Raw genomic sequence first — 72089 nt, 5'->3', positions numbered from 1 at the left:
CTGAAGGTCTGGACGCAGGCGCCTCCTGCAGGTCATGGATTCCAAACGGCTGGCGCCTCCAGCTGGTCGTAGGTAGTCCAAGAGTAGAAGTCGAAGGAGAATCCAAAGCCGGTCCAGGGGTCGAAGTCCAGAGAGCGGTCCAAAGCCAGTCCAGGAACAGACGGGAGAGAGGTCTGAAGCCAGTTCAAGAACAACACAAGAGAAGGGTCCAGAGCCAATCCGAAGTCAATGCCAAGAACTCACCACAGCCGGTCTGAAAGTCAGGAGCCAAACAGTCAATCCAGCAAGGAAGGAGGAGCAGAAACGGGGAGAAGAACCAAGCAAGTCCAGGAACCAGAAACCAGGCATGAGCCTCAATACCAAGGCAAGGAGCAGAGCTTGCCTTAAAATACCTGAACCTGAGGGAGGAGCTTCAGAAGGGAGCCACAATACTTCCTGTCATGGCCCCTTTAAATTCTATCTTCAGCCCCGCGCGCGGCTCTAAGGCAGCCAAGAAGGGGGCAGAGTCATTGCAGCTAGCAGGGCCCTGCGGCCGGCCAAGCAGCAGCCATGGCCATGAGGAGAACGCCGGCGGAGGCTCCCTACCCCTGCAGGAGCCTCCAAAGCAACCCAACGCCGCGGGTGAGTGGTCTCGACCGCGGACTGACGCGGCCAGCGGACATGACAGTCAGCCCCGGTCGCTGCTTGCCGCGGCCAGCGCCCATAACAGTACCCCCTCCTTTAGGCCTCCCTCTAGAAGGCTTGGGTTTACTCGGATGTTTATTGTGAAAGTTCTGGAGAAGTGTTTTATCCAGGATGTTCTTAGCAGGCTCCCAAGAATTCTCCTCTGGTCCAAATCCTTCCCACTCTAGGAGGTATTCCCATATGTTGCCACATTTTCGGACATCTAGTACTTCATGTACTTGATATATCGTGTCCTCTTCTGCTCTGGGTGGAGGAGCGTCGGGGACCTTCCGATGAGGCCAGGAGAGAACTAGAGGCTTTAAAGGGGACTTGTGGAAGGAGTTATGAATATGTAATGTGGTCAGCAACCGCAGTTGGTAGGTCACAGGACCAAGCTGTCGCAACACCGGAATTGGTCCAATATAACGTGGTGTCAGGTGCATTGAAGGAACTCTCAACCGGATATGTCTGGTACTAAGCCACACTCTCTCTGCTGGACAGAATCGTGGGGCAGGTCGACGATGCTTGTCGGCAAACGTCTTAGCAGCACTGGCCGCTTTTCAGAGCATGTGTCGGGTCTGAATCCAAAGCTGCCGCAACTGTACCGCCATGAGTTGGGCTACAGGTGAAAGTACTGCCAAAGGCAATGGCATGGAGGTCTGGGTTGCCGGCCAAACACAATCTGAAATGGGGATGCCCTCATGGAGGTACAAGCATGAGAATTATGGGAGAACTTAGCCCATGATAGGAGTGTCGCCCAATCGTCTTGACGGAAATTGACATACAGACGAAGAAATTGTTACAAGGTGCCATTCTGCCTGACCGTTTGCTTGTGGATGAAACACAGTCGTGTAGTCCAGAGAAATGCTAAACATTTTACAAAGATTAAGCCAGTAATGAGCTGTAAACTGAGGTCCTCGATCTGATGCAATGTGTTGGAGAAGACCATGTAGACGAAATATATGAAGCATGAATAGTTGGAGGAGCAGACGGGAGGGAGGGTAGCGGGACAAAGTGGGCCATTTTCGAAAAACGATCCACTACTACCCATATCACGGTGTTACCCTCTGAAGGCAGAAGATCCACAATAAAATCTGTGGAAATGTGTGTCCATGGTTTCTTGGGTATGGGTAATGGCTGTAAAAGTCCCCAGGTTTTTCCAACCAGAATCTTGTGTTGCGCACAAGTTGGGCAAAAGTCCACATAAGCTTGAATATCCTTGCGCATCTCAGGTCACCAATAGTATTGTTGAAGGAGTGTTTGTGTCCGAGCTCTTCCTGGGTGTCCAGCAAACTGTGAGTTGTGCCCCCAAGTCAGTAACTTATTATGCAGTCTTTTAGGAACCACGGTTTAACCAGATGGAATGGTAAATGTAGTAGAAAAGGTGATACTTGCTGGGTCTATAATGTGTTGAATAGGTTCTTCCATATCCTCTGTAGAAAAGGACTTGGATAAAGCATCTGCTTTAATGTTCTTTTTGGTTGGTCGATATCACAATTCAAAATTGAAGCACGTAAAAAACATTGCCCACCGAGCTTGCCATGGGTTCAAGCGTTGGGCTTGCTGGAGGTACATGAGATTTTTATGGTCCGTGTAGACTGTAATACGACATTGAGTGCCCTCCAGCCATTGACGCCATTCTTCAAATGCTAATTTTATAGCAAGTAGCTCTTTGTCGCCGATAGTGTAATTACGTTCTGCCGATGAAAACTTTCTGGAAAAATAAGAACAAGGATGGGCAGTTCCGGTGGTGTCATTCTGGCTTAAGACCACTCATACTCCTTCGGCTGATGCGTCTACCTCGACTACAAACGGACGTCTGGGATCCGGATGCCGAAGGCAAGGTTTTTTAAGGAACAAGTCTTTTAGCACTCGGAATGCCTCTTCAGCTTCTACAGGCCAAGACTTAACATTTGCCTCTTTTCAAGTGAGAGCCATAAGCGGTGCTGCTAACTTTGAGAAATTCTGGATAAAACTACGATAGTAGTTGGCGAAGCCCAGGAATCACTGAAGAGCCCGCAATCCATTAGGTTGAGGCCATTCTTGGATGCATTTTAATTTGGAGAGGTCCATTTGAAAACCCTGTTTGGAGATGATATATCCCAGAAATGGAAGAGACTCTTGTTCGAAGATACATTTTTCAATTTTTGCATAAAGATGATTCTCTCTTAGATGTTGTAAAACTAGGATAACATGTTGTCGATGTTCTTGTATGTTAGCAGAAAAAATCAGAATGCCATCCAGGTAGACTATCACGCAAACATAAAGCAAATCTAGGAATATCTCATTGATGAAGTGCTGAAACACTGCCGGAGCATTAGTCAAGCCAAAAGGCATAACAAGGTACTCGTAATGTCCATCTCTAGTGTTAAAAGCCGTTTTCCACTCATCCCCCTCTCGAATTCTGATGAGATTATAGGCTCCCCACAGATCCAACTTTGAGAACACCTTAGCCCCCTGTAGACGGTCAAACAGTTCAGCTATTAATGGTAATGAGTATCGGTCCTTGATGGTAAGGGCAATCAGTCCTCGGAAATCAATACATGAGCGCCGGGTCCTATCTTTTTTTCCGACAAAGAAGAAACCAGTCCCAGCTGGAGAAGTAGAGTGTCTAATGAACCCCTTCTGTAAATTGTCTTGGACATATTCAGACATTACACGAGTCTCCAAAGCTGATAGAGGATAGACCCTACCACCAGGTGGAATAGCTCCGGGGGTTAGGTTGAAGCTACAGTCAAATTCTCGGTGTGGAGGTAAAGTGTCAGCAGCTTTTTTTGAAAACACATCCGCAAACTGACTGTATTGTGATGGCAGTCCCTCAAGTTGAGAGGTGCAAAGGAAACTACTGGAAGCATTAGATCCTTTAATGCAGGTCTCAAAGCATGTTGGACCCCGGTGGAGAAGTTTTAAAGATGTCCAGTCAAACTGGGGATTATGCTGTTGCAACCATGGAATACCAAGAACAATGGGATGAATGGCTCTTTGGATAACATAGGAGATATTTTCGGTGTGGTCTGGTGCGATGTGGCATTCCATAGGGACTGTATGATGGGTTATTCTCCCCGGCAGGGGATCTCCATGGATGGAAGATATGATTAACGGCTTGGGACACATGTGAATGGGGATGTGCAGTTGTTCCACTACATCTTGCAGGATGAAGTTTCCTCCGGCTCCAGAATCAACTAAAGCCAGCGTAGAGAATGGTTGATCTCCAGAACACAGGGTGACATGCAGAGTTAGTGGGGGAGCTGGGGAAGCGATGCCTAGGGTTACTCCCCCGATGGAGCCTAGGCTTGGGAGTTTCCCAGATGAGTAGGGCATCGAGCGATGAGATGGCCCACTCCTCCACAATATAGGCAAAGGCCTGCCTTGCGCCATCTTTGCCTCTCTTCTGGAGAGAGGGGGCCCCGGCCCAACTGCATGGGTTCCTCCATAGTCTCTTCTGTGGAAGATGCAGTTCGAGGGACCGGAGTAGATGAACGAGAAGGAGTTGTTAGCGCCAAATGCCCTCTTGTGCTTGATCCTTCTCATGCTCTTTCCTGTAGCCGGCGATCAATATGAGTCACTAAGTCCACGATAGAGTCCAATGAGGATGGTAACTCCCGGGCAGCCATTTCATCCTTTATTCGAAATGACAGACCCTCCAAATATATAGACTGAAGACAATTCTCTTCCCAGTGGAGTTTGGATGCAAGAGTTCGAAATTCAATAGTGTAGTCAGCCAACGGCCAATTGCCTTGCCGAAGTTGCAGAAGCTTGGTCCCTTGGACCACTTGTTTCCCTGTATCGTCAAATACTGTTTGAAATAAGTCCAAAAACTTAGGAAGGTCTTGTAAGACTGGGTTGGACCGTCGCCAGAAAGGAGAAGCCCAGGCCAGGGCTTTGCCTTCTAAAAGAGACAGGATATAGGTGGTTTTTGTAAGGTCATCCTGAAACAACGAAGCTTGAAGTTGGAAATGCATACTGCATTGATCAAGGAATCCTTGGCATAACCTGGGCTCGCCTGCGTAACGTGGAGGAATAGGTAACGGAATCATAGCCTGAGTGTTGCTCTGAATCCCTGGTAGTACGGGTACAGGTGCAGAAACAGCCTGAGCCGCAGCTATAGAATCCAGCCAGGCGTTGAGTCGTTCCAGGGAAGACACAATAGATTCAAGGAAATGTTGCTGCTCCATGACCTTTTGGGCTAGTCCAGGAATGGCCTGACGAGCGGAAGCCTCTGCCAGGTCCATGGCCTTGGTATTCTGTTATGATTTCCGGACGGACAGAGAATCCATTAGGTCTCTACCGTCAGAGGGCAAGGCTCGGTGAGATGAGTGTTGAAAGAAGACTTCACCTTGGAAGCTCGTGATCCCCCCAGGAGGAGCCTGTAGGGATCCGGCTGCTGGGACTTACGGAACTCCCTGAAGACTACTGAAGGTCTGGACGCAGGCGCCTCCTGCAGGTCATGGATTCCAGACGGCTGGCACCTCCAGCTGGTCGTAGGTAGTCCGAGAGTAGAAGTTGAAGGAGAATCCAAAGCCGGTCCGGGGTCGAAGTCCAGAGAGTGGTCCAAAGCTAGTCCAGGAACAGACGGGAGAGAGGTCCGAAGCCAGTCCAGGAACAACACAGGAGAAGGGTCCAGAGCCAATCTGAAGTCAACGCCAAGAACTCACCACAGCCGGTCCGAAGGTCAGGAACCAAATAGTCTATCCAGCGAGGAAGGAGGAGCAGAAGCAGGGCGAAGAATCAAGCGAGTCCAGGAACCGGAAACCAGGCACGAGCCTCAATACCAAGGCAAGGTCTGAGGAGCAGAGCTTGCCTTAAAATACCTGAACCTGAGGGAGGAGCTTCAGAAGGGAGCCACGACACTTCCTATCGTGGCCCCTTTAAATCCTATCTTCAGCCCCGTGCGCGGCACTAAGGCAGCCAAGAAGGGGGCAGAGTCATTGCAGCTAGCAGGGCCCCTGGCAGAGCAGCAAATGGCCGCTGTACCGGCTGCCTGATAGACAGAGGCCGCTGGAGCTTCACCTATACCAGCCCTCATTCCCCATGGGTTGAGCCTTTGGGTGCTGGGGCTGGCAGGACTTAGGTGGGCCTCTGTGTGTAGTTGAAGTAAGAACTGGTTCAGCCCAGACAGCAGGTGAAAGATGATACAGTCTTACTCTGGACAGGGTAGTGTCCTGGAAACTCGGGCGCCAATGGAACAGAAGCAGACAGGGGTGCTCGAGCAAGAACAGGCCGAAGCCTGAGTAAACCACATCCAGGGAATAAGTCGGAGAGGTGTCGAAGAACAGGCTTGAGTCAGGGCTGGCAGCAATCCGAAGGTAGTGGCAAGCAAGGCTGAGGTCTGATCACGGAGACAGTCAAGTGTAGTCAAGCAAAACAGAGGTCTGGGTCTGGACATAGGCAATAGTGTAGTCAGGCGAAGCAGAGGTTTGGGTCTGGAGATAGGCAATAGCGTAGTCAGGCGAAGCAGAGTTCTGGGTCTGCAGAAAGGCAATTGCGTAGTCAGGCGAAGCAGAGGTCTAGGTCTGGAGATAGGCAATAGGGTAGTCAGGCGAAGCAGAGGTCTGGGCTTGGGGAGAGTCAAAGGCGTGGTCAGGCAAAGCAGAGGTCCGGGCTTGGAGAGCATCAATGGCGTGGTCAGGCGAAGCAGAGGTCCAGGCTTGGAGAGAGTCAATGGTGTGGTAAGGCGAAGCAGAATCAAAGCCCATGTAGTCAAAGCACATGTAGCATAGATGGGGCGAATCTAAGGAGGCAACAAGTACTCGACCAGCGAGGAGACCTGTTGCAAAGGCAATGTTAGGGAGCAGAGCCTGTGCTTAAATACTGTAGCTATGTTGACATCATCATCCGGGGCCGCAGCTAGGTTCCTGCCGCAGTCCCTACTTAAATATCAATGCTGCGCGTGCCTAGAGAGGGGTGCGGCGCCGAGTAGCAGCATCTCTCTGCGGGCCACGCAGAGAGGCCTGACGAGAAGTGGTGGTTGGACCGGGAATGCCAGAGACTGTGGCTGGGTTGGAGGCACCATGGGAGGCCTGAGGATGTAGCTGATGGCCCACCGCCACCAGCAAGGAGGAACCAGGAGCTGGAGTCACTGTAGAAAGGTGAGGGGGCGGTGCCGCGGGTCTGCCGCAGACGGCACGAGTAACATCAGCCATCTCTTCTTCAAGCTGAACAGCCCTAACCTCTTTAGTCTTTCCTCATAGGGGAATTGGTCCATCTTCTTTATCATTTTGGTCACCCTTCTCTGTACCTTCTCCATCGCAACTATATCTTTTTTTAGATGCAGCGACCAGAATTGTACACAGTATTTAAGGTGCGGCCTCATCATGGAGCGATACAGAGTCATTATGACATTTTCTGTTTTATTCACCATTCCCTTCCTAATAATTCCTAACATTCTGTTAGTTTTTTGACTGCTGCAGCACACTGAACTGACAATTTCAATGTATTATTCACTTTGACGCCTAGATCTCTTTCCTGGGTCGTAGCTCCTAATATGGAACCTTACATCGTGTAACTATAGCATGAGTTATTTTTCCCTATATGCATCACCTTGCACTTATCCACATTAAATTTCATCTGCCATTTGGATGCCTAATTTTCTAGTCTCACAAGGTCCTCCTGCAATTTATCACAATCTGCTTGTGATTTAACTACTCTGAATAATTTTGTATCATCTGCAAATTAGATTACCTCACTCATTGTATTCCTTTCCAGATCATTTATAAATATATTGAAAACCACAGGCCCCAGTACAGATCCCTGAGGCACTCCAGTACTCACCCCCCTGTACTGAGAAAATAGAACATAGGAACATAGACTGACACAAAGATTACAGATTTACCAAACAACTTCCCAAAGACTATAGTAAATCTACCTTTAGGGGCTTGAATAGTTTTCTGTGATTTAACGGATACAGACCTATGTATTAAAATAGCAACTCTGCAGCTCTTGGAGGAGCCATGTGCTGATTAATCTCGTTAACACCCATTTTTTCCCAATTTATAGTGTCCCTTTTCTAACATGTGAATTTATTTAAAAAAAGCCAGGATGCATCTTCATCTGTTAAAATGGGCTAATACGTTTTCCCATTTTACTGGAATGCCTAGACTAGTTACATTCCAGGTCACATATTTAATAGGGTCACCGTCCCAAACTTGAGGCAAATAAAGTAACCCAGTTAAATAAACCAATAAACTCAGAACCTCACTGTGTTTCAGATCTAGCAGTGGATCCTAAGCACTTTTACCGGTACTAAAGCAAGAAATAAAACAGTAAAATCAACATGGCCCTTTTTGTATGCTGGTAGGTCTCCTAAAACCCTTCCCTCAACTTCTAAACACCAACCCCAAAACCCTACAACCAAAATCGAACAAAAGAAAATAGCGAATTCTCTCCAAAATGTGATTTAAGGATTAACTTCGATGTGCACAGATGCCACCCCCCCAAGAGTCTAACTCCATACCATAACTATTGAACTAATCAGTGCAGTCCAAATTGCTCACAATAAGAAAAGTCCCAATAAACATTTCATGTGAAATTTTCCATTCTTTTTGTCAAATGATGATTAAAAATCCACTGTAAATTCCTTACTGGCAAAAAAAGAAATAACTAATAGGAGCTTCCCGTCCCTCAAGTGGAGGTAAATTAATATCATTTCTAGCATCAAACACTATTCCTAAGGAACTGAGCAATCATCTGCACAAAATAAATGGATTCTATCTTGCAAAAAAAATCTCTGATTAGCAAGTTCAGAAACAAAGTAGGATAGAGATTCAGTACAAAATATTGTGTCTTTATGCTAGGATGAAACCCAAAGAAAAATAGCATTGTGTGAATTATGAGCTGGATTTTCAAAAGGTTAATTGCGCTGGGCCTATTTTCAAAAGGCCCGGGACGCATGTAAGTCCTGGGGCTTGCAAAAAGGGGTGGGGAGTGGGTGGGGTGGGGCGGTCTGGGGGGAGGGTGGCAGCACTGCTGAAGATACCTAGCTCTCTTAAAAGTTAGCTGGAAGGGTATATACGGTTATCTTTAAATCTGCCTGCAGTGTGGCCAGAGTTAACCAGTTAGGCTCTTGGCTTCTAGTGGCTTTACATATTTTTTAACCTTTTTTTTAGTGATTTTAGATTACATTTTTTCAATATTTTTGAAAGGAAACTTGTCTATATACTTCAGAAATCCAAATCTTCTTAAAAGGAAGATGCATTCAAGAAAAATGATAGAAACAACTGTGTTTTGGAGAACAGCACTCAGAGCTCAGCAGCCAAATGCCCTGATAGGCTCATGGCATCACGTGGTCCCTCAGTAGACTGATATATTTAATGCATTGCTAAAAAATGATTTAGAAAGGTGGTACAGCAACGATTCAAGCTCCCTCCTGCCTTTTATTCTAATAAATTATGTAACACTTAAAAGTAAATTATATTCACACAAAATAGAAAGGAGATTTAGAAATAAGACACAACCAGGAATCAAGCAACTTAACATTTTGGAAACCCTATAAAATAGGGATGTGAATCGTGTGCCCGATCGTGTTAACGATCGGGTTCAGCTGGGGGGGGGGGGGGGGGGGGGGAATCTGGTCGTTAGAGATGTGAATTGGGATCGGTTCCGATTCCAATTCACATCACTAATTCTTTTTAGTGAGGCCCGCGCCATCTTGGCACCGCCCATCCAGTGCTCCTACCATGTGACAGGGGCCAGCCAATGGCACGGATACCCTGTCACATGGTAAGGGCAAAGGCCCATCGGCGCCATCTTTATGAGTGGCAGCCGATGGCCCGAGAGCGGGAGATCGCTCCCCGCATCCCCCGGACCACCAGGTAATTTTAAAAGGTTTTTTTTTTGGGGGGGGGGGGGGTCGGGAGGGTGGGGGAGGCTAAGGGGGTCGGTTTAAAGGGTCGGGTGGGTTTTTTTTTTTATCGGGCCATCGGCGCCATTTATATTAGTGGCAGCCAAAATGGCACCGATGGCCCGAGAGCGGGAGATCGCGCTGGGACCCCCCCCCCCCCACTGGACCACCAGGTAATTTTACATTTTTGGGGGGTTCGGGAGGGTGGGGGAGGGTAAGGGATTGGTTTTAAAGGGTCGGGGTGGGTTTAGGGATTGTTTTGGTGTGCCGGTTTTCCCGCCCTCCCCCCAAATAATTCCTGTGCCCGATTTAACGATTTTTGACGATAAATCGGGGGAATTTGTATTGTATCGTGCACTCTAACGATTTTTGACGATTTAAAAAATATCGACGATTTTTTTAAATCGTCAAAAAACGATTCGCATCCCTACTATAAAATACTGTAGTTAACAATCCTGATCTACCCAGAAACTTGTATAAAATAAGTTATCTTACTTGCCCATGAGATCTGACTCATTTAGGGACAGGATAGTCAGTTTTGGTTTACAGACATGTATATCACCCTACTCAATCCAGTATTTTGGTTAGAGATGCACCATATAATAAAAGAAAGAGCTCTTTGAAATAATTTAGGGGCCAGTTCACAAAAACATGTTAAGCATAATGCAGCTGCATTAACCTTATCATTTTCAAATTAGCCATTAATGCTGGTAGCATTATTTAACACTGGGATTTTGGCCGGTTTGGCTATGTAAACTAAATGCAAATGATGGTAGAGATGTGGCTACTGGGAAACATGACATCAGGGGTAGAATGTCAGTAAACACGTGCAAGCCTTTAGCTCAGAAATTTTACCTATACCTCTCAAGTTGTAGTTAAGAGTTTTTTAGGGCTGGTTTGGAAAACATTCACGTGGGCCATGCTAAAATGAAGTACACAAAATAATTCCATTTCTTCATTCTATTTGTTTTGCATTTCCCCATTAAAATGAATGGGGTGTTGGGCCAGGCCACGGCATCAGGCCTAGGCTCAGGCCAATTTCTTTTTTTACAGAGATGTCATGTGGCCTATGGATTGCTTCCTTTATTGACTTCAATGTTAAACAAAAATAACAAACTTTTTTTTTTTCATTTGAGATAGTTGACAAATGACTATGACCTACAAAATGAATGAATGAATTAAAATACATTTTTTGACTCTGTACATCCCTAATACATACCAGTCTCACTGCAACACTTTTCAATAGGCAATAGATTTGAATGAGAAACATAAACAAATGAAACAAAAATTGTTGTTTAATTTGTGGGCACCCTCCCTTCAAGAATGAAATGAAAATGGTCTCCTTCTTTGCATTTTTATACATTTGTTTGAAAATAATTCATATCCTTAGTACATTAAACCTATTGCCCATTATCTCTCGAGTTGGGAACTGACAGGTAAAATGCGGCAGCTCAAGAGATAAAATAAACTACACATATCTTTATTTCTGTTAACTACCTTTGATGTGTTACCCGTGATTCCTTTGCCAATGATTTCTCAAGGATTTCAGAAGTGCTGTGTTTAGAATGTGGAATTTATTGCATCTAAAAGCAAAGGTCCCCCAGGCTGGAAAACTGCATTCTATTAACCTTTTTCATTAACTTTTACCCTAATCAACTTTTAAAAATTGAATTAACTGCCTGAGGAGCAAGTTAAACAGAACAGCTTGAGATGATTTTTGCTCTTTAAGTTAGGCTAGCTTTGTTTATGATTTATGACAATATTTTATCCTTACAGATTATTCTGTTTATTTATATAATAAAAGCATAAATAAGCAAGTGTTCTAAAAACAAAAAAATGCCCCCTATCTTGTTGTTGTCTTTTTTGATTTAACGTTTATTTCCTTTCACAAATGAAGGGAAAAACACATGAAAGAAAATGAAACACTGGATCTGAGGGCCTCCTCCCTCTACCAAAAAAAAAAATTAATGGTGCCACAAAAATCCTGAGTTCCCTGCCCCCCACTCTGGGTCTGCACCATTTCTCTTACCCTATCCGTGAGGTCCCAAAATCCAAATGGGACAAGAGCAAATCTCAGTCTATCATGTCCCTATTACAAAATGGTGCCGGCCAGCCCTGATTCTGGAGTCCTTCTATTGTATGGAGGTACAATGGCACAGCAAATGACAATGGCCTCTAGGCTGGCTGGCACTATATTCAAATAGGGGTAGATTGTAATACATGCATGCGCGTGCTTTCCAGTGCACACACATGGACGTGCTGATTTTGTAACATCAGGACCGTGCGCACATTTGCGTGCAGCGCACACAAAGGGGGTGGAATTAAGCAAATTTTGCGCGGCAACACATCTCGTGCTTTCCCAGTTCCCTCCCCCCTACCCTACCATCCCTTCCCCTCTCCTCTCCTCTCCTCCCCAAAGGAGCAGTAGCAACTTGCGCGCGCCAGCTTCCCTTCCCTGGGACAGTGGCATATGGCCGCTGTACCAACTGTCTCCAGTACCGCCCCTTCCTGGCCCCCTTTCTGCCCCTCTTCGCCCCATGGACCACCCCTTTATCTGGTCCCGGCACTTCAGCACGTAACAGGGGTTAAGTGCATGGCTGGGTCCCTTTGAAGATGCGCGTGGCATGCACAAGGCCCGGCCACACGCATAACCCCCATTTTCCCCGCACCCACCTTTCTTAAAATCTACCTGATAGGGAGCCAAATGGGCAGGAGCAATTGGGGATTGTTCCTTCCCCATTTGGATTTCCGAAACCGCACGGATAGGGGTAAGATGCTAACAGGGAGAGGTGGGGGATGTGTCAGGCCCAGGGGAGGGAGAGGGCTTGAAGAGGGAGAGGGCATCAGGTCGTGCTGGACAGGGCTAGTGGATGTTACTATTAAAAATAAAACACAATGAAAAAAGAACACAGCTTCTTTGTTTTTGTAGCCCTCCCCTTTTTTTTATACAAACTTATTCATGCACCATTACTTGCGCATGTATATTTGAGGTTTATAAAATAGCACTTATCTGATTATGCACTGTTTCCATGCGCATTTGCTCATTTTTACATATGCAACTCTTTTAAAATTCAACTTTAAGCAAATTTTTACAATGGTAGAGTACATGCACAGTCACTACTACATTGAAAAGTTTGCATGTACAAAGAGGGCATTTTGACAGCATTCTGTGGCAGGTTTTGGACATGCATGCACATATCTTGCTTGTGAAAATACTTGTGCATGTACATCTAAGCACCAGTACACAGAGACCTTCACATATTGACCAGGACCATCACAAATTCACCCGTACCATCCACAAGTTCACTACACCCTTCACCACTTGCTCCAGACTCCCCCCCCAAAAAAAACTTTTAGCAAAAAAGAATTCGGATTTAGTTTCTGTCACTTGACTAGCAGGTGTAAAAGCATGCATGCTTACGCCATTAAAAAAATATATGTTTATTTCCAAAACCCACCCCAGAATACCCTGAAAACGTGATTTCGGAGCGGCCTCGGAACGGCCTTGGAAGGAACAGGGAAAGCGATTGGGGCTCCCCTAGGGCTCGGCGCGCGCAAGGTGCACAAGTTTGCATCCCCTTGCGCGCGCCATGTTGCGCGCAGTGTTGCGCGCACTAATCTACGCCTGCACATATGTCTTAAAATCAGGCCCTTGATGTGCCCATTTTACATGAACAACCCCTGTAAGTCTTTGAAAATTCACCTCAAAATATTTTTTCTCCCTAACTTTATCTGAGGAGACGATCCAAGGTCAAGGCAGGCGGCTGGCGAGCAAAGTCAGAGACAGGCAGAAGTCGGTACCAGGGGAGCAAGTTGTTGCTCCCCTGGTACCGAAGGCCTGATAGTTCACCTGGAACCCAAGGTACTTAAATGTTAGCCATTACTGTTGTGGGATTTGAAGACCTTAAAATAAGCTGACTCATGAATATTTTAATGATTCAACAGGAAGCAAAACTTCAAAGTATATAATTTATATTTCAAAAGGACATTTTGAAATATAAATTATATACTTTGAAGTTTTGCTTCCTGTTGAATCATTAAAATATTCATGAGTCAGCTTATTTTAAGGTCTTCAAATCCCACAACAGTAATGGCTAACATTTAAGTACCTTGGGTTCCAGGTGAACTAGTTTTGCCTTGTTGCAAAATCTTTCTTACTTTCAAATATTACATCATTCAATAAATATGTATAGTGACACATGTTGTGTGTTCAGAGAACTTCCTTAATGATGTTTCCATATAGAATGATCAAACAGGGTCATTTATCATTTTTCATTAGGGCGTTATCACGTGCGTTAGAGCCCTATTGCGCGTGATAAGTCCATAATGCATGCGATAAACACCATATCACAAAATGCATATACAAATTAAAAATTACCATTCAAGTGGGAGGAGTTTGGGCAGAGTAAATGGAGATGAGGGTCTGCTAGCGCCATGTGCAACAGAGTATTGCACAATATTGCAGGATTTAATGCTGGAAATAAATACTTTTTTTTTTGCGGTACAGTGGAAAAAATATTTATCACGGCTGATATTGCGGATTGTGAGCATTATTGCTGCAATTATCATGCACAATAAAAAGAGGAATGATCACAGACACACCTATCAGGCCTTCCTGCCCCAATAAAAACACCTTTTCTTACTTGGTCTAGTTTCCTAAAGCCATAATGTTTGTGGCAAGTTTAATTGTTGGGGGATACTGGATGCTTCGGAAGGCTCGCCGTAGACAAAAACAAGTGGAACAACAATAACCTAAAGAACAGTTCCAAGCCCTCATAGGAAAGTCCCTGCACCTCAGGCAGAGCCACAGGCCCCGCAGGATTATATCCCAGGGCAGCGCCTGGCATATAGGTGATCACAGCAGAGGAGATACAGGGAGAGCATCTTTCCTCCACGAACATCTTTGCTGGGCATGCCAGAGCACTATGTGGTTTGAAGTTATCGCCTAGCTCTCAGGCTATCCTGGAATTATATGAAGAAATCCCAGGGGGTCTGGATCCCATCACGGAAAGGTCCCACGCTGTGCCTGGCCTCACCAAACTGTTGGCTACCCTGCATTTTATGGCAACTGGCTCCTTCTAAACAACAGTAGGGGTTGTTGGGGGAATGTCCCAAACCACTTTTTTTCCGGTCTGAACCAGGTCATCACAGCAGTCTCTGACATCTAATTTGATCTATTTTATTAAATGCAGTTGTCCACCTGTGTATATTGTGAGGACTTCATGTTCATTGAAAATATGGATAAGGAAATATTGGAGTCGCCTCCATTTATTTATTTTTATTTATTTGAACAGTTTTATATACCGACAACCGTTTGCACATCGTGTCGGTTTACATATAACTTACTAACCAAGGTTATATAGGCATTGCCTTTACAAAGAACAGATAACGATACGATGCAATAACAAAGCAGAGGGTAGATAAATTAGAGGGTGGGATTCAACTAGGAGTAACATGAGGTGGGAACTGGGAAGGGAGAGAAACCAATAACAAAACAGGAGAAGATTATATACAGAGTTCCACGAAGAGTGGAACTCTTTTAAATTTAAAGAAAACAGAAGCCCCAATTGTGAGACATTGTCTCCAATATAACCATACCTTTGAGGATCTTTACTGGACAGTTATAGATTCAGTAATTCAAACAAGAAGAGGAGGAGATATTGCTTCTGTTTTGAATTTGAAAGAACAACAGTAGATTTATAAATTGAATACAGTTGCCCCATTGGGAATGAATGAAATTGTCGATTGGTATACTTTGATCTAAGCTCTGTTCTATTGGTGTTGCGAGAGTAACAGTGGACCCTTGAGCCGGCCTGACAGAGAGAGAAGATGATGGAAGAAGGAGTCTCCGTGGAGCGAATACAGGCCGGGAGGCGGATGCTGGTTGAGCGAGGAGAAGCTCTTCACCCTGGAAGCCCGGATCCCCCCGGGAGGAGCCCTTGAGGATCCGGGCCGCTGGGACTTAGGTGATTGAAGAAGAAGACTTCACCCTGGAAGTCCGAGACTCCCCCGGGAGGAGCCCGTAGGAGCCCAGACCGCTGGGACTTAGGCGAGCAGCAATCTGAAGAGACGATCCGAGGTCAAGGCAGGCAGCTGGCGAGCAGAGTCAGAGACAAGCAGAAGTCGGTACCAGGGGAGCAAGTTGGAAGGTTCGGGAAGGTCCAGAACTGGAACTTGAAGCGGAAACTGGAACTGGAACTGAAGACAGGATCCGAACCTGGAACTGGAACTGAAGACAGGGTCCGAACCTGGAACTGAAGACAGGATCCGAACCTGGAACTGGAGACAGGATCTCAGAGAATACAGACAATGTCCGCAGCACACTGCAACAGGAAAGCAAGTAAACTTGTTGCAAGGCACTGACTCATGGCAGACGCCGGCCTTAAATATCTGCCGGCGTCTGACATCACAGAAGGGGCGGCCTGCGATCTGGCGGGAAAAGGCCTTTAAATTGTCCCCCCTCGCGCGCGCGCGCCTAGGAGGGGAAGGACAATGCTCCGAGACTCGGCGGCGTCTCCCTCGTGGGTACGCCACCGAACAGGCTGCGCAGGCCCGCCCGGAAGTGGTGAGTGCCGCTTGAACCCAGGCCCGATGAGCGGTGCTCTGGCAGACGGACCCTGGACCCCCGGAAGCAGAGGTAAGGTCCCGGTTGCCGGTGCTGCGACCGGGACCGCAACAGTACCCCCCCTTCTTATGCCCCCTCTTAGAAGGCCCAGGTTTACCGGGATGTTGAAGATGAAACTGCTCTAGTAGAGATTTATCTAAGATGTTACAGGCTGGTTCCCATGTGTTCTTCTCAGGACCACATCCCTCCCAGGACAGCAGGTTTTCCCAGCAACAAAGATGGAAGCGGACATCAAGAACCTCCCGGACTTGGTAGGTGGGTTCATCATGGACGGGAGTGTTAGTGGCATCAGGAACCTGTCGGTGATACCTGGAGCGAATGAGAGGTTTTAGCAGAGAAACGTGGAATACATTATGTATGCACATGGAAGATGGCAGCCGGAGTCGGTAGGATACTGATCCCACGCGCTCAGCAATTCAGAACAGGCCACAATATCTAGGAGCTAATCTTCGAGATGGGAGTCGAAGTTGAATATTTCTGGTGCTGAGCCAGACTCGGACTCCAGGGAGGAAGATGGGTGCTGGTTGATGATGCCGGTCTGCCCATTTCTTCGTGGCTTTGGATGCTCTGGTGAGTTTACATTGAATGGACGTTCCCAGAGAATAGGGATGTGAATATTTTTTAAATCGTCATTAATCGTTAAAGAGTGCGATACAATAGAAATTCCACCGATTTATCGTGAAAAAATCATTAATCGGGTTAGTGCACACTAACGGGAGTTAGGACACAACCTAAAAACCCACCCCGACCCTTTAAAACCACTCCCTTAGCCTCCACCACCATCCCGACCCTCCCCCCCCAAAAAACGTTTTAAAATTACCTGGTGGTCCAGTGGGCCCTGGGAGCGATCTCCCGCTCTCAGGACGTCAGCTGCCACTAATAAAAATGGCGCTGATGGCCCTTTGCCCTTACCATGTGACAGGGTAACCGTGCCATTGGCCGGCCCCTGTCACATGGTAGGAGCACTGGATGGCCGGCGCCATTTTTAAAGATGGCGCCGGCTGTCCACTGGATGGCCCGTGCCATTTTTAAAGATGGTGCTGGCCGTCCACTGGATGGCCCACGCCATTTTTAAAGATGGCGCCTGTCGTCCAGTGCTCCTACCATGTGACAGGGGCCGGCCAATGACACGGTTACCGTCACATGGTAAGGGCAAAGGGCCATCGGTGCCATTTTTATTAGTGGCAGCCGACGGCCCGAGAGCGGGAGATCGCTCCCGGGGCCCACTGGACCACCAGGTAATTTTAAAACGTTTTGGGGGGGGGGGTCGGGAGGGTGGTGGTGGCTAAGGGAGCGGTTTTAAAGGGTCGGGGTGGGTTTTTTGTTTATTGGCCAACAGCCTGAGCGCGAGAGAACACTCCCGGGACCCCCGCTGGACCACCAGGTAATTTTAAAATGTTTTTGGGGGGTCGGGAGGGTGGTGGAGGCTAAGGGAGCGGTTTTAAAGGGTCGGGGTGGGTTTTTTGTTTCTCGGATTGGGCGCAGCCGATAAAAAAAAAAACCGATCTGGCCGGACGAAAAAAAATGCACGATTTGAATCGGAACCAGAACCGAACCGATTCCGGTTCTGATTCACATCTCTAACAGAGAATGTAGGTGTTGAGATGAGAGTTGCACTGCCGGCAAGGCACTAGGCAGCGACAGGGGCAGAGGTGGTTTTAACTGTTTCCCAAAAACAGTTAAAAAGGGTGAACTTCCTGTGACTGAATGGGTATGATTGTTATACAAGAACTCGGCCCACGGGAACAATCCCACCCAATTGTCTTGTCTATCATTAGCGAAAGAGCGGAGAAAGGTTTTCAGGGAACGATTGGTACATTCCGTTTTCCCATTGCTCTGGGGTTGAAAGGTAGTAGACAGATTGTGTTGTACATTGAACTTCCTGCACAACGCTCTCCAGTAGCGGGCAGTGAACTGAGGTCCCTGATCGGAAATGATGTCCTGCAGGAGGCCGTGGATTCTGAAGATGTGTTGTGCGAACAGTTGGGCCAACTCAGGTGCAGATGGTAATTTAGGGAGCAGGACGAAGTGAGCCATTTTGAAGAACCGGTCCACGGTCACCCAGATGACCAAGTTCCCCTCTGAGACCGGAAGGTCCACCACAAAGTCAGTGGCGATGTGGGACCAAGGTTCCACCAGTATGGGCAATGGCTGAAGTAGACCCCAGGGCCTCCCAACTCGCAGCTTCTGCGTCGTGCAGGTAGGGCAAGAGTCAACGAAAGTGCGGACATCCCGTCTCACAGTTGGCCACCAGCAGAACTGATTTATCAAGTCAAGAGTTCTCTCGTGACCCGTGTGCCCCCCCCCCCGTAAGAGAGTCATGATCCCAGACCAACACTCCTCTCCGTGAGCGCCGGGGAACCACCATCCTTCCTTGAGAGTTGACTTGTGTGTAGGATAGATTTATTCTCACCGGATCTAAAATATATTGTGGTTGATCCTCGTTCTCCTCTAGGTCCGTGGTGCAGGATAAAGTATCTGCTCGCACGTTCTTGGAGGCAGGCTGGTAGCGAAGCACAAAGTTGAAACAATTAAAAAACAGGGACCACCGAGCCTGCCTAGGATTCAAGCGTAATGAGCTTGGCATAAGAACTCCAGGTTCTTATGATGCATATATACCATAATAGGGTAGAGGGCCCCCTCTAGCCATTGTCTCCACTAATCGAAAGCAAGCTTGATGGCCAGGAGTTCTTTGTCACCAATGCTGTAATTGCTTTCGGCTGCAGAGAATTTCCTAGAGAAATATGAACATGGCAGTAACTTCCCGGAGCTAGTGTTTTGACTAAGCACTGCCCCTACAGCAACATTGGATGCATCCTCTTCTACTACAAATGGACGAAGAGGGTCAGGGTGACAAAGGCAAATATCTTGTAGGAAGGCCTCCTTGAGTGTCTCAAATGCATGACAGGCTGATTCTGGCCAATCCACGGCGTCAGCTCCTCTATGGATGAGTGCGGTGAGTGGAGCCACCTTGCGGGAATAGTGTGGGATAAAATGTCTATAAAAATTTGCAAAGCCGAGGAAGCGTTGCAAGGCTTTTAGCCCTTTTGGGTGAGGCCAATCCCTGATTGCGGCCACCTTCTCGGGGTCCATCTGGAATCCGGTAGCAGACACTATGTAACCCAAAAACGGGAGAGAGTCCTTTTCAAAGTAGCACTTTTCTATTTTTGCGTACAACCCATTGTCCCTGAGGATTTGCAAAACCTGTCGTACATGCTGACGATGGGAGGCTAGATCACGTGAGTAGATTAAGACATTGTCCAAGTATACGATGACGGAGGTATGCAGTAAGTCACGGAGTATCTCGTTCATGAGGTGTTGGAACACTGCCGGGGCATTGCAAAGTCCAAAGGGTATATTGAGGTACTCATAATGCCCATCCCTGGTATTAAAGACAGTCTTCCACTCGTCACCTGGACGGATACGGACTAGATTATAGGCTCCCCGTAAGTCCAATTTTGTGAATATCTTGGCTCCTTGCAATCTATCCAGGAGTTCTGGAATCAGCAGAAGTGGGTAGTGATCTCGTTTTGTAATTGTGTTGAGGCCCCGGTAATCAATCATCCTTAAGGACCCATCCTTCTTACCCACAAAAAAGAAACCTGCCCCTGCAGGTTTCTTGGACGGACGGATGAATCCCCTTGCCAGATTCTCCGCAATATATTCGGACATGGCTCGAGTCTCAGGTAATGATAATGGGTATACTCTCCCACGAGGTGGAGTCGTCCCGGGTAGAAGATCAATGGCGCAATCAAATGGCCGATGTTGGGGTAAGTTCTCTGCCTTTTTTTTGGAGAAAACGTCAGCGAACTCCGCGTATGGCGCAGGGGAACTACTGAAGCATGTAGAAGGGGAAGACCTGGTGCACTTGGCATCTTTAAGCAGTTGGAAAAGCAGAAGGGGCTCGACTTGGTGATCTGTAATGTCCTCCATTGAATAACAGGAGAATGTTTTTGTAACCACAGCACCCCTAGCACCACGGGGTGGACGGCCTTCTCCAGGACCAAGAAGGTAATCTCCTCCAAATGGATCGCCCCGGTGCGCAGAGTTATAGGTTCCGTGGAAGCGGAGATACTCCCAGGAAGGAGTGTTCCCCGAATGGACGTAATCTGTAGCAGAACCTCTCGGGGAACCATGGGAATCTGCAGCTGGTGAACCAGATCCTTCAGAATGAAGTTATCTCCTGCCCCCGAGTCCAGAAAGGCGAGAGTCTCAAAAGTCCCACCTGGGTATTCCAGAGTAACTGATATAGTACATTGAGGAGCAGTATTGGCGCAACCTAGGAGTAGCTCCTCACAACCTCCTAGGCTCTGGCGTTTTCCAAGCGTTCATTGCAGCGAGCCAGAAAGTGATCCTTCTGACCGCAATAGAGGCATAGACCCAGGGTTCGACGGCGTTGCCTCTCCTCCACAGAGAATGGCGTACGTCCCAACTGCATGGGTTCCTCGGTGGCTACCTCCTGACATGCGGTCCCTGAAGCGGAGGCCGAGGCTAATGGTCTGGAGAACGCAGGAGCCAGCGGCACAGTACACCGCACCAGTCGGCCCTCCTTAGCCCTCTGCTGGATACGACGGTCGATTCTCCCTGCTAAACCTATGAGACTGTTAATATCCTCAGGAATGTCACGGGCAGTCAGTTCATCCTTGATGCATCCTGCCAGGCCTTCCACGAACACCCCTCGAAGGTTATCGTCCCTCCATCCTACTTCGAGGGCTAGGGTGCGAAATTCCATGGCGTACTCGGCCAGAGAGCGGGACCCTTGGCGTAGCTGTAGTAACTCTGAGGTGGCCGTGGACAGATGACCCAGCTCATCGAAGGTCTGTTTAAAGCTGTAGAGGAACTGCGGCAAGTTGTTTAGCAGAGGATCATTTCGTTCCCAGAGCGGGGAGGCCCAAATTAAAGCCTTCCCATCCAATAAGGACAGGATATAGGCCACTTTTACAGAGTCCAATGGGAACTGACTGGGCAGCAGAGAGAACCTGATGAAACATTGGTTCAAAAACCCATGGCAGGTCTTATCCTCCCCGGAGTAGCAGGATGGTGCAGGCAATTGAGTGGACAAGCCAATGTTCACCATAGGTGCAGGTGGCAAAGCTTGAGGTGGATCTAAAAGCACGGCGTCCAGCCGATTTGCAAGACGCTCCACCGTAGCAGCAAGCACATCCAAGTAGTGTTGCTGCTGTTGGATCCGTTGGGCCATTCTGGGAATGGCCTGAAGACCAGCCTGGTCCGCCGGGTCCATGGCCTTGCAAACTGTTGCGAGAGTAACAGTGGACTCTTGAGCCGGCCTGATGGAGAGAGAAGATGATGGAAGAAGGAGTCTCCGTGGAGCGAATACAGGCCGGGAGACGGATGCTGGTTGAGCGAGGAGAAGCTCTTCACCCTGGAAGCCCGGATCCCCCCGGGAGGAGCCCTTGAGGATCCAGGCCGCTGGGACAGGTGATTGAAGAAGAAGACTTCACCCTGGAAGTCTGAGACTCCCCCCGGGACGAGCCCGGACCGCTGGGGCTTAGGCGAGCAGCAATCTGAAGAGACGATCCGAGGTCAAGGCAGGCGGCTTGCGAGCAGAGTCAGACAGGCAGAAGTTGGTACCAGGGGAGCAAATTGGAAGATTTGGGAAGGTCCGGAACTGGAACTTGAAGCGGAAGAAACTGGAATTGGAACTGAAAACAGGGTCCGAACCTGGAACTGGAGACAGGATCTCAGAGAATACAAACAATGTCCGCAGCACACTGCAACAGGAAAGCAAGTAACCTTGTTGCAAGGCACTGACTCTCCCTCGTGGGGACGCCGCCGAACAGGTCGTGCAGGCCCGCCCGGCTGCGGCGAGTGCCACTCGAACCCAGGCCCGAGGAGCGGCGCTCCGGCAGACAGACCCTGGACCCCCGGAAGGAGATGTCAGGTCCCGGTTGCCCGTGCTGCGACCGGGACCTCAAAAATTGGCTGGAATTTATAAAGCCTTTTCTGATTGGCTGTTTTAAATCTCGAATTTTGATTGGCTAAGTATCCTTTTTGATTGGTCTTTTTTGTAATAAAGCATGGAAGAGCTGGAGTGTTTGTTTGTAGATGCCAATTTGTTGTGAGAGAAGAAAGAGTGAAACATTTATATTGCTGGTATGTAATTATTTTATAAAGAGTGATATGTTTAAATGTTGATATTTTTAAATTACTTTCTTGTGTTTTTGAAGAAATATATTGCCCCTGATGAAGGATCGAAATATGTAGCACATCAGACATCTCACGACATGATATAAATGTTTCTTGATTACTGGCAAAAAAATATATGCACATGCTTTTCTTCTGAAAGTATTTTAAAAGTTTATGGGACTATAAATGATAAAAGGAAAATATGCACTCAAAAATCTTAAACATTTTTCTAGTTTTTGTGGTCACACTTATGAGACCTAGGGGTCAATTTTAAGATCCGCACGTGCGCGACCATGTACGCCCGCACATGGACACGCTGATTTTATAACATTCGCGTGCCGGCACGTGCATGATATAAAATGTCCCAGTCCGCTTCAGTTAAGGAGTGGACTGTAACTTTCCTATCCTTAACTCTACCCTTCCTACCTCTTCCCCTCTCCTCCCCGACCCTTAACCTAACCCTACCTATCCCTAATTTTTTTTATTTTAATACTTACTGCTTCCTGGGAGCAAAAGTAATCTCCATGTGCCGGCTGGCTGCTGGCACACACTTCCCCGAGACAGCGGCTAATAGCACTATCCCAGCCCACCCCCGCCTTGCTCCTCCCTGCCCAGACCATGCCCCCCAGCCCACTCCTTTTGCAAGGCCCGGCACTTTGGCATGTATCATGGGTTACGCACGTGGCCGGGCCCGTCCTAAAATGTGCACAGTGTACGCAAGGCCCAGCCATGCATGTAACACCCGTTTTTTTATGCACATGGTCCTTTTAAAATCAGGCTGAAATTATTTAAAATAAAGGGAAATATCTGTTCGCTGGATAATCCAGCCAAGTTGGGCGAAAGTGTCCTTTAGTGTTTAAAGGTTCCCACATGATGGTCTCTATAATAGCCTTTGGTTCTTTTATGGGTAAGTTTATTATCTCACCTGGGTTTTGTTGGGTCCTTTTGTGGTAACTCTTTTAAAGGCTACATAATGCCTTCCCATTTATGAAGATCCTTAATGCCCATCGCCAGTCACCAATGCACTCAAAACCTTCTCTGCATCAATTTTTTAGTCATGAGTTAACGTTATTTGTGAGGACAGTTCCATCTATTACCCTGTTGTCGGCAGTTTGCACTCCTGAGAATGTCACTGATTTGGCCTTTACAAACTGATCATTTGCCAGGTTATTTGTATCTAGGTATACAATGATATCCAGCTTATCCACCTTTTTCATTTGTTTAGCTAACCTCCAGACCTTCTGGACTTCCATACAGGAAGTTAATTGTAACATAATTAATCATTGTTAATGGACCTTTACTGTAGTCATTCTAAACTTATATTCATGAAGTAGTTGGATTTTGACATGATCACAGGAAAAAAATAACCCAGCAAGCCAAATATAAACAATATTATCTTGTGCTTTACCCCCACTCAGAGGAAAATACCAGCTAGAAAAAGTCAAATAGGCCAATCAGTTTGTCAGTTTTTGTCTTTTTCTAGTGCACATCACCCTCCAGTTACGATAGTTTGGATCAGACCCCCAGTCATTTATTTTCACAGAGACAGAGAGAAAAGATAAAGTGAAAGAGAGAGACTGAGACTTCCTGGTAGAAATAAATAAGCCAAGCCCAACATATATTTAATGCCTTATTACCATTTCAAAAGCAGAGTACATAGCAATCTGCAGAGCTTGCTGTTGCAAATGTGATGCACAAAACTAACAACTTTTTTTTTTTTGCTGATGAGCATCCCTTTGTTTATCATCTCAAACTATTTTTTTTCCTTTTGTGCTGTTACAGTGAATGACAGGGTTCCTTGATAAGGCTTTGTGAAGTTGCTCTACTTTCTGTATGGAAAATGCAGCTCTAACTAAAGGGGCAGAGCCCAGTTAAACAAAGTCAAGTCCTGATTGTTGTGATGAAAGAAAGACCCCCTGGAAGAATCACAGCAATCACAAACTGTACTTCTTTATCATTCTGTTTGATGATTTCGCATTGTCTAGGAGCACTAGATCTTATTAATTGCTATGAAATTTAGCACTTTGTTTCTCTCTTTTTTTTCTTTCACAAGAAGATTTTGTCATGTAACAACTGGCAGTTCCTAGGCTTCATTATCAGGCGGAATAGCACCATTGGGTATATTTTATTTTCCTTTCTTTGGGTGGGGGAGGAGAAAATAGGTTTCTGATATAACGGTACAGGTCCACCAAAACGTGCATGTAATGTAGTAATGGAGAATATGATGTATGTTCCTCAAGCTGCAGTAAAGTATACAAGGTAGGCAGACCTAAGGATGGATGTCTGGGAGCCTTGGACAAAAGCCCTTGACCCCACCTGCCTGAATCTCAAGCTTCCCTTTCAAGATAACTGCTTTCATAAGTGGGTGTGATTGGGCTGCCTGACCATCAGATCGGTACAGTAAAGTGCGGCCGCGGTTACCCTGCTCCTAACTCACCTTCTACTCGTTTTCCGGCCGCGTTAGCCCTTCCCGCTATATACTATCCCCTTTAACTCATCCCTACCGCCTCTTAAAATCCCCGGGTGCCCCCTTCCGCCCGCGGCATGTATATTAAATGTAAACGAGCAAATTAGCTATTCCCTCCCATACAGTAACGCGCGCCCCGACTATCGCTTTTTTACCCTGTCGTTTTGCGCGCGTTTACCCTGCTAACTTACCGCCTACCCTTACCCCAGCGTTAGAGGCAGGGGTAAGGGTAGACGGCAAACTTTCCCCCAGCCCCCGCTCACCTGCCCTGGCCGCGTCCGGTCTCCGGTGCAGACCCAGTCCTGTCCCCTCCTCCCGAAGCAAAAAAAAAAAACCCCCCGAAAAAAAAGTAGCAAGAGAGCGAGGGGAGAGACGGGCAATCCTACGCTCGGGCCTGCAGTCCCTTGTTCTCTCCTCCCGAAGCAGGGCGCGAAAAGCAGCCTTGCTTCGGGAGGAGGGGGGGCAGTTTAAAGCGATGAAGCGACTTACTTTTGCAGACCCCCCTCCGGACATCAGCGACGACGACCAGGCAATCCTAGGCTCGAGCCTGCTAGCCCCTTCTCCTCTCCTCCCGAAGCAGGGCGCGAAAAGCAGCCTTGCTCCGGGAGGGGGGGGGGGCAGTTTAAAGCGACGAAGCGACTTACTTTTGCAGCCCCCCCCCGGACATCGGCAATGACCGCGGCTTCAGCCTCCAGCTGTCAGACAGACGCATCGCACGTGGGAAAGCGGCCCCTATGCGTGCAATTGGCTGCTCAAGACGTGACATCACATGCCGTGACGCCAAACGTCGTGACGTCACGTCTTGAGCAGCCAATTGTCATTTCAAATGTCATTTGAAATGACATTTGAAATGACAGATACCAGCGTGGCCGTGAAGCGTTAGGCCCGCGCACCCACGATACTGTATAGGCGCTCTATACAGTAAAATGGGTTGCGCGGGCCTAACCGTCGCCTAACGCTTCGCAGACGCGGCATGCATTTGCATGCAATTTGAAGAGAGTATCAAGCGGTAGGTGAAGAGAACTGTGCGTGCGGGGAACGAGGGTGCGCCTGGCACTTCCGCACTCTTTCTAACGCGGCATAACTGTATCGACCTGTATGGTGGAAACAAGAAGGCTATTAGAAATAAAAGGAATGAAGAAGAAAAACCAGGAGGACAAAAAGAGAAAGCTAGTGAAGTACAAAAGAAGAGTTAAAGAACTTTTACTGGTCAGAGAGCCACATTGTTACTTCAGCAAGTAGGATGAACTGAAAAACTCCTGTGCATACATTGGGCTTGTAGTAACCTCTGTCCCTGGGCAATCTCATCCATCTAGAAACCCGTTCACCTATTGGTTTCTAAATTTTCCAAAGAAACTCTTCAAGAGTTGCAACCTGACTGCTGCTCAGCCATTTCTGATCCAAGCATGAGATAAGTAAATATGAGATACACTCTCCACTTTAGATATATTTAAGATGATTGAATGATGAATGTATATGAAGATAACATGAATAGACAGTAGCCTGGGTTGAAGCCTTAAGGATTGGAGCTACTGCTCACGTTTCCTGCTTATGCTAATTTAACCCTTTTTGTGTTTTTTAGGGTATGGATTCCTAGCTGTGAATTTATTTTAAAGTTGAAAATAGATTGATGTAACTAATTTCTATAACAAATTATGCAATTTGAAATTAATGTTTTCTTCTGGGGATTTGTTTAGGTTTTTTTTAAGCCAATTTCTCTGTTTTGTCAGGGGCCACAATACTGCAATTTTAAATTTTCATCTATCAAGATCTCCCCAGGAAGCACCATGGGTTCCGTGTAAGTTGTAAAGAAGCGAGAAGTGAAACAGAAAGTTATAACATTGTCAATAAACTTTGGTAAAAAGATTAATTTTATTTTTCAGTGTAGAAAGTTGTCTAAGCTATACATCAAAGCAAATTATAACCCTTGGACTATCAAAGCAAATTATAACCCTTGTACATCACTGCTATCAGAAAAACACATCCTTGGGACCTCCAAGATTTAGACTGGTTTAATGGTTTAATGGAACAAAATCAGCATGGCTTTACCCAGGGCAAGTCTTGCCTCACAAATCTGCTTCACTTTTTTGAAGGAGTTAATAAACATGTGGATAAAGGTGAACCGGTAGATATAGTATACTTGGATTTTCAGAAGGCGTTTGACAAAGTTCCTCATGAGAGGCTTCTAGAAAAAGTAAAAAGTCATGGGATAGGTGGCGATGTCCTTTCGTGGATTGCAAACTGGCTAAAAGACAGGAAACAGAGAGTAGGATTAAATGGACAATTTTCTCAGTGGAAGGGAGTGGACAGTGGAGTGCCTCAGGGATCTGTATTGGGACCCTTACTTTTCAATATATATATAAATGATCTGGAAAGAAATACGACGAGTGAGATAATCAAATTTGCAGATGATACAAAATTGTTCAGAGTAGTTAAATCACAAGCAGATTGTGATAAATTGCAGGAAGACCTTGTGAGACTGGAAAATTGGGCATCCAAATGGCAGATTAAATTTAATGTGGATAAGTGCAAGGTGATGCATATAGGAAAAAATAACCAATGCTATAATTACACAATGTTGGGTTCCATATTAGGTGCTACAACCCAAGAAAGAGATCTAGGTGTCATAGTGGATAACACATTGAAATCATCGGTTCAGTGTGCTGCGGCAGTCAAAAAAGCAAACAAAATGTTGGGAATTATTAGAAAGGGAATGGTGAATAAAACGGAAAATGTCATAATGCCTCTGTATCGCTCCATGGTGAGACCGCACCTTGAATACTGTGTACAATTCTGGTCGCCGCATCTCAAAAAAGATATAATTGCGATGGAGAAGTTACAGAGAATTGATGAATGATAAGGGGAATGGAACAACTCCCCTATGAGAAAAGACTAAAGAGGTTAGGACTTTTCAGCTTGTAGAAGAGAAGACTGAGGGGGGATATGATAGAGGTGTTTAAAATCATGAGAGGTCTAGAACGGGTAGATGTGAGTCGGTTATTTACTCTTTCGGATAGTAGAAAGACTAGGGGGCACTCCATGAAGTTAGCATGGGGCACATTTAAAACTAATCGGAGAAAGTTCTTTTTTACTCAATGCACAATTAAACTCTGGAATTTGTTGCCAGAGAATGTGGTTAGTGCAGTTAGTATAGCTTTGTTTAAAAAAGGATTGGATAAGTCCTTGGAGGAGAAGTCCATTACCTGCTATTAAGTTCACTTAGGGGCTGATTTTAAAAGCCCTGCTCACGTAAATCCGCCCGGATTTACACGAGCAGGGCCTTGCACGCCGGCGCGCCTATTTTCCATAGGCCTGCCGGCGCGCGCAGAGCCCCGGGACTCGTGTAAGTCCCGGGGTTTTTTGTCGGGGGCGTGTCGGGGGCGTGTCGGGGGCGTGTCGAGGGCGGGGCCGATCGACGTGGCATTTTGGGGGCGGGACGCAGCGTTTCGGGGGCGGGCCCGGGGGCGTGGTTTTGGCCCGGGGTGGTCCGGGGGCGTGGCCGCGCCCTCCGGAACCGCCCCCGGGTCGCGTCTCGGCGCGCCAGCGGCCCGCTGGTGTGCGTGGATTTACGCCTCCCTCTGGGAGGCGTAAATCCATCGACAAAGGTAGGGGAGGGGTTAGATAGGGCCGGGGGGGTGGGTTAGGTAGAGGAAGGGAGGGGAAGGGAGGGGAAGGTGAGGGGAGGGCGAAAGAGGGTTCCCTCTGAGGCCGCTCCGATTTCGGAGCGGCCTCGGAGGGAACGGAGGCAGGCTGTGCGGCTCGGCGCGCGCCGGCTGCCCAAAATCGGCAGCCTTGCGCGAGCCGATCCTGGATTTTAGCAGATACGCGCGGCTACGCGCGTATCTGCTAAAATCCAGCGTACTTTTGTTTGCGACTGGTGCGCCAACAAAAGTACGCGAACGCGCATTGTTTTAAAATCTACCCCTTAGAGAATAGCCACTGCCATTAGCAATGGAATAGACTTAGTTTTTGGGTACTTGCCAGGTTCTTATGGCCTGGATTGGCCACTGTTGGAAACAGGATGTGGGCTTGATGGACCCTTGGTCTGACCCAGTATGGCATTTTCTTATGTTCTTATGTTAGACTGGATACTAGGGATGTGCAGAGGGACGCCATATGTTGCATTCATGATTCGGATTCGTCGGGGAGCAGATATGTTGCATTCGGCAGTATGGCGCCCTGATGCATTAATACGGCAATTTCTATTCGTGTCCCAGCTAAAATTAAAATTAACTACAACCCCCCACCCTCCTGAACCCCCCCAAGACTTACCAAAACTCCTTGGTGGTCCAGCGGGGGGTCCGGGATCCATCCGCTGCACTCACACCCTCTGTGCCGGTTTCATCATGGCACCGATAGCCTTTGTCACAGGGGCTACCGATGCCATTGGTCAGCCCCTGTCACATGGCCATTGGCGCCATCATGTGCTCCTACCATGTGACAGGGGCTGACCAATGGCACCGGTAGCCCCTGTGACATAGAATGGCCAAAGGCTATCGGCGCCATTTTGAGTACTGGCATCGAACGGCTGAAGTGCAGGAGGTCGCTCCGGGACCCCCGTTGGACCCCCAGGGACATTTGGCCAGCTTAGGGGGGCCTCCTGACCCCTACAAGACTTGCCAAAAGTCCAGCGGGGGTTCGGGAGTGACCTCCTGCACGCCGACTGTCCGATGCCCGTACTCAAAATGGCGCCGATCGCCTTTTCCCTCACCATGTCACAGGGACCGACGGTCGGTCCCTGTGACATAGTGAGGGCAAAGGCTATCGCTGCCAGTATTCAAAATGGCACCGATCGCCTTTGCCCTCACTATGTCACAGGGGTCTGTGACATAGTGAGGGCAAAGGCTATTGCTGCCAGTATTCAAAATGGCGCCAATCGCCTTTGCCCTCACTATGTCACAGGGGCCGATAGTTGGTACCTGTGACATAGTGAGGGCAAAGGCAATTGGCGCCATTTTGAGTACTGGCATCGGACAGTTGGCGTGCAGGAGGTCTCTCCCGGACCCCCGCTGGACTTTTGGCAAGCCGTGTGGGGGTCAGGAGGCCCCCCAAGCTGGCCAAAAGTCCCTGGGGATCCAACGGGGGTCCCAGAGCGACCTCCTGCACTCCGGCCGGCCGATGCCAGTACTCAAAATGGTGCCGATAGCCTTTGCCCATACTATGTCACAGGGGCTACCGGTGCCATTGGTCAGCCCCTGTCACATGGTAGGAGCACAAGATGGCGCCGATGGCCATGTGACAGGGGCTGACCAATGGCACCGGTAGCCCCTGTGACAAAGGCTATCGGCGCCATGATGAAACCGGCACAGAGGGTGTGAGTACAGGGGATGGATCCCGGCCCCCCTGCTGGACCACCAGGGAGTTTTGGTAAGTCTTGGGGGGGGGGTCAGGAGGGTGGGGGGGGGGGTTGTTTACATTTTTATTTAGGTGGCCGTATAATTCGGGGAAGATTCGTGTATTCGTGGGGAATCACGATACGTTTCGCTTCCCCACGAATACTACGAATAGTGTAATATACGTTGCGGATCGCCAATACGGCGAAAACGAATGCACACCCCTACTGGATACTCTCACTACTTATGCACAGAGGAACAGAGGAAGAAGCTTCGACAAATTATCCATATTCTGTATAGAAATGAACTAAACAGGTTACTGGGAACTTTTAATGAAAATGGATTTTTTTTCTCAGATATCTTGTAAATTTTCTTACTATGGAATAGCTTTGGCACAGTTAATGTCTTTATCATGTTACTAAGTGGAAATAAAGAGCAAAAAGTGGGCTAGCAATGAGACCACATCACTTAATTGATAATGTTTTAAAGAAAAATAAACATTTTAGCTCTTTCCTAATGGCACTATTATGTTTCTGTAGACACAGTTGGTTTCTTTAGTAAAAAAAAAAAATATTCATTAAAGATAACTGAACAAAAAATAAGATCTTGTTAAATAATTGGAGACCTGAAAATGTAGCTCTCATGTTATGATGTGAGCAACCAAACTGTTCTGTTTTAGTAAAATAATTGTGCAATTTAAAAATGAAAGTGCAAATTAATGTGAAAGTTTTTTTTTAGCTAATTCTATTTTTGGTGCATATTCACCCAGAGGTTCTCAGGGAGGACTGCAAACAGATATGAATATTCACGCTGAATATTCATCGGATGTATTTGCATGCATCTGGGCTAAAAACAAAGTTAATGTGCACATATTGGTTGCATTGAAAGATAGACTTGTTTGCAGCCCTCAAGACCCATAGTTGAGAACCCTTGAATTAGCCCATACTGGTGATGATGGCAAAGTTAAAAATATTTGCATGAAGTCTCAGTGTCCCATACAGCTTTATGAGATCTGTTCTTACAGATCTCCAAATGTCTTTGATTATGATGCTATGGTATATAGCACTACTTTTCATCTATATACACACATATATACATAGGGAGGATAATAATGAAAGCCATTTATGGAGGTAAAATGTTGCTTTATCCTTGGAATGGGCTCTTAAATTATTGTCCTCTCTCTATATGGGGAAAAGTATATCAGCAATGTGCATATTTTACCTTTGCATTTTGTAGGCATTCCCAGGGCCTGATTATACTGGGGGAAACACCTATGTGCATAGTTTTGGATATTCAAAACTATGCATTGTTTTGCCTTTAGGGCTTGATTTTCAAAGGAACTTATATGCATTTAATGCTGTTTTATACGTGTAGGTGGAACTTTGAAAATTAATTAAGGGGTTGTGTGTGTGTAAAAGTACCAAATATCCACAGACCTTATCCGTATGTAGGAGGGAGGAATAGATTAGTGGTTAGAGCAGAAGTGGAGGAATAGCCTAGTGGTTACAATGTGGGCTATGATCCAGGGAGACCAGTATTCAAGTCGCTCTTTTGCCTCAGGTACAAGCTTAGATTATAAGCCCTTTGAAGATAGGAAAATACCTACAGTCCCTGAATGCAATCTGCCTTGAAGTGCCAAAAAGAAGAATATAAAACAAATCTAGTCTGGCTGTTTTAAAATTACTCTCTAAAATAATACCTATGCAAACATATGTGTGTACTTTTGAGGGAGGCAATAATCAAAACAATTACCTCCTTAGTTTTACTTTGATTAATATATCTGAAGCAGAAAGCCTTTGAGGGAGTTGGTTCAACTGCTGGATGATCGAGGGGTTAAATGGACACTAAGGGGCACTAAGGGAAGATAAGGCCATCACGAAAAGACTCAACAAATTCTTTGCTTTGGTGTTTACTGAAGAGAATGTTGGAGAAATACCCGTTCCAGAGATGGTTTTCAAGGGTGACAACTCAGATGAACTGAACCAAATAATGGTGAACCTGGAAGATGTTGTAGGCCAGATTGACAAACTGAAGAATAGTAAATCACCTGGACCAGATGGTATATACCCCAAGGCTCTGAAATATCTAAAATATGAAATTTCAGACCTATTTCTATTAATTTATAACTTTTCATTAAAAGCATCTACATACCTGAAGACTGGAAGGTAGCCAATGTAATCCCGATATTTAAAGGGCTCCAGGGGTGATCCGAGAAACTATAGACCGATGAGGCTGACCTCAGTGTCAGGAAAAATTGTGGAAACTGTTATAAAGACTAAAATCATAAAACATTTAGATAGACATGGTTTAATGGGATATAGCCAGCATGGATTTACCCAAGGGAAGTCTTGCCTCACAAATCTCCTACATTTTTATGAAGGGGTTAATAAACATGTGGACAAAGGTGAATCGGTAGATGTGGTGTATTTGGATTTTCAGATGGCGTTCAACAAAGTCCGACATGGGAGGCTTCTAAGAAAATTAAAATGTCATAGGATAGGAGGTGATGTCCTTTTGTAGACTTCAAACTGGTTAAAAGACAGCAAACAGGGTAGGTTTAAATGGTCTGTTTCACAGTGGAAAAAGGTAAACAGTGGAGTGACTCAGGAATTTGTACTTGACCTGTCTTTTTAATATATTTCTAAATGCTCTGGAATGGGGTACAATGAGTGAGGTTATCCAATTTGCAGATGATACAAAATTATGCAGACTAGTTGTTGCGCGCCCCATCCACGCCCGGCCAATGCACAGGCCTGCTCACCTTGTTAGCTCCTCTGCAGGTCACGGGTCGGCCTTCCCAGTGGCAGCCGTGAGCTTCTCCAGACCTTGGCGTCCCACGGCAGCAGTCACCGGGCCTTCTACTGCGCACCAGGCCTCACGCCAAAGTTCAGCGCCCCCAGTGGGATTGTCCACGCCCCTAAGCTCGCGCGTGCGGACCGCCCGGCCTCTTGTAGGGCCAGGGGCAGGTTCTAGCTCCGTGGCGCGCTCTGATTGAACGTACGATATAAGGAAGTCCCTGCCTGCACTTCCTTGCCTTGGCAATCGGGTCGGCACTGTAAGTGTACTAGTTTGCCTCTGCGTTCACAGTCTTGTTCCAGTCTTGTTCCAGCCTTGTTCCAGTGTCCTACTGTTCTAGCGTCCTACTGTTCCAGCCTTGTCCAGTGTCCTTCTGTTCCAGCATCCTTCTGTTCCAGCGTCTGTCTGTCCTGTCTCCCCAGGTAGTAACCTAGGACTGTCTCTCTGGTACTGATCTCGGCCTGCTCCTTGACCATTCTGTTTACTGCCTGGATCCTGACCTCTGCCTGCCTTGTGACTTCATCTGACCTCTGGAACCTGACCCCTGCTTTGTTGACTACTCCTTGGACTGATCCTCAGATTCTGACCCCAGTTGCCAATGACCACATCTCCTGATCCTGGCTTGTCTCTTGCCTTGTCATCAACTACACTGTACTGGCCTTCCTTACTCCTCCAGATTTACAGCCTAGAGTCTGACCTCGCTCCCTTGTTGTTCGTGGGCACGCCTTTCTACTACCTCTCCGGGAGACCCTGCGAGGCCCACCTAAGTCCAAACGGCCTAGGTCCCTATGGGCTCCACCTGGGGGGACTGTGGGCTTCCAGTGGTGAAGCTCATCCTAGCCTATGTCTCCTCCTGTGCTCTTCCCCCTGGGGGCAGGTGCTTCCTGGTCCCTACCAGGGAGCCGTTCTCCACTTTTCCAGGACAAGGTCCACCTACAAGCGCAACAGTAGTTAAATCTCAAGCAGATTTTGATACCTTGCAGGAGGACCTTGTGAGACTGGAAGATTGGGCTTCCAAATGGCAGATGAAATATAATGTGGACAAGTGCAAGGTGAAGAAAATATAGGGAAAAATAACCCTTGCTGTAGTTACACAATGTTAGGTTCTATTTTAGAAGTTACCACCTAGGAAAGAGATCTATGCATCATAATAATACATTGAAATTGTCTGCTCAGGCTGCTATGGCAGTCAAAAAAGCAAACAGAATGTTAGGAATTATTAGGAAGGGATTAGCAAATAAAATGGTGGATGTCATGACTCCTCTGTATCATTCCATGGTGAAAACACACCTTATTTATTTATTTATTTAATTTATTTAAGGCTTTTATATACCAACATTCATTGGGAATATCACATCGGTTTATATTCAAACATTAACTAAGCTTAAAACGCTTTACAGAGAACTAAATAAAACAACAACCTAGAACTGAACGAGGAGGAGGGACTAGGGTGTACGGGGGGGGGGGGGGGGGGAGGGCGGGGGCTAACTTGATTAACTTGAATACTGTGTGCAGTTCTGGTTGCTGCATCTCAAAAGCAATATAATTGCACTGGAGAAAGTGCAGAGAAGGGCGACCAAAATGATAAGGGGCATGGAACGGCTCCCTTATCAGGAAAGGCTAAAGAAGTTAGGGCTGTTCAGTTTGGAGAAGAGACAACTGAGGGGGAATATGATAGAAGTCTACAAAATCATGAAAGGGCTTGAACAGGTTAATGTAAATTGGTTATTTACTCTCTTAGATAATAGAAGGATTAGGGGGCATTCCATGAAGTTAGCAAGTAGCTCATGTAAAAGAAATAAAAAAAAATCTTTTTTACTCAGTGCATAGTTAAGCCCTGGAATTCATTGCCAGAGGATGTGGTTACAGTAGTTAGTGTAAATGGGTTTAAAAAAGGTTTGGATAAGTTCCTGGAGGAAAAATCCATAAACTGTTATTAAGATCTATTTAATGTTCGGGTACTATTTAATGTTAGGCCACTGTTTGAAACAGGATGCTGGGCTAGATGGATCCTTGGTCTGACCTAGTATGGCATAATTTATGTTGTTATGTTCTAAGGGTAAAAACTATCTTGAGGTTTTCCTAGACATTAGGAAGTTTAATTATCTACTCCTTAAACACACACATGATTATACTGTATACATACATATAGACACATTCACACACATACTACTACTATTGATTTATATAATGCTGGAAGACATACACAGCACTATATAGAACAAAAAAGAGAAAGTCCCTACGCAAGATATATAGTCAAAACAAATAAGATACTTTGGGTTAATTTCAAGAAGAGAATTATTGGAGTACATACACCCACACACACATAGAGAAATACAGTAAGAATACATGAAGTGCCATGCTGGGTCAGGCCAACATTCATCAAGCTCAACATGCTGTATTCAACATTGGCCAGTCTGGATTACAAGTGCCCAGCAGATACTAGTTGATTTATTTTATTCCCAGGGTTAAGTGATGGCTTTCCCAAGTCTGTCTGGCTAATATATCTACTGCATATAACTATATCTGTATAGATATAGATGTACAATATGCATTCATTTGAAAAAAAAAATAGGAAATTCCAACTATATTTCATAATTCATTTCATGATGTTTTCAAAATGGAACAAAAGAAAAACAAATTTAAATTGGTTTTACTTTTGTTTCATTTAAAAAAAAAGGGGGAAAACATTTCCTATGATGCTGACCCAAGGCTTCCCTGGGGCCAACTCATGATCTCCAAATCCTCCCCAAATTTACTGGAGGCCAGAAACTAGTGCCCCCTTTCTCCATCTGTGGGGGCTCCTGAAGAACAAGAGGAATGCTCACTCATCTTTTTGCCCCTGGGTCATCCTCTAAGTTTCAAATGGTGCCTATCAGTCCTGAGAATGGCACAATAATAACTTCAAAAGGGTGCCTATCTTAGGGCAGGCCAGCAGTATTTTCTTGTATGGCTGTATGTTTGTATTGCTGTATAAGAAAATGACACTGGCCAGCCCTGATAATGTGCCATTATGATGCTACTATGGCCTGGTCGCAATGCCAACTGGCGTCATTTGAAACAAAGTGGTCAATCCAGGGGCAGGATGTGAGCTGGTATCTCTCCTGCCCCTCAGAATCTCCATGAATGGGTTGTGGGGGTCAGGTTTGTCATGGGCTTGGACAAGTGGACAGTTAACTGACAGAGTTAAGGTAGCATATAGATTCGTGAGGTAGAGACGTGGTCAGGCAGGCAAGGTCAAGGCAGGAGGAGCCCGTTCAGAAGCAGGAGAGGAGCAAGGATGAGGGCAGGCAGCAGCCAGAAGCAAGGTTAGGAACCAGGTCCATCGGTGGCAGCATGGGCCTCCTACTTCTTCTACTGCTGGTGGGATCGAGTCCACTGGCAGCAGCATTTTTCTCTTGCTTCTTCTGCCGCCTGTGGGATCAAGTCCATCGTTGGCAGCACAGGTCTCTTGCTTCTTCCGCTGCTAGTGGGATTGGGTCCACCGGCAACAACTCAAGCCTCTCCCTCTCCCGATGCCACCCCACCAGGTATGCTGCCCTATGCAATTCCACGGTTTGCACAACCTGTAGCACCGGGCCTGACAGGAAGCTGAATGTGGGGCAGCACCATGTGGTCAGCAGCATGTTATAAGGAAGTCAGAATCAGGAATGGCCCGACACAGAGGAATGCAGAATCAGAACCTGTTGCTCAGGCATTTACAGAGACGTGAGCTTTCTTTTGTTAGAGCAGTACTGATGTCATCAGAATGTGTGAAAGGAAATCCTGGGTGCTGGACATATAAAACTAGTGAATTGCTAAGGGCCCTTATTCAGAGCAGCAGGATGTGGCAGAGGAGCAGGATGCCGGAAGCTATGCTGGGAGACCCTAGCAGGATGCAGGACAAAGTGGTGGACTCAGAACCATGAGATACAGAATGCAGTGCCAGTGCTAGCTTTTGTGCTACCCTATGCGAACAATTCATTGTCTGTCCCGGGCCCACCAAAACAAAAACGGAGCTCCCTTCAGTGTTACAAACATTTAAAACTGACATCAACTGCCCCCACCCCCAAGTATTAGGTTTTATGGTTTATGGTTTATTGTTTTTATATACCGTCACATCGGCCTGGCCTTCACAACGGTTCACATTGCGTAACATAGAAATAAATACAAACATTTATCAAGTATAGTTGGATCTAAAATCTGTTAAAAGTGCATAAAATATATTTTAGATGCTAAGAACAATAAAAGTTTTTAAATATTAAAAGTCTAGGAAGCCAGAAATCATAACAATTATACATATTAAAATGAAATGAAATATCTTGTGACAGATAAAATAATAAAATTGATAAACAAAACAATAAAACAATAATAACAACCATTTTAAGACAAATTAATTAAAATAAAATATCACTAAAAGAAGTTAAGAAACAGAATTGTGCTGTACTAATAAGTTTTGCCATTCGTTTTCTGCAAATGCGCATTTGAAAAGCCAAGTTTTCAATTCAGTTTTGAATTTTTTCTTATCTGTTTGTAATCGTAAATGTGTGGGGAAAGCATTCCAAAGTTTAGATCCCGCTATTGATACTGCCCGTTCCCTTATTTGGCTTAACCGGGCCAATTTGGTGATTGGTATTGTCAAAAGGCCTTTATTGGCCGATCTTAAGCCTCTTTGCGGAGCATGTATTCTTATTGCAGTGTTCAGCCAATCTGTCTTGTCTCTATATAATATATTGTGGAGAATGCATGTGGTTTTGTACTGTATTCTATAGTTTAATGGCAGGCAATGCAGTTGCTTCAAAATTGGAGATATATGATCTGCTTTCCTACTGCCAGTCAAAACTCGAGCTGCCGCATTCTGTAATATCTGGTGCCCTAGGTGAACCTTATAGCTTTGCACAATGCCCTCCCTCACCCCCAAACTCTCCCCTTGGCCTGCTCCACACATACAGTTAAGAGTTATGCATTTATATTTTACATGAAAAATATCAAAGTACAGTATCGCAAGATGAGAATACAGGAAGTGCTATCACTGCGAGTGTTGAATACCACAGGACCAGCACATGAGGAGGAGTTGCCGGAAGGGCTTCCTCTTCTGCTGTGGCCTCCTACTTCTTCCCTTGCCAGTGGAATTGGGTGCACCTGCAGTATCATGGACCTCCTACTTCTTCTGCAGCCAGTGGAATTGGGTCCATTGGTGGCAGCATGTGCCTCCTGCTTCTTCTACCGCTGGTGGGATTGAGTCCACTGGCAGCAGCAATTGTCTCTTGCTTCTTCTGCCGCCAGTGGGATCGGGTCCACTGATGGCACCCCAGGCCCCGTGCTTCTTCTGCTTCTGGTTGGATTGGGTCCATCGTTGGCAGCACAGGTCTCTTGCTTCTTCCACTGCTAGTGGGATTGGGTCCATCAGTGGCAACTCAAGCCTCACCCTGCTCCCGATGCCACCTCACCAGGTATGCTGCCCTGTGCAATTACACGGTTTGCACACTCTGTAGCACCGGGCCTGACAGGAAGCTGAATGTGGTGCAGCACCATGTGGTCAGCAGCATGTTATAAGGATGAGAGAGCCTAGAGAGGCCCCATTTTGTTAAGTAACAGAAATGAATTAAACATTAGACATGAAATGATACCTGGGAAGGAGCCCACCAATAACAACAACAACAAAAAAGCCCAAATTAAATTTTGGAGGCTACACACCCTTACATACATACTTTCATGAAATACTTACATACATCTATAGCTTATATGTGCACATACAGCCCTTTGAAAATCTACCCTTGAGTTTGGAGAGGAGTCAATAAGGCCTATGGAGGAGGATCTCTGCTGTTTTCGAGGTGTGTCAACTACAGCAGCACAGGGAATTTAGACAAATTTAATGGGAGGAGAATTTGCATTTATCAACCAGGAACTGTGCATGGGTGCACTTGAACTTTTCAACATGACAATGATGTGAAACATAAGGCCACATCAACCCTTCACTGGCTGCAGCAGAAAAAAGTGAAGGTTCTGGAGTGGCCATCACAGTCTCCTGACCTCAACATCATTGAGCCAATTTGGGGCAAACTCAAACATGCAGTTCATGCTAGACAACCAAAGAATTTAGAGGATATGGAGGCTTTTCTTGTGTAGGAGGTAGATCCTTGGGCCCATCAGCAGATGGAGTGGGCTGAAGCTGGAGGCCACAAGAGCTTCACCTATACCAGCCCATGTTTCCCTCGGGTTGAGCCTTCAAGTGCTGGGGCTGGCAGGACTTAGGCGAGCCTCAATGTTAAATACAGGTAGATGGTTCAGCCCAGAGACAGCAGCCAGCTGATGGCATGGTCCTATCCTGGATGGGATATGGAACAGGAACTCAAGCACCAAGGAACAAGAAGGAACTGAACGTGCCTGAGCAAAGGGAGGCCGAAGCCTTAATAGTCCGTATCCAGAGGATAGGCACAGAGGCATCACTGTCAAGCTTGAATGGAAGCTGGCTGCACTTGGAAGGTGTAGCAAGCAACGTGGAACTCTGGACTCAAGAAAGTCTGAGGTGAAGTCTTTCATAGCAATGGTCAAGGCTCGGAGAAGGCAGGCATGGTCAGACTGAGCAATGGTCTTGCACGGAGAAGGCAGTCATGGTCAGATGTAGCAATGGTCAAGGCTCGGAAAAGGCAGGCAAGGTCAGGCGAGGCAGTGGTCAGGCTTGGAAAAGGCATGCAAGGTCAGACGTAGCAGTGGTCAGGCTTGGAGAAGGCAGGCAAGGTCAGGCATAGCAGCGGTCAGAACCAGGAACTCAATCAGCACACAGATGAGACAAACACGGACAGGAACCAGGAACTTGGAGAAACAGGAACACAAAGCAAGGCTCACGGAGAAGCAACAAGTATGAGGACACCTGGAACAGGAGATCAAGGAGACCTGTTGCAAAGGCAACACTTCAGTGCGAGGTCTGAGCATTTAAGCGCTGAGGGAACTGAAATCAGCATCCGGGTTCACGGCCAGGTTCCAACCGCGGGTCCTTTAAAGATTTCACTGGTATGCGTGCGTGCGCCTAGGGAGGGGTGTGGCACCACCGGCGGGGTCTCTCCATGAACCCCGCGGAGAGGCCTGATGGATGGAGACATCTTGTCTAGAGGTCCCAGGAAACAGGGCATGACCAGAGGTGCTGGCGGAAGCCTGAGATCAGGACTGGCGGCCCACCGCCTCCAGCGACAAGGAGCTGGAGCCTGAAGCTTGTGTAGAGAGGTGAGAGGGCCGCACCATGGGGCTGCCACGGGCAGCGAACATAACAGTACCTCCCCTTTACACCCCCCTCCTGGAGGTCGGGGTTTGCTCGAATGGGTATGATGGAAACTCGAGAGGAGGGACTTGTCCAAGATGTTATGAACAGGCTCCCACAAATTTTCCTCGGGTCCATAACCCTCCCAAGAAAGGAGGTACTCCCATTGGTGGCCTTTATGGCGGATGTCTAGAACTTTATGGACCTTATACATCGTATCAGTCTCTGCCACCAATGCAGGTGGGGGCGACAAAACAGGATTAGCAGCCAGATGTCCAAATGATTTCCTTTATTGGGTGGTAACACGAATATATGAACAATGCCCAACTCTGGCCGAGTTTCGCCCTCTTACAATGGGGCTACATCAGGGGCTACAACATACAATAACACATACTTGTAAATAATAAAAAATAATAAGAAGAACATAACTGAAACACACAATTAGAATGGTAACATGAAAATGTGGTGTAGATATTAATTATGACACAGCATGTGAGTGTGAAAAAGAGAACAACAATTGAATTTTGGTCTTTACCTCTACTTGAGTCGTGTTATGATGACAATCCAAGTCTTAAAAAAGACTGTGCAACAAAAGGTCTGTAAATTAAATGTATAAATTCATTGAAAAACAATATTGAATCTTAAAAATTCTAAAAAATATTTATAGACCTTTCAAAAAACATCAAAGCTGGCATGATAGAATTAACCATATTAAAAATAGAGCACTAAAAAAATAATAAAATTATAACAGGTAGTGAAAAGTAAACAAAATAAATAAAATGAAATAAATTACATTTACACCATATCTTAATGTGATTTCCACTGACAAGAAAATTTGTGTGAAAGATGAATTTTTTTAAAAAAAGTTGATGTTATGTATCAATAAATGAGAGCTGCACTCAATATAGGAGTATATACTCACTATTGGAAAGGCTGGTTAAACTCTCAATGACAGCGGTACCTCAGTTTCTTATTTCGTAAACAACACAAGGGTTGCAAATGTGCCGAAATCTTGTTTGGAAAGATTGAAAAATTAAAAAAGAACATACTTCCTACGTGAATAGGCGAATTAAGATTGCAGAAACATATTGACTCTAAATACATATTGTGAAAAAAATTTTTTTAACTATGTGTACGTGTAAAACATGTGAACCAAAATAAAACAATGCTGATTTGACATTATTCAAGACAATTAGCAGGGTTATGATGAATGACTTTTGAAACGGCTCCTGGTTTGAAAAAATAAGTACATAAAGTGAGGAATATAGGTTATATGCAGATGGGTAAGTGTGCTTTAAATTCTACATATGATAAATAAATTGCTACAAAATACGGAATGTATATAAGCTGATTGACTAGAGGATAAAATAGAACATCTATGTGTTGTTTTAAGAAGATCATAAAAAACATTACATTAGCTCATAGAATGCTACTGCTGCCGGTAACTATGAGTGCTTGAATAACTATAAAAGTGCTGCAAAAAAGACGCGGAAGTAGGAACAAAACAAAGAGCTGTAAAATCATTTAGATAACATAAACAAACTTACTCTTTGATGTGGTTGTGAGGACAAACAACAGTATGGCTTTTACTTACTAACTCGAATCAAAACAGGCAAAGATGCCGCGACTGCTCTTTACATCGACTCATACTGCTATCAGTGAATGTGAGTACTTAGATAAATATAAAAGTGCTCTGAAGAAGCGAGTGTAAAACTATAAACCTAAAAAATCATTATATGCAGGCTAAAAAGTAATTTGAAAGACGTGCACAAACTTACTTTTTGATGTGGTTGTGAAAACAAACACAGGCGGCAGTGTGGCTTTCCCTTGTTAACTCGAATCAAAACAAACAAAAAAGACATGGCTGCTATTTAAAGAGGCTGAAGCGCGCCAAAATGACCTGTCTGTCAAAAGGGAGGGGGCGTGGTGATGAATACCCGTATGTGGAGGAAACTTGATTGCGGCGCATGCGAAAACAACTAGTAGGTAAACTGAACTGCCATGTATGTTGAATGATAGCAAAATGTATCAATAATTGCAAAATGTATCAATAAATAAAAAACTTGATGCAAAGATGAATGAATGAAAATGAAAAATGGGAAAGGATAATGAATGAAAAAATGAAAATAGATAAAATAAAACAATGTGGAATAAAAGGAAAAAAGATTGAATGAACAAGTGAAAAGAACAAGGACTGATTGAATAGAATGTAATGGGAAAACAACTATGGCAATTCACTACCTGTTATTAATTTGAATCATTTTATGATAAATTGTGTTGGATTGTAATAAAAATGTATGAGACTACAGGATATCAATAGATGATAATTGATGATGAATTGTGCTCTAACAAATATTTTAATAACAATAAAATGCCAGCTTTTAAGAACAATAAAAATGAATAATAAAAATGTCAAATACTAAAAAATATGAAGCAGAGGTAAAACAGAATAAATAATGAATAAAAATGGTGATAAATACTAAAATCACAGAAAAACAGAGTAATCAATATCCAAATTTAAGCCATGTGGTGCTGTAGTTTTAAAATCAAATATGAATTTTTGTTCTAGTTGTAGCAATCTAGCGTCTAAATCACCTCCTCTCCAATTTGAAAATACTTGTTGTAGTACACAAAATCTATAATCTTCAAATTTATGGTTTTTCTCCAAGGAGTGTGCTACTAATGGTTTGGTTTCTATTTTTCTATTTATGCTGCTCTTATGTTCGATGATTCTTTTGTTCAATTGTCTGATGGTTTTGCCAATATAGATCTTATTACATGGACAAAAAACAACATAGACTACAGCTTGGCTCTTACAATTTGTGAAATTTTGAAGTTTGAATTGTTTGTTACAACCTGGAATAGTCAGAGTGTCTGTTTTTAAATTAACACCACATATGGAGCAATTTCCACAAGGACGGTGGCCAGGTGGCCTTATATCTTTTGGACGTGTAACTGGTAAAGCCGACGGAGAAATATATTCCTTAATGTTTTTCTCTCTCTTGTTTGCAATCATAAGGTTTTTGCCTTCAAAACAAGGTAACATTTGTAATACTGACCAATGTTTTTTCAAAATATTGGTGACCTGAAAAGACATATGTGTGTATGTGAGAGGGCATACTATACGTTCATTGCCTTTTTTCTCCTGGTATTGTAGTAGAGTACTTCTTTCCATATGAGATGCTCTTAAAAAACCTGCATTGATGTGCTTCTTTGGATAACATTTTTGAACAAACCTATCAGACATTTCTTTGGATCTTTTTAGAAAGGTTTCCTCGTCTCCACATATTCTTCTGAGTCTCAAAAATTGTGAAAAAGGCAAATTTCTTTGGAGTGATTTATTATGACAACTGTCATAATGTAATAATTTATTGGTATCAGTCGATTTTCTAAAAATATCAGTAAAAAAAGAACCTTTATTAAAAGAGACTAAAATGTCTAAAAATGAGATCTGATTAGGACTAAAAACAAGACTAAAATGCAGATTAAAATCCAAATTGTTGAGCCAAGTATAAAAAAGCTGTAATGACTCCAAACTGCCCTTCCATATCACAAAAATGTCATCTATGTAGCGTTTCCAAAATAAAATGTTAGATTTATATTCATGTTCTCTTAAAAACAATTCTTCAAACCTTGCTACGTATAGATTTGCAATGGACGGAGCCATGGGAGAACCCATGGCTACGCCTTTAATCTGTTTAAAAAATTTTTGATTAAAAGAGAAAAAATTATACTTTAAAGGAAACTCCGCTAGGTCTATTAAAAATTGATTTGGTATTCTTGAGTGTGAATTGAATTCTAAAATCTGTTTCAAAACAATGTTCAATGCTGCGTCCTGTGGGATATTAGTATACAAGGACTCTATGTCCATTGTTACCATTAAAATATCATCATCTAAATTTTTAAAATCACTTAAAAGATTAATAAAATGTGTGGAATCTTTGATATATGATGGAATCTTTTGAACTTGCGGTTTTAAAAATTTATCTAAAAAAATGGCGAGAGGTTCTAGGAGAGAGCCATTGGCTGAGATAATAGGTCTTCCAGGAGGATTAGTAACTGACTTATGAATTTTCGGTAAAATATATATAGTAGGTATTACGGGATGTTTAACTGTTAAAAAATCAAATTCTTTTTTGGTAAGGAAACCAGCTTCTTTGGCTGTAGATAGCAAATTGTCAATATCTGTTTTGAGATGCATTGATGGATCTTTGTCAAGTTTCTCATAGAAATTGTGATCGGACAATTGTCGGTCTATTTCTTTAATATAATCACATCTGTCCATTAATACAATACACCCACCTTTATCTGCCGGTTTTATCACAACATTATTGTCTCTTGCAAGTGTGACCAAAGCTTCATTTTCTTTAATTGACAAATTATAATATTTCTTTTTGGATTTAGAATCTTGTTCTATCTTATTTAAGTCGTGCAAAATCAATTTTTCATATGTATCGATAACAGGATTATTGCTATTGGTGGGAATCCATTTGCTGGGATTTTTTACAATGGAAATGTCTTGTCCGATAGTAGGTTTGTCTGAGAAAGACTCAATGATTTTCAATTTCCTGGTAAACTTAAAAAGTTCAACCCGAGTTTTGAATGCATTATAGGCGGGGGTGGGAACAAAAGATAAACCTTTCTGTAATACCTTCTCTTCGTCTGATGTCAAATTACGAGATGAGATATTGACAATGGTATTATTGTCAGTGTTTTTTAAAATATCTTCAATAGGTTTTTCTAATAATGGTAGTTGTACTGATTGCGTTGTGGATACTGAATGTATCTCCCTCTCCCTCTCCCTCTCCCTCTCCCCCTCCATGTACCTCTTCCTCTTAAAAAAGGACTCTCAGTGTTGTTCTGTGGTAAATTCTCCGTGGTAGAGTCCCTTCTCCATAATTTACCAACCTCTTGTACTCTATTCTCTGATCTACCACTTATCTCTCTAGGGATCTGACTAGTTGTGTCTGAATATAATGGTGCGGAAGGATCTATTTCAGAATCAGTATTGCTGCGTATCCTTTTCGCATTCCTATCTTGATTAGGACTTCCATGTGTTCGTTTGTCTTTACGTTCCTCATTTTGTTTTTGAAAACCTACCTTCGGTAGTTGGTATGTTTGTTCTTTCCTGGGAAAATTTTTTTCAGGTAAATGCCAACTGTATATTTTCTTGTTCTTATAATCTCCCTCATCACGTTTAAATTTTTCATATTTTACATTCTTTAAATCATTTGTAAAACTGTCTAAATTTTTCTTATAATCTTTATAAATGATATCGAAACACAAGTCATTCTGTTGTAAATATTCTAAATGTTCATCTAGTGTCTGTTTTAATTTCTCTTCTCTTTTCTTGGATGTTTTTATAATCAAAATCATGAGATCTAGCGAACATTTATTAAGAATTGCTTCCCAAGAGGTCATGAAATCAGAATCTTCTTTGTACATGGTTGGAGGTTTGTTCACTCTCAAGCCTCTAGGTATGCGCTTATACCTACAGTAATCCAAGAGGGTCGAGGCATGCAGGTTGCTTCTGACTAGGCCTTTGCTTGTGTTGATAGTCTCTTCCCATTTTTTAATGAAATCCTCAAAGCCATTGTTGTCTTTAAAGAAAGGTTCTTCAGGTAATAGTTCATTAAGATGTCCATCATTGAAACTTAAAATGTCTTTCCACGGGGAAAAGGACATGATCCTCAAAAGTGAAGGACTGAAGAAACAGCAAGGAAGGCTGTCTAACAAAGCCGTGAGGGCGACAAAACAGGATTAGCAGCCAGATGTCCAAATGATTTCCTTTATTGGGTGGTAACACGAATATATGAACAATGCCCAACTCTGGCCGAGTTTCGCCCTCTTACAATGGGGCTACATCAGGGGCTACAACATACAATAACACATACTTGTAAATAATAAAAAATAATAAGAAGAACATAACTGAAACACACAATTAGAATGGTAACATGAAAATGTGGTGTAGATATTAATTATGACACAGCATGTGAGTGTGAAAAAGAGAACAACAATTGAATTTTGGTCTTTACCTCTACTTGAGTCGTGTTATGATAAAACCGGCAGATAAAGGTGGGTGTATTGTATTAATGGGTGTATTGTATTAATGGACAGATGTGATTATATTAAAGAAATAGACCGACAATTGTCCGATCACAATTTCTATGAGAAACTTGACAAAGATCCATCAATGCATCTCAAAACAGATATTGACAATTTGCTATCTACAGCCAAAGAAGCTGGTTTCCTTACCAAAAAAGAATTTGATTTTTTAACAGTTAAACATCCCGTAATACCTACTATATATATTTTACCGAAAATTCATAAGTCAGTTACTAATCCTCCTGGAAGACCTATTATCTCAGCCAATGGCTCTCTCCTAGAACCTCTCGCCATTTTTTTAGATAAATTTTTAAAACCGCAAGTTCAAAAGATTCCATCATATATCAAAGATTCCACACATTTTATTAATCTTTTAAGTGATTTTAAAAATTTAGATGATGATATTTTAATGGTAACAATGGACATAGAGTCCTTGTATACTAATATCCCACAGGACGCAGCATTGAACATTGTTTTGAAACAGATTTTAGAATTCAATTCACACTCAAGAATACCAAATCAATTTTTAATAGACCTAGCGGAGTTTCCTTTAAAGTATAATTTTTTCTCTTTTAATCAAAAATTTTTTAAACAGATTAAAGGCGTAGCCATGGGTTCTCCCATGGCTCCGTCCATTGCAAATCTATACGTAGCAAGGTTTGAAGAATTGTTTTTAAGAGAACATGAATATAAATCTAACATTTTATTTTGGAAACGCTACATAGATGACATTTTTGTGATATGGAAGGGCAGTTTGGAGTCATTACAGCTTTTTTATACTTGGCTCAACAATTTGGATTTTAATCTGCATTTTAGTCTTGTTTTTAGTCCTAATCAGATCTCATTTTTAGACATTTTAGTCTCTTTTAATAAAGGTTCTTTTTTTACTGATATTTTTAGAAAATCGACTGATACCAATAAATTATTACATTATGACAGTTGTCATAATAAATCACTCCAAAGAAATTTGCCTTTTTCACAATTTTTGAGACTCAGAAGAATATGTGGAGACGAGGAAACCTTTCTAAAAAGATCCAAAGAAATGTCTGATAGGTTTGTTCAAAAATGTTATCCAAAGAAGCACATCAATGCAGGTTTTTTAAGAGCATCTCATATGGAAAGAAGTACTCTACTACAATACCAGGAGAAAAAAGGCAATGAACGTATAGTATGCCCTCTCACATACACACATATGTCTTTTCAGGTCACCAATATTTTGAAAAAACATTGGTCAGTATTACAAATGTTACCTTGTTTTGAAGGCAAAAACCTTATGATTGCAAACAAGAGAGAGAAAAACATTAAGGAATATATTTCTCCGTCGGCTTTACCAGTTACACGTCCAAAAGATATAAGGCCACCTGGCCACCGTCCTTGTGGAAATTGCTCCATATGTGGTGTTAATTTAAAAACAGACACTCTGACTATTCCAGGTTGTAACAAACAATTCAAACTTCAAAATTTCACAAATTGTAAGAGCCAAGCTGTAGTCTATGTTGTTTTTTGTCCATGTAATAAGATCTATATTGGCAAAACCATCAGACAATTGAACAAAAGAATCATCGAACATAAGAGCAGCATAAATAGAAAAATAGAAACCAAACCATTAGTAGCACACTCCTTGGAGAAAAACCATAAATTTGAAGATTATAGATTTTGTGTACTACAACAAGTATTTTCAAATTGGAGAGGAGGTGATTTAGACGCTAGATTGCTACAACTAGAACAAAAATTCATATTTGATTTTAAAACTACAGCACCACATGGCTTAAATTTGGATATTGATTACTCTGTTTTTCTGTGATTTTAGTATTTATCACCATTTTTATTCATTATTTATTCTGTTTTACCTCTGCTTCATATTTTTTAGTATTTGACATTTTTATTATTCATTTTTATTGTTCTTAAAAGCTGGCATTTTATTGTTATTAAAATATTTGTTAGAGCACAATTCATCATCAATTATCATCTATTGATATCCTGTAGTCTCATACATTTTTATTACAATCCAACACAATTTATCATAAAATGATTCAAATTAATAATAGGTAGTGAATTGCCATAGTTGTTTTCCCATTACATTCTATTCAATCAGTCCTTGTTCTTTTCACTTGTTCATTCAATCTTTTTTCCTTTTATTCCACATTGTTTTATTTTATCTATTTTCATTTTTTCATTCATTATCCTTTCCCATTTTTCATTTTCATTCATTCATCTTTGCATCAAGTTTTTTATTTATTGATACATTTTGCAATTATTGATACATTTTGCTATCATTCAACATACATGGCAGTTCAGTTTACCTACTAGTTGTTTTCGCATGCGCCGCAATCAAGTTTCCTCCACATACGGGTATTCATCACCACGCCCCCTCCCTTTTGACAGACAGGTCATTTTGGCGCGCTTCAGCCTCTTTAAATAGCAGCCATGTCTTTTTGTTTGTTTTGATTCGAGTTAACAAGGGAAAGCCACACTGCCGCCTGTGTTTGTTTTCACAACCACATCAAAAAGTAAGTTTGTGCACGTCTTTCAAATTACTTTTTAGCCTGCATATAATGATTTTTTAGGTTTATAGTTTTACACTCGCTTCTTCAGAGCACTTTTATATTTATCTAAGTACTCACATTCACTGATAGCAGTATGAGTCGATGTAAAGAGCAGTCGCGGCATCTTTGCCTGTTTTGATTCGAGTTAGTAAGTAAAAGCCATACTGTTGTTTGTCCTCACAACCACATCAAAGAGTAAGTTTGTTTATGTTATCTAAATGATTTTACAGCTCTTTGTTTTGTTCCTACTTCCGCGTCTTTTTTGCAGCACTTTTATAGTTATTCAAGCACTCATAGTTACCGGCAGCAGTAGCATTCTATGAGCTAATGTAATGTTTTTTATGATCTTCTTAAAACAACACATAGATGTTCTATTTTATCCTCTAGTCAATCAGCTTATATACATTCCGTATTTTGTAGCAATTTATTTATCATATGTAAAATTTAAAGCACACTTACCCATCTGCATATAACCTATATTCCTCACTTTATGTACTTATTTTTTCAAACCAGGAGCCGTTTCAAAAGTCATTCATCATAACCCTGCTAATTGTCTTGAATAATGTCAAATCAGCATTGTTTTATTTTGGTTCACATGTTTTACACGTACACATAGTTAAAAAATTTTTTTTCACAATATGTATTTAGAGTCAATATGTTTCTGCAATCTTAATTCGCCTATTCACGTAGGAAGTATGTTCTTTTTAAATTTTTCAATCTTTCCAAACAAGATTTCGGCACATTTGCAACCCTTGTGTTGTTTACGAAATAAGAAACTGAGGTACCGCTGTCATTGAGAGTTTAACCAGCCTTTCCAATAGTGAGTATATACTCCTATATTGAGTGCAGCTCTCATTTATTGATACATAACATCAACTTTTTAAAAAAAAATTCATCTTTCACACAAATTTTCTTGTCAGTGGAAATCACATTAAGATATGGTGTAAATGTAATTTATTTCATTTTATTTATTTTGTTTACTTTTCACTACCTGTTATAATTTTATTATTTTTTTAGTGCTCTATTTTTAATATGGTTAATTCTATCATGCCAGCTTTGATGTTTTTTGAAAGGTCTATAAATATTTTTTAGAATTTTTAAGATTCAATATTGTTTTTCAATGAATTTATACATTTAATTTACAGACCTTTTGTTGCACAGTCTTTTTTAAGACTTGGATTGTCATCATAACACGACTCAAGTAGAGGTAAAGACCAAAATTCAATTGTTGTTCTCTTTTTCACACTCACATGCTGTGTCATAATTAATATCTACACCACATTTTCATGTTACCATTCTAATTGTGTGTTTCAGTTATGTTCTTCTTATTATTTTTTATTATTTACAAGTATGTGTTATTGTATGTTGTAGCCCCTGATGTAGCCCCATTGTAAGAGGGCGAAACTCGGCCAGAGTTGGGCATTGTTCATATATTCGTGTTACCACCCAATAAAGGAAATCATTTGGACATCTGGCTGCTAATCCTGTTTTGTCGCCCTCACGGCTTTGTTAGACAGCCTTCCTTGCTGTTTCTTCAGACCAATGCAGGTGGCACAGGGACCTTCCGGGTAGGCCAGGACAACACTACTGGCTTAAGCAAAGAAACATGAAAGGTATTATGCATACTCAAGGAAGGAGGCAACCGGAGCTCGTAAGTCACAGGTCCGATGCGTCGGGTAATCAGGAATGGTCCAATAAATCTTGGAGCGAATCTCTGTGAAGGAATTTGGAGTCTAATATACTTGGTACTCAACCAGACTTTCTGGCCAGGAAGGAATTCTGGAGCTGCACGGCGATGACTGTCAGCATTCTTCTTGGCCCGCGAAGACTCTGGCGCAGGCGAAGATTTGTCTGTTCCCACAATGTCTTAAGGGTATCCGCTGTAGCCTGGGCTGCAGAAGATGACACGGAGAGAGGTATGGATAATGGTGGTCGAGGTTGTTTCCCGTAGACTATAGAGAATGGTGATGTTCCAGTAGCTGTGGCGATGTGAGAGTTGTGGGAAAACTCTGCCCAGGATAAGAGGTACGACCAGTTGTCTTGTTGGTCATTGATACAGGCCCACAGGAACGCCTTCAGAGAGCGGTTCATCCATTCAGCTTGCCCTTTGGCTTGGGGGTGATAGGCAGTCATGAAGCTGATGTTAATACCGAATTTTCGGCAAAGGGAGCTCCAGTATCTGGCGATGAATTGAGGACCTCGATCGGAAACAATATCCACTGGTAGGCCATGTAGTCTGAAAATGTGATGAAAAAAGAGACGTGCTAGCTCTGCAGATGGTAGGCCCGGAAGAGGTACAAAATGGGCAATTTTCAAAAAACTGTCTATGGTGACCCATATCACGGTATTACCCTTAGAAGGGGGCAGATCAACGATGAAATCCGTAGATAAGTGAGTCCATGGTTCCTCAGGTGCTGGAAGTGTTTGTAAAAGTCCCGAAGGTCGCCCGACTTGGGGTTTTTGCTGTGTTCACACATTACAGGATTCAATATATGCCTTAGCATCAGAGACCAAAGAAGGCCACCAGAAAAACCTCTGGAGCACTGCCACGGTTTGCACACATCCTGGGTGGCCGGAAAATTTGGAGTCATGTGCCCAGCGAAGAACTCTTTCCTGGAGTCATCAGGGCACTACAGTTTTCCCAGTGGAAACTGGATGGGTAGCAGACAAGGAAATACAAGCTGGGTTGATGATGTGAGTTGGATCTTCGGAGATGCCCTCAGGTTCAAAAGACCGGGATAAGGTGTCTGCCAGGAGATTGTTATTCGCAGGGCAGTGGCGGAGCTCGAAATTGAACTTGAAAAAAATAAGGCCCATCGAGCTTGATGGGCATTGAGGTGCTGGGCGTGACTTAGATGTTCTAAGTTTTTGTGGTCAGTGAACATCGTGAATTTATGTTGTGCGCCCTCGAACCATGGGCGCCACTCTTCAAGTGTCAATTTAATGGTGAGCAGTTCACGGTCCCCAATACTGTAGTTCTGCTCTGCCAATGAAAATTTTAAAGAATAGAATGAGTATGGGACTGTGGTGCCAGAAGCAGTGCGCTGACTTAGAACAGCTTCACCTCGACTAAGAATGGACGAGTTGGATCAGGATGACTTAAGCAGGATCCCTTTTTGGAAGGCTTCTTTCAAACGATGAAAAGTGGTAACGGCCTCGGGCGGCCAATTTCATGTATTTTGGTCCTTCCGGGTCAGGGCCTTCAGAGGAGCAGCCAGTGTGGAGTAATGCGGGATAAAGTGGTGATAATAATTAAGGAATCCTAAGAAGCGCTGGAGCGCTTTAAATCCCATTGGTTGTGGCCAATCCTGGATTGCCCTCAATTTATCTGGGTCCATGGAGAAGCCTTGAGGAGAGATTATATAGCCAAGGAATGGTAAACTGGACCTGTCGAACAAACACTTATCCAGTTTTGCAAGGAAGTGGTTTTCTCTTAGGCATTGTAGCACCATTTGTACATTGGCCCGGTGGGTGTCCAGGTCCTTCGAAAATATGAGGATATCGTCTAGATAGATCATGACCTTGATATATAGCAGATCTCTGAAAATTTCATTCATCATCCGCTGGAATACAGCTGGTGCATTGGAAAGGCCTAAAGGCATCACCAAATATTCATAGTGGCCGTCTCTAGTATTAAAGGCGGTTTTCCAGATGTCATCGGGGTTGATTCTCACCAAGTTATACACCCCACATAAATCCAGCTTCATGAAGATGGTAGCACCTTGGAGATGATCAAATAGTTCAGAAATCAATGAAAATGGATATTTATCCTTACGGGTGATAGCATTTAGAACACGGTAATTGATGCACGGTCTGAGTGATCCGTCTTTCTTGGTCACAAAGAAGAATCCTGCTCCGGCGGGTGACATGGATGGATTGATAAACCCTTTTGCCAGGTTCTCCTAAATATATTTGGTCATGGCCTTTGTCTCGGGTAACGACAGAGGATAGGTACATCCACGATGAGGCATGGTTCCAGGAAGAAAGTTGATTGGATAGTCGGACCGATGAAGAGGCAGGAGGAGTATGACGGGGTCACTATGCCAGTCTGAGTAGGTAGAATAAAGCTAGGAACAAATACTCCCTGGAACCAAAGTTCTAGAAGGAGGGGGAAGAAAACCCAGGTGACACAGAGTCAAGGACATATACAAAATGGCTCCGGTGCTACCTTTGCCCTCACTATGTGACATATGAGGGCAAAGGCTAGCGCCGGCGCCATTTTGAATACTGGCAATACGGCCTGAGTGCAGGAGGTCGCTCCTGGACACCCGCTGGACTTTTGGCAAGTTTTGTGGGGGTCAGGAGGCCCCCCTAAGCTGGCCAAAAGTCCCTGGGGGTCCAGCATGGGTCCGGGAGCGATCTCCTGCACTCGTGCCGTCAGGTGCCAGGAACCAAAATGGCGCCGATAGCCTTGCCCTTACTATGTCACAGGGGCTACTGGTGCCATTGGTCAGCCCCTGTCACATGGTAGGAGCACAAGATGGTGCCGGCCATCCAGTGCTCCTACCATGTGACAGGATCCGGCCAATGGCACGGATACCCTGTCACAAGGTAAGGGCAAAGGATGGCCCGGTAGCCGGAGGACGGCCCGGAGCGGGAGATTGCGGGAGATCGCTCCCGGGACCCCCACTGGACCACCAGGTACCTGTAAAAAGGTTTTGGGGGGGTCGGAAGGGTGGGGGAAGCTAAGAGGTTACTTTTAAAGAGTCGGGGTGGGTTTTTTGTTTATCAGCTGGGCAGCCAATAAACAAAACGCGATCGGGCCCAATGGGAAAAAACCCACATGTGAATCCGAACCGATTCCGGTTCCGATTCACATCTCTAGTGAGGACTTAAAACATGCCAGTATTTTAAAATATTTTTTTAAATTTGTGAGGTTAATTCTGTGTGTTAAAGGACACATATTAAATTCGACTGGTCTGGTTTCTGTCTGTATTGCAGTAATTGTTCTCTGTCAGAGTATTTTGCCCTTTTGTATGCTTTTTGAATGACATGTTTGGGATAACCCCTTTCTCGGAATCTATCTTTCAGCATGGATGCTTGATCATGAAATTCTGTATCATCGGAGCAAATCCTACGAATGCGAAAAAATTGCCCAACTGGTAATCCCTCCTTGAAGCGATGGAGATGATGGCTTTCAAAGTGAAGAATATTGTTTCTATCCATGCTTTTCCTGAATAACATGGTACTGATCCCATGAATGTTTTTTTCTGATTAAAATGTCGAGAAAAGATAAGTGTTTGCGATGATAGGATATGCAAAATTTCAAGTGTGAATTGGCTTGATTCAACCATTTATGAAAGAGTAGCAATTGTTCCTCCGTGTGGGTCCATATAAAAAATATATTGTCTATGTAGCGAGACCATAATTTTACATGTTGGAAAAATTGTGATTTATAAACATGGTCTTCCTCAAATTGTGTGACAAATAAATTTGCCACATCAGGTGCTATTGGGGACCCCATGGCCACCCCATGAATTTGTAAGAAAAAGTTTTGTTTGAATACGAAAAAGTTGTTGAATAAAATCAATTCCATAAAAGATGTTAAAAATTCTGATGGAATCCGTTCAGGTCTGTCTCTACATGATAAAATGTTTTTGACCAGAGATAACACTTCGTTTTGAGGCACATTGGTGTATAATGCTTCTATGTCTAGGTTGACTAAAAAATGATCCATAGACATCGCTTCAAGTCTTGAAAGTTTATTCAACATGTCTGAAGTGTCTTGAACAAAGGATATAGCATTTTGGACCACTCGTTGAAGGAACAGATCAACAAATGTCACCAGTGCTTCCAGTATGGAACCATTAGCCGAGATAATGGGCCTGAAAGGAGGTTTAGATAACGTTTTGTGAATCTTAGGGACTCCGTATATGACTGGAGATGTAGGAGAGGAGACGTTGAGAAAATTATATTCTTTAACTGTAAGAAACCCATCCTCTTCTGCGTGATGTAATAATTCTTTGATCTTAATTCGTAGTTCTGGAGGGATCCGATTGGAGGGGAGTATAAGTTTGGTCCCCTAATTGAAGCAATATTTCTTCATGGTAGTCATCATAGTTCATGATGACTATGGCGCCTCTTTTGTCTGCTGGCTTGATTATAATGTTTTTGTTCTTGGCCAATGTTCTAAGTGCATAGTTTTCAGCACTGGATAAGTTGTAAAAAGTCCAATGTTTATTGGACTCTATTGTAAGTGTTCCTTTACCATACGGCAGCCATGACTATTGTTAAACTGTTATCGCTGGGGTTAGTGGACCCTTGGGCCGGCCGTGCGGATGAAGATTGGATGAGAAGAGAACTCCGCTGAGATGATACGGCCAGGAGGCGGCACGGAGCTGGGAGACCAAGCAGGAGCTTCACCACTGGAAGCCCACAATCCCCCCGGGAGGAGCCCGAGAGGACCCGGGCCGCTGGGACTTAGGAGTGGTCTCCCAGAGCAGAAGTCCAGCTGAGTGGAGAACAGTCTGAGGATCAGAACTGGCAGCAGGCAAAGAGACACAGAATACGAACCAAAATCAAGAACCAGGAAGTCAGTCCGAGGACCGGAAAGCAGAAACTGAAGCGGAGACTGGAACTGGCAAGGAAGCTGGATCAGGAGCGGAGGCTGGAACAGGTGAAGAAGCAGGATCTGAAGCGGAGGCGGGAATAGGTGAAGAAAGCTGAATCAGGAGCACAGGACCGCGGTCAGCAACAATAAGTCCTTAGAATGAAGTCTGTTGCAAGGCAACGACTTCAGTCAGACGCCGGGTTTAAATATCCTGCCGGCATCTGATATCATCTTGGGGGCCGGCCTCGGTTTCATGCCCCTGTGCTTCCAACTGCCTTCCCCTTGCATCCATGCATGCCTAAGGGGGGGTGGAGCTCAGAAGCAGAGCTCGGCGGCGTCTCTCTCATGGAGACACGGCCGCAAAGAGGGCCAAGAAGGCCTGAAAAATGCTGGACACAATCGCGGGACCCCAAGGCGGAAGAAGGTAAGGACCCGGTCAGAAGTCCAGCGACTGGGACTGCAACAACTATATCTTAAGCTAGATGCTGTTTGAAAAGGCTTTACATTTTCTTTGTTGCACAGATTAATCCACCGCAGTCTTCAGCTTTAAGTTCCCTGAAGAAGGAGTAAAGCAACTCCGAAACATTGCAGTGTTGTAAGGATCAAGTATCGCTGCATTTCTGGATAACTCATTTAAAGATAAGTGCATCACATATAGCTCCTGTTCAGGGGAATACATCAACCGCAATAGCTCTCACACGAGCACACATGAAGAAGTGACCTCTGATTAAAAAGCCCCAGTGCTTGAAAAGGCTATGACAAAAGCCATGAGTTGCAAAGGGCGCTGTATGATGGTCACTCATTCCACTCTTATATAAATGTGAGCCTCTTCATATAGCGGAATATCTTTATAAGGTTTTGATTCAAGCATTTCCCGCTATCTATCGGGTATTATTTTTCTGACCTATCAGAGCTAAGCATTTTTCTAATGCAGCCAATCGCCGCTCTCACTCAGTGCTCTGTGACGCTATTCCTGATGACGCAGCACTATTTATACGCTAAGCACACGGTGTGCCACGAACTTTCTTTGCGGGAGTGGTCTGGGGAGGTGGTCCTGGGATGGTGGTTTTACTCAGAGCTAGTCTGAGAGTCTCAAATCTGTATTCAATTGCTAGCTACTTTTATATAATTTTCCATTGAAAAAGATATTTGTTCGATTTGGCTGCAGTGCCAACTAGCCATGTTTTTTTTTACTGCACTTTTTTTTATTGATCTGAGACAGTCTCTCTGTCTGTGCCAGAAGCTGATAGCAGTGGCATTTTTCTGCTTATTTTACCCCCTTGGGGTAGATTACAAGCAGGATTTGGGTGTTGTGGGTGGGAGATATATTCAATTGCTAGCTACTTTGATAGAGTTTTCCATTGAAAAAGATATTTCTCCGTTTTTGCTGCTGGGCGCAAGCCATCCTTTTTATTTAACTGCAGTTTTTTTTATTGAACTCAGGCTGTCTCTTTATGCTCTTTTAAGCCAAGACAGTGCACTCACTGGGCATCAGTGGGCATTAGTCAGTTTTTCAGACTCACATATATATTATTGGGACAGCAGTGCTCTCTGAAGCCAAATCCCCAGTGGGCCTCTTTTGTAGCTACAAGCTTGGTGTGTGCATACAGTGGCCCCAGTTTTAGTGTACATCCAGGCACAGCCTCGTGGGCCTGTGGGTACTTTTGCAGACTCACGTATATTGGGACAGCAGTGCTCTTTGAAGCCAAATCCCCAGTGGGCCTCTTTTGTAGTTACAAGCTTGGTGTGTCCACAATACAGCGGTCCCAGTTTTAGAGTACATCCAGGCACTGCCTCGTAGGCCAGTGGGTACTTTGCCCTCTGAATCCAAATCCCGTTGGACCTCTTTTGGAAATAACTTTTAATTGAAATCCCTAATAGGCCATGACATTAAAGCCATAATGTCAGGGAAAGCTAGACGTGGTCGAGTGATTAGGACTGGCAGAGGAGGCACTCCAAAAGGCAGTGCCAGTCCATTAAAGTTAAAAAGGGACCTGTTCCAATCTAAAATCTCTGGAGGGGCAGGCAGTTGCATCTGGAAAAAAAATGAAATTTAAAGATGATGCTTTGCCACTACCTGTTTCTGATCCTGTAGTTTTGGAGGTGAAGGAAGGGGAGGCTGAATCATTCCAGACAAAATGGCAACACCCAAAAGCAGCAGTGCGACAGCTGACTCAACTTAGCATTGACAATGTAGCGCAGGCACTGTTTTGTGAAAAGTTGGCGCTGTGAGCAGGATAGGGTCAAATTAAATTTAAAATTTTTACCCTTCATGGTATCATTGAATAAAAATCAATATTTTGGAGTCATCTGTGTATTCTATTTCTTATATAGTACCAATACCTATACTTTATAAGTAACCATGGATGTAGAAGAAATGAGATTACAACTAGCTGCTCAAGAAGCAGAACTGAGAGTATTAAGATCTTTACAGGAGAGACCCTCAGAAGGTATGCACACTACAGCCATGTATCTTCCCAGAGATAAAAAAAAATTCCAGATTTTACAGGTGTACCAGCATTGCCAAGAGATCTGACAGTAGAAGACTGGATAGAGAGAACAGAAGCAGCATTAAAAGTTCTAAGAATACCTGAAGATCAACTAGAAGTGGTAAGAGACTATGTAATTGGGCAAGCAAGAGACTCTATCAGATTCATGCCTAAGATACAACTAAGAACATTGCAAGACTTATTTAATAGATTAAAAACTATATATGGAGATAAGGTACCTGTGAGTGTATGCTTAGAACAATTCTATATACGGAAACAACAACCAGGTGAAACTAAGAACATTTGGGTATGCTTTACAGCAAAAGCTAATGAGAGCAATAAATTGTGAAGGAGATTGCCTTGTAGATCCTGAAAGGATGCTTAATGATAGATTAGTTGTGGGTATTAGAGATGATAACTTAAGAAGACAAATGTGGCAGTGATTAATGGATCATCCTGAATTAAGTTTTCCAGAATTGTTACAAGCAGCTGTGTTGGGCTGAAGAAGATGAACATCAGATGAACAGACAACCATTAATAATTTTGATGAAGGATAAGATAGAAGTTGCGGTAATATCAATACCAACCACAGAAGTAACTCATTTAGAAAAAGTAACACAAATGTTAGAAACATTAAGTAAACAACAAGAAAAAATTACACAGCATTTAGATGAGATGGACAAATGGAAACAAAAGTAGATCTGTAGGTTCTTATAGAACAACAGATTATGATAGACATAATAATAAACAGTTAGAAAGAACATTATACAGCCCACCTCTTAGAAATGAACAAGGAGAATTAATCTGTTATAAATGTCAAGAACCAGGACATATAGCTAGACAATATAGAAGTGAAAAATTAGTCAGTTACAGACAAATCGATAACAGAAATATGATACAACAGAACCCGGTAATAAAGACACATGTAAGAAAACAAGAAACACACCCACAGAATTTAAGTTCTTCTGATGAATCACCTAGTACTTGAGTGTTACGATTTCAAGTGTCAGAAATTACAAATTTAGATAACAAGAAAAAGGCAGCTTTGGGCAAATGTCCTGTAATAGATATTATACTTTCTGGAGTAAAAACCAGTTGTTATGTAGACACCGGATCTGAAGTTACTACTATCAACGCTTCTTTTTTTCAACAACATTTTGAAAATAGTAAAATTGAAAAAGCTAATTGGATAAAACTAACAACAGTGAATGGAATGGAACTTCCAGTAATTGGCTGCATGGAAGCTGATATTCTTTGCTTAGGACAGCAATTACCTAAGAAATGTGTATTTATAATTAATGATAAAAATGGACAAACAGAAAATGGTATGTCTATACCAGGCATTTTAGGGATGAATGTCTTACAATACTTGGTAGAAATATTTAAAGAGTTATCAGAATTAACAGATAATTCAAATAGAAAGAATGGAATACATAAGATCTGGGCAAATATTACACAACATGTTCCAGGAAAAGTAGGGTATGTAAAACTATTAGGAAATCAAGGTTTTTCATTACCACCACTGTCTGAAAAAGTTGTGCAAGGAAGATGTAATCAGCTGCAACAAAAGTTAAACCTTCCAGTGATAGTAGCATCCACAGAAACCGCTTCATTACCTACTGAATTATTAATTGCAAATATATTAGTGAATCACGAGAAGGGAATTGTACCAATAAGAATGTTGAATGCTGGAACAAGGACTATCAGATTATCTCCAAGAGTAAGAATAGCAGAAGTGAGTATCCCAGAGCAAATAAGCACATTACCATTAGAATTCCAAGATACTGAAAATTCTGTACAAGTGAGACAATGTAAAACTGAAATTGTTTCAAATGAAAAGACTAATCAAGAAATAAATATTCCTATAAAGGTAGAATGGGAAAGTTTAACCTCAGAACAAGCAGAAACATTAAAGAATTTGTTGCAAAAACATCAAAAAGTGTTTTCAAATAGTGATACGGATATTGGTTATACAACCAAAATAGAACATTGTATAGAGACAGGACTATCCACACCGATTAAACAAAAATATAGGAGGGTGTCACCTCATATTTTTGAGGAGTTAAAACAACATGTAAAAAGCCTTGTAGCTTTAGGTGTGTTAAAGGAAAGCAAAAGTCCATGGGCATCTCCTGCAGTAGTAATAAAAAAAAAAAAAAAGATGGAAGCATACGCTTTTGCTGTAATTATAGAAAACTGAACAGTGTCACAGTAAAAGATGCGTACCACCTACCAAGGATTGATGAGGCACTGGATGCATTGAGCCAGGCCACAATATTTTCTTCATTAGATCTAACTTCTGGGTATTTTCAAGTAGCAATGAAGAAAGAAGACCAACAAAAGACTGCAGTAACGACACCCTTTGGATTATTCGAATGGACCCAAATGCCATTTGGCTTATCAAATGCCGCTGTTACATTTCAACGCTTGATGGAGCTTGTTTTAAGTGACTATGTATTTGAGATATTATTATTATATCTGGATGACATATTGATCTTCTGTAAGGATTTTGAATCACACATGAAAAGGTTAGATATAGTATTTACAAAATTAGAAGAGACTGGCCTGAAATTAGTCATCAAAATGTAAATTGTTATGTAAAGAAGTTAAATACTTAGGTCATATTGTTTCTGAACAAGGAGTGATGGTTGACTTAGATAAAACAAAAACGCTAGAAAGTTGGCCAATTCCCAAATCAGTGAAAGAGACTAGACAATTTATGGGTTTTGCTAGTTATTATAGGAGATTTGTACCAGGATTCGCACAAATAGCTTCACCATTACATAAAATAATGGGCAAACTTTGAAAGTCTAATAGAGATGTTCCTTTTATATGGACTCAGGAATGCCAGATAGCATTTGACACACAGTAAAATTAACTTCTGCATCTATTTTAGCATATCCAAGTTTTGATCAACCATTCATTTTAACAACTGATGCAAATACAAGAGGACTGGGAGCTGTTTTGAGTCAAGAACAAGATGGTCAAGAAAGAGTGATAGCTTATGCCAGCTGAGGATTAAGAAAATCAGAAAAAAAGATAAGAATTATAGTGCATTTAAATTAGAACTACTAGCATTAAAATGGGCTGTAACTGAAAAATTCAGAGAGTATTTATATTATAAGAACTTCACCATAAGAACTGACCATAATCCACTGCATTATTTAAATACAGCCAATATGCAAGCAATAGAACTATGTTGGTTGGCTCAATTAGAGGAATTTTCCTTTGAAATATTATATAAACCAGGTGTTAATAATAGAACGGCAGACGCATTATCAAGAATATCAGAAAATGAGGAAGCGGAGTTAGAAGATACAGGAAAAGTATTTTTATGTATTACTCCTGAACAAGTAAGGGAGTTGTTATATGATAAAACAGTTCATTGAGGAGTAAACATACAGCAAATAAGGAGTAAAATTGAAAATATTCATGTTATGATCTGAAACAATTACAAGAGAATGATCAAACTTTACAAAAAATATTGTTGCTGAAAGATCAAGATAAACAATAAAAGTAAATGGACAATAGAAGAAAAGTTGCTTTGGAGGCAAAGACAGAGGTTAAAACAAACAAAAAAAAAAAAAGAATTGTGGTACAGAGTAATACAAAACCTTAGAGATGGAATATTACTATACCAATTCATAGTTCCAAAAGAAATTAGAGAAGAACTGTTAAGAGCAAAACAGGACATATGGAGACAGAAAACACAACAAAATTGTTAAGAAGAGATTATTACTGGCCACAGATGAGAAAAGATGTGAAAAAATGGATAAAAAATTGTAAAAGATATGCATTGTCAAAAGAGGGAAACCCAAAAGAAAGAGCTGAGTTGCACTATTTTGAAGCTATTTATCCATTAGAAATATTAACAATGGATTATACGGTACTAGAAAAAATTTCTAATGGAATAGAAAATATTTTGATACTAACAGATGTATTTACACATTACACAGTAGCAGTACCTACTAGTAACCAGACAGCAATAACAACAGCAAAACCATTAGTAAGGAACTGGATAGAAATATATGGATGTCCAAGTAGAATTCATTCAGATCAAGGTAGAAATTTTGAATCAAAAGTAATAAAATAATTATGTAAAATTTATAATATTACTAAAATTAGAACAACGCCTTACTAGGGATGTGCAGACCAAAAGTTTAAGTTCATAAGTCCATAAGTCGAAAGGGGGTCCCATTTGCGGTCAATATGGACATATGGAGAATTCCATAAGTTGAGTCTATGTCCATATGTGCAAATAAAAATTTAAACCCCTCCCCCGCCTTAATCCCCCCCCCCCCCAAGACTTACCAAAACTCCCTGGTGGTCCAGCGGGGTCAGGACGCCATTCCTGAACTCCTTTGCAAGGAGCACGTGACGTCGGCGTCACGTCGGAGTGACGCAGCATCACGTGATTCCCCTCGGGTTCGCTCCCGGACCCCTCGTTGGGCTCAAAAGGAACTTTTGGCCAGCTTGGGGGGGCCTCCTGACCCCCCCCCAAGCTGGCCAAAAGTGCCTTTTGGGCCCAACGAGGGTTCCGGGAGCGAACCCGAGGGGAATCACGTGACGTCGGCGCCACGTCAGAGTGACGCGGCGTCACGTGATTCCCCTCGGGTTCGCTCCCAGAACCCTCGTTGGGCTCAAAAGGAACTTTTGGCCAGCTTGGGGGGCCTCCTGACCCCCCAAGCTGGCCAAAAGTGCCTTTTGGGCCCAACGAGGGTTCCGGGAGCGAACCCGAGGGGAATCACGTGACGTCGGCGCCACGTCAGAGTGACGCGGCGTCACTCCGACGTGGCGCCGACGTCACGTGATTCCCCACGCGTCCGCTCCCGGACCCTCACGGAACTTTTGGCCAGCTTTGGTAAGTCTTGGGGGGGGGGGGATTAAGGAGGGGTGAGGGGTTTAAATTTGTATTTAGATCAACAATCGCGATTTCCAACGTATTCAACATAGCTATGTTGAATAAGTTGGAAATCCGATCGTTTAGGCCTCATCTTTTTTTTAAGTCAAAAAAAAAAAAAGTTGCGTTTTCCATTTAAGTTCAAAACGAATGCACACCCCTACGCCTTACCATCCTCAAGGAAATCCACATTGTGAGAGATTTAACCGTATGCTTCATGATATGCTAAAAACATTATCATCAGAAAAAAAAAAGAAAGTGGGTTGAATATTTACCAGAATTAGTTTTAGCATATATTCATGCATCAACAAGATATTCACCATTTTATTTAATGTTTGGAAGAAATTCAAGACTACCCCATGATCTACAGTCAAAAGTAGAAAACTTAGAAGATAATAGAAACTTGTATGACTGGGTACTGGAGCAACATAAAAAAATGAGGAAGGCTTGTGAGATAGCTGCGTCACATTCCAGAAATAAATTTGATATACAGAAGAGACATTTTGACAAGAGATCCAAAGTAACATTGTTAAGAATGGGAGACTTGGTTCTATTGAGAAACAGAAAACACAGAGGCCGGTATAAAATACAAGATACATGGGAAGAACAACCTTATGTTATAATAGATATATTAGAACTTGAAGGTAGTGCTTATAAATTAAAATCGAATAAAGGAGTTATTAAAACAGTACATAGAAATGATATTAAGTTGTGCCCATTCCCATTTACACCAGATGAAGAAATGTTAACTGATGAAAATACAGATTTTAAAGTGTAAGAAACTATAGAAAAGCCAGAAGAAAGTTATGAAACACTTTGGTGTCTTATTGAAGATCCAGTAATTAATAGTAGATTAGATATACTGGAACCAACATAAATGTTTATAGAAGAAAATATATGAATTGATGATAATGAGGAAACTGAGTCAACAGAAGTAAGAAAGTCAACGAGAGAGGGAAAAGGAAAAGTACCAAGTTATTTACAAGAAAACTATTGTTTATATTAAAAATGTATAGAAATGAAGTTGACTACTTTGTATCCTTACTAATAAGGAGAGCTAAGCTGGTAATACATACATGTATGATTAAAGAGCTTTGTCTAAGAATCAATTTTTAGATAAGGTTGTTGTTTGTAACACACGTGTCATGAATAAGTATGATGCTGAAAAATACATAGTGATTAGCATTATTTAGGAAATAGATATAAGACTAGACAATTTTATTTAAGTAATTGATATGATAAAAAAAAGAAAAAAAAATGAAAATAAGATAGAATGTTGAGGTCAACATTAGATTTTAAGCATGGGGGAATGTGGATAGGACTAAAAAAATAAAGTAATAAAAATAGTACTTACCATGAGAAGGAGTTCAATAAGAGAGAGGAGCTGACAAGTAGCTGATATACAGAATTTGATATAATTACTGCTAATAAAAAAAAAAAATCAACAAACACAGTTTCTCAGAGAGTACAGCATACTGCTGCACATCCGTGCTGACTGAAGGCTGTAGAAAAGGAAAAGGTTTAGTAGTCACTAAGGGAAAACACAGATCTAAAGAAAGACTGTCATAGTGTTTCTAAAAGCTACTTTAATCCTAGAAAAGTGAGAGATAAGAGTTAACTAAAGTAGTTGTTCTGCCCTGGCAACGCATAAGAATGTTTCTATTACGGAAGTAACTTCGTAGATAGAACAGAAGTATCTGGTTGCCATGGAGAAAGACAGCTGAAGTTCTGTTTTGAAGCTTTGGTTCTGACTGAGCTTCCTCAGCAGGAGAAACAGTTACAAGCAGAGGGGGCGGGGGCTGTGTTTGAGTTGACGCAGTAAGAGATAAAATTGGTGCCATTTAGACATAGACAGCTGTTTAGCTGTGGTGTAAAAGACACGGCAAGAAAATACACATCTTTAAAAGTAAATAGAATGAAAAACAGAGGGAAGTTTACCTGTTAAGATATAGTAGAGGTAACCTATTGGAAATATTTTTGAAGTGCTTTTGAACAAATAAAGAGTTTTGAAGGGCATTAAAAATAGAAATATATAAGAAATATTTGTTTTTATTTAGATAGGTACTTTTTACATCAGAAATTTATTTAAAATTAGACTTGATTATATAATTAGAACAGGCTGAGCTCCCCTACATGTATTAGTTTAATCCGGTTGCTATAGTATTTATCAAAGTTCCCTGATGGTATCCAAGAATGACATCAATATAGCTTCCTTAGTTACATGTAAAAATACCAGATTAATAATACCATTAGAGGTCAAAGCACTGAAAATAATTTAAAAGTTATACTGAGTTGAAAATAAAAAAAAATAAGAAAAAGAATTAAAATAAATTATATTTGAAAAGAATGTCGAAGGAAAGAACATTAAATAAAAAAGTTAAGAAATAATTTACTTTATTTAAAAAAATAGTGCAAGTGACATCAGAGAGCATGTATCTAAATCCCTTAAGAAAGTAAGTGGCAGTTAGAAAACCATAGGCAGAACCTAGACTGACATCGATGAATAAGGAAGTGTTGTGTTAGTACTCCTTAATGTGTGCATTCTAATCTGCTTAGAATAGAAATGAAAGTTTAGAATGAGTGAATGGCAAGTATTTTAAGAGAGAATAATTGGGTAAGCATTTGAAAAACATAAAATAATAATAATTTATGTTTTTGATAAAAATAGGTGACTAATATTAGAGAAGCATTAATGATATGTCTAATATGCCTATTGATGTTCAGCTGTTTTGCGAGAGAGATACAACAGCTACATTATAATATACTATGGAATGATGCCATAGATTTATCTAATGTTATTGAAATAACATGGAACTTATGTAATTAATACACAGAGGCGATAATAGTTTAATATTTGGAATTGAGCCAAGTAAAAGAAAGCTATATATTGTTTGTGCAAACAAGAGAGAGAGAGTAATTGATGACAATTCAAATAAGTTAAATGTGAAACTAAAGAAGATAATTTATACTAAAAGTCACCAAAAATATACTCAAAAGCTACCCACTAGTTATTAAAAAGAAAACTTGCCAAGGTAGGGAAAAATGTGATTATCTTTTGATTTTTATTAGCTAGAATTCAGTTACAATAAGGTGCAACACGAACAATTAGGTAACACACTGACTTAGGGCCTCGTTTTCCAGATGGATCGTACGCGATAAGGGCCGTTTCGCATGTGAAAAGTCCCTTATCTCGTGTGATACCAAAATGGGGGCGGAGTTGGCTCCGGAAGAGGAGGAGTCGGGGCATCACCAGGGCCGACTCCGAAGATGCCGTGGACGACGAATAGGTAAGGCCCTTTTCGAGTCCTAGTTCGCGCCCAATAGCTACACCTTCTATGGTGGCGCTATTGGGTGTGAAACAGGCAGCGATCGCACCGCGGCGGTGCGATCACTGCTGGCTAGCGCAGGACCGCCCCCTGTTTCGGCCCCCCACCTCTCATTACCTAAAGTATCGCAGGCCTGCGATACTTTAGAAAATGAGGCCCTTAGTTTGCTGAAACTATTTTATTAGGGAGATAGTATCTCTTATTGATTTGTTAAAGGTAGGAAGTAGGCATTAACAGTTAAAGGAAAGAAAAGAAGGCTATTCAAAGCAAAGAAGAAGAAACAAAGCTATTCATCGTACTCAAGCATCGCACAAAAGTAAAAGAAAAAGACAAAACAAAGATAAGAAGAAGAACTAAAGTGAACTAAAGTTAAGTAAATACATAAACAAGCTTGTTTATAAACAGTGTTTGAAGTAAAGAAAAGTTACTCACCTGAATAACAAAGACTGAACAGAAGGACTTGTTTAATGAAAAGAGTTTTAAAGTAATTGTAAGATATAAGTAAAAGAAAACCTGATGTAAAATTATAATAGTAATGGTTATAAGTTATACTTATCTGAATTTTTTTAAGAGGTTAATGAATGTTTAAAGTATTTGAAGTATTGTTTGGTGAAAAGAAAAAAATAAAACATTTAAGGTAAAAGATAATTTTAATCACAACATTGGCTTTTATCCTTTTTTTTATTTACCTCATTCCTCTCCTAATCAGCAGGAGTATAACTGATCAGGTGATAGAGTGTATTTCACTCTATCCTTTATAAATTATCTGAGAAGGAAAGAGGATTTTCATATATACCTCTTTACTATTAACACCAAGGTTACCCACATCCTTCCCTCGGCCTGAGTATTATAAAAAAGGGAGGGTATACTGTGTAAAGGTGGTTTACAGTTTGCTTCTGATTCCGATGAAGAATCATCTTGTTTAACGATTCTCATCATCAGAAATGGAAGAAGTAATAGCTGAAGAAAGTTTAGGAGGATTAGTTAGTCCTGACTTAGCCTCCACTTCAGTGCAGCAAGGGAGAGATGAAACTGATGATGATGATGAGGAAGAGCAGCCAGCACAGGCACAGAGTGTGACTGATGCCCCTATCATTGCTTCTCAGGGTGCACCCGCTACTTCAGCTCCAGTGCCAGCATCCACCCCAAAGGCTATAGAGAAGGGATCACAAAAGAAATCTGCAATCTGGAGCCACTTTAAAGTGACCGAGGACCCATGTTTTGCTCAGTGTAATTACTGTGCCTGGGCTATTATCGGAGGCAAGAAAATGGGACATCTATCTAATTTTGGCATGACGCATCATATGAAGAGGCAACACCCAACAACAGTACTGCTATCTGGGGATGGTGGCAGTACCAGTCAGGGGACCCCTTTTTCCAGGCAGCGTAAAGTGGTTGAAAAGGAGCAGAGTCACCCCACGCTTTTAGTGGGGTGGCAGGCCAGAAGCCCCCTGCCATGTGGCAGAAGCAAAAACCCACTATGGAGGAAATGGGGTGGTGTGCAGTAACGCTACCCCAGGGTAGGAGGCAGGCAGCTTCAAAAGTTGTAACCAGGAGCATTGGGGAAATGATTGCCCTTGATGACCAACCCTTGCAGATAGTGGAGAATGTGGGTTTCAAGCATTTGCTGAAGGTCTTAGTTCCAAATTACAAAGTCCCCTCCAAAACCACATTTAGCAGAAAGGTCATCCCCAGCCTGTACAACCAGTGTCACAATCGCATCCAAGCACTGCTAGCTAAGGCACAAGGGAGTGTACATTTCACCTGCGATATCTGGACTGCCATGAATGCTGCACACTCTTACCTATCCCTGACAGTATACTGGTGGTACCTGGCTGAGGCAGGGGCAGGCAGCAGCTCTATTAGTGAACAAGTATCAGGTGGAGGTGGGCTTTACTGCACACCCACCTGACAGCTGAGGCCCATACTTCAGCCAATATTCTAGCATGCATCAGGCAGAATCTGGAGGGCTAGCAACTATACCAGCGAGACAGGAATCCTCAGGCATGGTTCTTTGTCACAGACAATGGTGCAAACATGGTTAAGGCAATAACCGACGGACGCTTTCAGAACATCCGATTTTTTGCAGTCACTCTGCACCTGGTGGTGAAGTCAGCTCTGGGGTTGAAGTCCAATCACCAAGAGAATGAATACTTGCATTCGTTAATACACAAGTGTAGGAACATAGCAGCGCACGTCCACAGAAGTGTGAAGACAGTGCAGGTTCTCCGACAAAAGCAGACTGATTTGGAGATGCCTCACAAGCATCTCAATCAAGACATTGACTGACTTTACCTTAACATAGCAATTAACTCCACAGCAATAGGGCAATTCGTTATTACCTCAAATGCATTGATAGGCATATATGTATCATATGTATCTAGTTAAAAAACCCCAGCTTCTTTTCTCTGTTCCAAGCTATATTACTACCTTGTTTTATTGTAACTGCAACCCTTAACCTTCACTTGTATATTGTTTACTATTACTACTACCTTTATAATTTATGTTATTTATTGTTATTTATGACCTCTTGTTACCTCTTCACTTGTTAATTGTAAACCGACATGATGCGATACCCATCGCGAATGCCGGTATAGAAAAACTTAAAATAAATAAATAAATAAAGACATTGCCATCCGGTGGAATTCCACCTTTATGATACAGCAGAGGTTAGTGGAGCTGCAGACTCCCCTTCATGAACTTTCTGGTTCAATGGACATAGGTGTGCAGAATCCCTTTGGGCATAATGATTGGTTAGTCTGGTAAAGATCCTGCAGCCCGGAGGAGCTGAGTTCCAGAAGTGCCACCTTGGCTGACATCATCCTTATAGTTAATTTTCTGGAGAAAAATTTGGAGGGCTTTAAACAGAAAGAGTGAATGATAGCTGAGGTGCTGCATTATCCAGACTTTTTGCAGAAGCAGGTACAAGAGAGATTAAGGCCTTTAACAGAAGACCACACATATATGCTCGCCACAATCTGTGATTCCCATGTGAAAGGGAAACTCGCCCTACAGTCCAATTGTCTCTCATTTGTGAAGGACCTGCTGTTAGCAAAAGTCCGTGATCAGGAGCGCCATAGGCAGAGAAAGATTAGGCATGAAGCAGAGGAGGAAACAGTGGCGGGCACTTCAGAGAGTTGTGCTAGCCCAAGCAGGAGCAGCACTCTGTCAGCGACAGCTAGTACCTCATCCTCCTCCACTTCAATACACCAAAGCCATGTTGACCATAAAGAATCATCTATTCTGCTATGGGCTAGAGAGAAAGCAACTGGCATGAGTGACTCAGCCCACCCAAGCAAAGGAGACACCAGCACAACTGTCAGTGATACGGTATCTCTCAGAGCCCACAGTGGACATGCAGACAGATCCGCTGGCATATTGGGCACATAAGTCCACTGTCTGGCCATACCTAGCCAAAGTGGCTAGTGATATCTGTCATTTCCACCAACCAGTGTGCCCAGTGAATGTGTATTTTCAATGACAGGGGATATCATGAGCCCTCACCGCTCAAGGCTGGCACCAGAGTTGATGGAAATGCTAGTGTTTTTTAAAATAAACCTACCTTTGCTTGGGTTTCCAAATTTTCCCTGTAAATGGCAAGATGAATAAAAGCAATTGAAAGCCTTGCAGCAGCTCCAACTGCCTCCTATTCTCCAGATAATATCAGCACATGTACCTGACCTGAAATGCTGTGCCTGTCCGTCTACTGTCCAGGCCGTATGTCCCTACAAGGGCCTGACCACAAACGCTGTGCCTGTCTGAGTTTATTTCTAGTATTTCTAATTTCAGTTTCATGTATTTGTGCATCACTTCTTTCCAGAACATTCTTTTCCTGTTCTGTAACATTTGGAATGTAAGAACATAAAAAGGTGACTTAAGATGTTTGCATCTTGCATAGTTCATATGCTCAATATTTTTCATGACCTTTCTAATATGGGCCATTTTTCCTAAATCTTTCTTAAGTGCCAACAGTAATGTTTCTAGTACTACAGAAAACTGGTGGTAGTTGCACTCTAGTTCATCCTCTGTCTTCCCATAGTTTACAGAGGAACTGTGTAAACTACAAAGTCAAGATAGGTTGATATTGTAGATTTGGGCGGGAGATGATGTCAGCGCTTCTTTTGGTCCTAACATGTAAACCCTCATTGCAAAGGGAACCCTCAGTCTCTGGCAATTCAAAATACTTATCCTTCACAGCATGGTTTCTTAATTAAAACAAACAATTTTATTTTAGTTTCAAGGCCGAGCAGAAAACTTCCTCCGACTTGCTCAGGAAGTCATGATTTGCACATGCTTAAATCCTAACAATTTGTACCATTAAACACTCTAGGTGCCAACCCATTCCAGGGAACCCTTTCTTGCTCAAAGGAAAGGGAGCTCTCCTCGGGGTAGCAGCCTATCTCTTAGTACCTGTTGATTCATGTTGAACCGCTGTTCACATGGCACCCTCCTCCACATCGCCATGCTTTGAAGGCTCGTGCTCCACTCTAGGGGCCAACCCATTCCAGGGAGCCCTTTCCTGCTCAAAGGAAAGGGAACTCTCCCTGGGGAAGCCAGCCTATCTCTTTGTACCTGTTGACTCATGTTGAACCGCTGTTCACTAGAGATGAGCTTCATTTTTTCCTACCGGGACGTTTTTTGAGTCAGACGCTTCGGGGTAAAGTTCGTTTTTCCTCGGTTAGTTTTTTGGAAAAACAAACAAAAATCTAAAAGGGGAAAAATGAAATGGGCCCAGAAAATGACGCGGGAAAATGAAGCTCAAAAAAACCCACCCCAAGCATTAAAATTTACAATAATACATTAAATACACCCCCCCCCCCCACACACCATCCCGATCCCTTCCCAAGACTTACTAACATCCCTGGTGGTCCAGCGGGGTACCACGAGCAGATTGTCCCTCTGTGCCATCGGGGTGTGGCCTGCCTTGCATCAAAATGGTGCTGATAACCTTTGACCTACTATGTCACAGGGGTTACCGTGGCCATTGGTCAGCCCCTGTCACATGGCCATGTGACATAGTTGGTCAAAGGCTATCGGTGCCATTTTGATGAGAGGCAGTCTTGGGGAGGGATCAGGATGGTGGAGGGGGTTGTATTTAATGTATTATTGTAAATTTTAATGCTTGGGGTGGTTTTTTATTAAAAAAAAAAAAATAAAATGTGCCCCTCCCCCTGTACAAACTAGAGATGTGCTTCGTTTTTTTCTGCTGGGTCGTTTTTTGACTTGGATACCTCGTGGTAAATTTCGGGTTTTCTCGTTTCGTTTTTTTGAAAAACGAAACGAGGAAACCCGAAACCGGGCCAAAAAACGAAACGGCAAAGGAAGCTTAAAGAAAACCCACCCCAAGCATTTAAAATCAGTTTTCTACATAAATACAAAGTTTACAAACTACTCCCCCCATCCCGATCCCTCCCCAAGACTTACTAAGTACATCCCTGGTGATCCAGCGGGGTCCCGGGTTCTATTTGCCCTCCGTGCTACTGCAAGCCGTGCTCTTTAAAATGGTGCCGAATAGAGATGTGAATTGTGTCCTCGATCGTCTTAACGATCGATTTTGGCTGGGAGGGGGAGGGAATCGTATCGTCACCGTTTGGGTTTTTAAAATATCGTTAAAATCGTTAAAATCGTGAACCTGCACACTAAAACACCCTAAAACCCACCCCGACCCTTTAAAATAAATCCCCCACCCTCCCGAACCCCCCCAAAATGCCTTAAATTACCTGGGGGTCCAGCGGGGGTCTGGAACGACTTCCTGCAATCAAATCATGTTGTCTTCGGCCGGCGCCATTTTGCGCCGCCATTTTGCAAAATGGCGGCGCAAAATGGCGCCGGCCGTAGACAACACGATTCGACTGCAGGAGGTCGTTCCAGACCCACGCTGGATTTTTGGCAAGTCTTGTGGGGGTCAGGAGGCCCCCCCAAGCTGGCCAAAAGTCCCTGGGGTCCAGCGGGGGTCCGGGAGTGATCTCCTGCCGCCAATCGTTTTTCCATACGGAAAAGGGTGCCGGTAGGAGATCGATTGCAGGAGGTCGTTCCGCACCCCCGCTGGACTTTTGGCAAGTCTTG

The 72089-nt window shown here is 43.1% G+C and overlaps 2 long non-coding RNA genes across 2 annotated transcripts; one reads left to right on the top strand and one right to left on the bottom strand.

The window, feature by feature from the left end:
* Positions 1-40430: 40430 nt before the first annotated feature.
* On the bottom strand, positions 40431-42264 carry LOC115099527. The gene is made up of 4 exons (XR_003858819.1): positions 41886-42264; positions 41030-41118; positions 40643-40704; positions 40431-40478 (listed from the first exon to the last, which is right to left on the bottom strand). It is a non-coding gene; the product is annotated as an uncharacterized LOC115099527 (long non-coding RNA).
* A 6390-nt stretch (positions 42265-48654) lies between these two features.
* On the top strand, positions 48655-50177 carry LOC115099515. Its single transcript, XR_003858814.1, has 4 exons — positions 48655-48722; positions 49490-49578; positions 49904-49965; positions 50130-50177. It is a non-coding gene; the product is annotated as an uncharacterized LOC115099515 (long non-coding RNA).
* The last annotated feature ends 21912 nt before the right edge of the window (positions 50178-72089 follow it).

This window comes from Rhinatrema bivittatum, chromosome 9, assembly GCF_901001135.1.
Source record: "Rhinatrema bivittatum chromosome 9, aRhiBiv1.1, whole genome shotgun sequence".
NCBI classification, from domain to species: Eukaryota; Metazoa; Chordata; class Amphibia; order Gymnophiona; family Rhinatrematidae; genus Rhinatrema; species Rhinatrema bivittatum.
Note: the sequence above shows the minus strand (reverse complement) of the source record. Positions and strands in the feature narration are given on the sequence as shown.